This window comes from Xiphophorus maculatus, chromosome 18, assembly GCF_002775205.1.
Source record: "Xiphophorus maculatus strain JP 163 A chromosome 18, X_maculatus-5.0-male, whole genome shotgun sequence".
Classification (NCBI taxonomy): Eukaryota; Metazoa; Chordata; class Actinopteri; order Cyprinodontiformes; family Poeciliidae; genus Xiphophorus; species Xiphophorus maculatus.
The window spans coordinates 23,098,644-23,170,732 of NC_036460.1; the positions used below are offsets into that span (position 1 = coordinate 23,098,644).

The 72,089-nt window shown below is 39.6% G+C and overlaps 2 protein-coding genes across 6 annotated transcripts; one reads left to right on the forward strand and one right to left on the reverse strand.

Annotated features, from left to right (window-relative positions):
* Positions 1-11,926: 11,926 nt before the first annotated feature.
* Positions 11,927-22,386, reverse strand: LOC111612072 (galaxin-like). Of its 3 annotated transcripts, none has more exons than XM_023352051.1 (12): positions 22,312-22,386; positions 22,026-22,184; positions 21,252-21,295; positions 21,124-21,156; positions 20,200-20,230; positions 18,104-18,201; positions 17,131-17,265; positions 16,554-16,721; positions 15,673-15,718; positions 15,179-15,203; positions 14,181-14,341; positions 11,927-14,074 (listed from the first exon to the last, which is right to left on the reverse strand). In XM_023352051.1, the coding sequence occupies exons 2-11, from the start codon at positions 22,073-22,075 to the stop codon at positions 14,183-14,185; spliced, it is 789 nt and encodes a 262-aa protein (XP_023207819.1). In that variant the 5' UTR covers positions 22,076-22,184; positions 22,312-22,386; the 3' UTR covers positions 11,927-14,074; positions 14,181-14,182. The 3 variants fall into 3 exon arrangements, with proteins under 3 accessions (XP_023207819.1, XP_023207820.1, XP_023207818.1); XM_023352052.1 differs by having other exon boundaries at positions 21,859-22,184; XM_023352050.1 differs by having other exon boundaries at positions 21,252-22,184.
* A 41,240-nt stretch (positions 22,387-63,626) lies between these two features.
* On the forward strand, positions 63,627-67,488 carry gemin7 (gem nuclear organelle associated protein 7). 3 transcript variants are annotated; one of them, XM_023350872.1, is made up of 3 exons: positions 63,650-63,713; positions 66,060-66,167; positions 66,365-67,488. In XM_023350872.1, exon 3 carries the CDS (start codon positions 66,374-66,376, stop codon positions 66,758-66,760), a length of 387 nt encoding a protein of 128 aa, XP_023206640.1. In that variant the 5' UTR covers positions 63,650-63,713; positions 66,060-66,167; positions 66,365-66,373; the 3' UTR covers positions 66,761-67,488. The 3 variants fall into 3 exon arrangements, with proteins under 3 accessions (XP_023206638.1, XP_023206640.1, XP_023206639.1); XM_023350871.1 differs by having other exon boundaries at positions 66,060-66,163; positions 66,365-67,487; XM_023350870.1 differs by lacking the exon at positions 66,060-66,167 and having other exon boundaries at positions 63,627-63,713; positions 66,365-67,479.
* The last annotated feature ends 4,601 nt before the right edge of the window (positions 67,489-72,089 follow it).

Here is a 72,089-nt window from a genome sequence, read left to right on the forward strand (position 1 = left end):
CTGTTCTGTTTCTGACTCACTTTGCTGCTTGTGGCTCAATGTTGGCGCACAAGACGTAACCCAGGGAATCCGGTTAAAGGATTTTCAAAATAAAAGATCCTCCAGACTCAAATAATACATAAAACGGAAATATTTAATTATTTCTTGCGTGGCCCGGTACCAATTGGTCCACGGACCGCCCGGGGGTTGGGGACCACTGGTTTAAAACAAAACATATGTATGTGTTAGAATGGCCCAGTCAAAGTCCAGACCTAAACCCAATCAAGAATCTGTGGCAGGATCTGAAAACTGCTGCTCACAAATGTCCTCCATCTGATCTGTCTTGAGCTTGAGTTATTTTGCAAAACAGAATGAGAAAACATTTCAGTCACTAGATGTTCAAATCTGGTAGAGACAAACCCTAAAACAGTTGCACCTGGAGTTGCAGCAAAAGGTGGTTCTACAAAGTATTGACTCACAGGGGGCTGAATACTTTTTCACACCAAACGTTTCAGTTTTTTTATTTGTAAAAAAAATGTTTTGAATCCAGTATAATTCTCTTTGTACTTCAGGATTGTATACCACTCTGTGTTGGTCTTTTACATAAATATATTTATGTTTGTGGTTGCAATGTGACAAAATAGGGAAAGATTGAAAAGGTATGAATACTTTTACAAGCCACTGTTTGACTTCTGATATTAAGTTTGTCTCAATGAAAACAAGATTACAATTAGCATTTAAAGAGTCACATGTTATATTTAGTCCAACGAACTAAAGTCCAGAAAAAAAACAAAATCTTCCAGCCACAAACAGGATGTGCATCCAGCCAATTTATAGATAATTTGTGGTTTTCTGTTTCGTCAGACCAATCTGACTCACACTAGCAAAAACTATCTGCAGGATATTTGGCTAACCTTTGAAGTAGCGATGATTGAAGCCTGTAGCAGTTTGTTTACTGATTGTTTGAGATTAAAGTATTTTCTTTATCTTTGCTCCAATTTAGCTTGTGTACTTGCAATACAGTGTTTCTGGATTCTTACACAGAGTAGAAGAAGCGTACGGAGCGATGTTCACCAATTGTGAGAGAGATCAAGCATCAATAATAAGTACTTGATTCCTCTAAACAGTCTGAAAAGTTTTAATGCTCAGTCATTCATCTAACTTTTCCCTTGGGTTGTCTTGCGGGTCAAAAGTGATCAACTACGGGGTTGATCACTTTTGCTGTGGTGGCGCAGGGGGTTAGCACGCCCCACGTTTGGAGGCCTTAGTCCTCGACGCGGACGTCGCGGGTTCGACTCCCGGTCGCGACGACCTTTACCGCATGTCTTCCCCCCTCTCCTCACCTTCCTTCCTGTCTGCCTACTGTGGAAAAAAATACGAGCCACTAGCGCCGCAAAAACTCTTCGGAGAAAAAAAATGGAAGAAGAAAAAAAAATACCCCTTAAACCATCATTTTTCAACTTGAAATTTTATGACCTTTCCTAAATGGACCCCATCATTAGAGAAAGTGATACTTTATTTTTGTTTGTATTTCCATGTGGGCTATACACCACTAGGGTGCAAAGATTGTCCTATGGGTTATTTTGGACCCGTGAATTATAAAAGCATTTAAACACCAGAAAAAGAGTTCAAAGGCCACACACACACACACACACGCACACACACACACACAGATGCCCTCTTCAGCATAATTATGCCAAACAATTTCAACATAAGGTATTGTTCATCATCATAAGATTGCTCAACTTATGTTGAACAATTTCAACATAAAATGTTGAAATAGCATCAATATAATTATATATTTGCAAGATAGCATTAAGATGATATTTTCTTAACATAAGAGTTGATGTTGAAAATCAAGCAACATTTTGTTCTGTTTTGTTCCGAGACGTATTTTTATAATCCACTTCCTGAAAAAATACAAAGGAATGAACCGTTGACAAAAAAGTTCCAAATTATTAATTTACTTCGCATTTATGTAATTACAATAAGAACAAAAACTGTAAAAGAAAATTGTTATGACACTCGGTTTGTGGTTAAAAAAAAAGTTATACTATTGATCGTATTACTTTTATCATGTATCTTTTGTGTAAAATACATGGTAGAAAATTAATTAAAGTGAGTTGAATTGATAAATATTGTTTCATGATGCCAAACAGATTTTGGATTTAAAATTCACTTAATCTGCTTTATTTTGGGGCTTTGGTAGGCCAGATCATTTTTGACCTGTAAGACAAGGGGAGTGAACAGAATGTTAAGATCCCACAGGGGTTAAAACTCTTTAATGTTTTGTACGCCACACAGCGTCTGCGTAGGACCTGTCAGGTGAGTTGTACTGGTTTTGAGAGGAGTGCGTGGTTTGGCCCATCAAGTGTTTTGAAATGCACCCAGACAGATCTGCTTTGATACAATCACCTTTATCTGATGTCGCACGTCACGCTTCAATGAACAGAAGCTGTCTGCCTCAACAGATTTAAAGAAAATATTTGTTTTTCCTTTTTGAGGGACAGACGTTTGACGCTCTTGTGCGTAGGTGTTGGGTGTTGTTTACTTGTAGTAGACGGCAGCCAAAGCAGGTGTCACTTTGGAGAACAATTGATGGTTTAGTTTAGATAAAAAGTTGATTTATGCTGTGACTAAAGGTCCAGCTGAGAGAAATTGTTACCCTTTAAACATGTTTCTTTTAATACTGTTTACATTTTGCATAAGATGCATATGTATTTGAAGAAGATACACATTACAACATACACTGAACAAAAATATAAACGCCCCATGTCAAATTTAAGAGTTTTATGAACATTTGGGTTATGCAATATATAGAGAAACACAAAATATATTTTCAGTAAGTACTGATCTTCATATCGGCATTGATAACATCGTGGTTTGGCCATTTGTGGCGAATTGACAGTCCTTTGATCATGATAGTGGCAGAGGAATTTGATTCTGACCAAGTTGGCTTCTAGTAGGCGGTGACGGACAGTCTGAGGTGTGATGCGTCTGTTGTGCTGACCAATAGTCTCACCAGCTGTGTGCGTCACTGGTCTTAGCCGATCCCGCAGATGGAGGAGCCAGATGTGGCGATCTAGTGATGGAGTGGTCACACGTGGCCGACGAGGATGAGGTCGATTTGCAGTAGTGCCAGTCTGTTGGAAACCAACTCTTAAACGAACTATAGTCCGATAATGGAGCCGTGCAGTTACTGCTCTGATGGAAATCCCTGCATCCAACAGGCCAATGGCACGCTCCAGCATAACTTGCGACATCTGAAACATCATGACTTGTGACAAAATATGACATTTTGGGGTGGCTTTTTACTGCCCCCAGTCCAAGGATTGTCCAGTTGTTGCTCATTTTGTCTGATCATCCACTGGACACTCAAAACCCATGCACTGAGTAAAAAAACAACTCACTGAGTAATGCTCTCTGACAGCAGGCTGGAAAAATTATACACATATAAAGAGAAATGTTACTTTTGCACAATAAAATGTCAGCAAATGCTCATTTACAGTAGTTAACTCCATATATATTTGACATGGGGCGTTTGTTTTTGTTCAGTATAGTTTGCAGTGTGGACACTTAACTTTCCTCTTCGACACTGTGATCTAAGATGGACACAAGCCATTTGACAGCTGCACGAAAAAGGTACCGGAATTACATTTTTCATTACATTTTTCATTACATTGTTTTGAAACTGAATATTCAAACTGATTCAGATGTAAAGAACTACAGTTTCCTTTTGGTTTTTCTCTGAATAAAAGTTTTGGCTATTTAGCCAAAAGTTTCCCTCCTGGGTGTTACATCATGTAACACAGATAAGGTTCTTTTTAAAGTTGACATCGACTGGTCTAACACAACTTCTTCAATTGGTTGAATCACTTCCACAATAAGCGGTCTAGCTCTCCAGAGTCCTGCTAATGACCTGATTAATTGACCTAGCCTATGTTTTATTATGTTACTCTATTTCAAGTACTTCTAAAGTACTTCTAGCCCTAACCCTACGTTCTAAGCATTAAAAATAAGGACAATTTGAATAAAATTCCAAAACATCTTTTGAGCCCGGATTCTCATGGGCTGTGGATATAAATTGATTTCTCCAAAACTGGAAGACAGTCAACAGCTAAATCAGTAGATCTAATAGGCCTTCAGACCAAATGCTCTATCACAGACTCGTTGTAAGTGTTAGTATTGTTTTAATTAAATACTGTAGTGTTGTCAACAACAATACTATATTTTCTATTCGTTATTAGTGTGTCATATTCTGTTATTTGGACTCTGCGTCTATTTCCCTGTATTGATTTTTTTCTTTTCCTGTTTGTTTTTCTCTGTTAGTTCAGTTATTTTCATCTGATCAGTCTTACTCTTAGTTTTATTCTTTGTGATATTTACAGTTAGGTTAATTTTCTGGGCCCGGTCCCAATACTCAGGGTGCACCCTAGGCCCCTCTACGAAGTGCGGACTCAGTCGAAGTGCACATAAGGGTTCGAGTGCGCAAGTTACAAGCGTGTGAAAATTTGAGAATTGGGACCCTACGGATTTCGTCATTGACTTGTGCCACTGCGTCGTAACTGCAAAGTCCATCATGGTGGTGCCGATCGCTGTTTTGGCAGTTTTACTTCTAAAAATGATAGAACAACTCCAACAAGCAATAGCTTTTAGGAGAAGAAAGTGCATCAACATAACCAGGCTTTTACACCAGACCCTCGCCGTGGAATCTGTGGTCTTTGCAAAGGTAATTAGATTGCTATGGGATGCTGATGAAGGGATACCCCGAATCACCCCGAAGCCGAGCGGCTCCTAGTTTTCAAGAAAAATGACTGCTGAGGTACAGCAGACTGAACTCTACCATGCCAGTTCAAGTGTTTTTGGATCCTGATCAAGATCTCCAGAAGGATTTCCACCTTTCGAGGGATTCGATGAATGGTTTGATTAATCTTTATGAATCTTCTGCATATTCTCACACCATTTTCTAAGGCACTCTTCTCCACTCTTTCTCTTTCTTTTCCTTTTGGGTTAGGTGACTTGTTGAACTCTCTGGTGAAGTGACCTCTGAGTTGACTGTCTCTGGTGCTGACAGAGTGGCTGTGTTTTCCTCCTTGTCAATATCTTCTTTCTGGCTGGGGCCAGCTACACTGCTTGGCCCTAACCAGTAGAGGCTTCCTGGGTTTCCAGTAAGCCTCCAGTAGAGGCACCAGAAGCTTCTACTGGAGTAGAGACCTGCGGGATTTCCTGATGGCCTCTGGCCAGTAGCTTCAGGCATGGCTGCATAAATTATCCCTGTCGCTGAGGAAATGATTGGAGAGTATTTCAAATAAGTGACTTACCATGATTTTTTTTTCTTTTTCACTTTTCAGATCTGAAGCTTCTCCAGAGTTTGTCTTTGAAGTACTTATGGAGTTGTCCAAAACTGGATTGCTACATATGTAATATCAGTCATTCTGCAGTGTTTGATTGTGCCATATGTGGATTTGAGAGGGTAACATACGATCCACATTTCTCAAATTTCCATTGATTTCAAAAAGACTTGTCCAGACCGATTTGACCGACTTGTCGACAGGTTTGTTTCATCAACTTCCATCATGTTTTGTCAACTTCGTATGTTTTAAAACTTATTTGAAGAAAACATTTCTTCCCTTGAGTTCATTCAGTTTTCAACGTGTAATCTCATAACAGAGATTAAGAGATTTTTATATTTTCTTTGTTTTTGGTAGAATTGCTAAACAGCATAAGTCAGGGTGATAAATTTGATTTCCTTCCACAAAATTTGTTCTCTTGTTTGTCCTCTTTAACTCACATTTGCATTTCACATTATTTTCATACATTTACAGCTCTGTCTGGAATTTTTTATGGGGGCTTTATGATGGCAACTCAGAAACATTTACATATTCTCTCCAGGTCTTCCAGTCCATTCCATCTTCCATTATTTTCTATTAGTTTGCTGTTCTACATCTTTATTTATGCCCTGGTTTCACACAAAGTGTGTGTGTGTGTGTGTGTGATGTCATCCAAACACACATCTGTCCAGGTGTGCTTCCAAATCACATGTTCTGAGTTAACTGGCTTCTTTAAATTGTGCAAAAGGCATTTACGCATGTTAGGGCATGCAAAGTTGTAAGAAAACTGTATAAAAGTGAAAACAAAATCGGATTGGCGGATGTAATTTCAGGGCACAAGGAAGAAAAAGCTGGGTATTTTTATTTACTTAAGTGCACAACTTGTTTCAATTGTAACACAATAAACAAGCATACTTGTTACTAGAACTGTTTTATAAACTTTGAACTGTAAATGGCAGCAATACTGTAATGAATATAAATTTAAAAGCTTTTCTTTGACACAGATGGGGAAGGATCATCCATGCTTAAAAACATCCTTATATTTGCAACTAGAGCAAGTGAGATTCAAGCAATTGGCTTTACTCCAGGTTCATCCATTGAGCTTCTCAATAAGGGCAGTGAAGGAAGTTTCTCAGAACTGCTTCCCATGGCAAACACCTGCATAAACTCCTATAAACTCCCAGAGGAGTGGGAGTTTATAGGAGTGGCTTGCGTAATCACTCAAGGACTTTGATGATTAGGCACAACAAAGTCCATGTTGTGCCTAATCATCATGAGACGATGTTAGAACATGAAAGGTTTTTGCTTGAGTGACTTAACACTTGTTGCGCTGCATAGCTATGTTAAAAATAAACGCTACAGCTGTCTGTACACAGCCCTATACTGTCTAGAGCAGTGTTTCCCCAACCCTGGTCCTAAAGGCACACTGTCCTACATGTTTTAGAGGTTTCCCTGCTTTAATGTCCCTGATTCAACTGATCGCAGTTCAACAAACGCCTGTTAATCAGTCATCAATTGAAATCAGCTGGACTGAAGCAAGGAAATACCTAAAACATGCAGGGTAGTGCGCCTTGAGGACCAGGGTTGGGAAACACTGGTCTAGAGATGTGCAGACAGCATAGTCAGTGTGTATAGCACAGTCACACTGATTATGCAATGTGTACAGTATATGCACATATCTAGACATGTCTAGAGATGCGCAGACAGCATAGTTAGTCTGCACACAGCCCTATCCTGCTTAGAGCTGTATTAGTGCAGTAAATATTAGTGCAGACACAATATTAGCTCTAAATATCTGCACACAGCTCTAAACAGCTGTGTGCAGACTTATTAAAAAAAATAAATCAAGGAAGACTCATGCTCCTCCATGGAAGTAAAAAGATTTAGAAAATGGTTCAAGACTGTCTGTCTCTCCTTTCAAACATAACCCGAGCTACAAGTGTGTTTTCCATTCCATGATTACACCTTAATCTTGATGGCAAACCAACATTATTCACTTCCATAACAAACAGGGACAGTACAGTAGAGGCTTTATTGTTGCTACAGCATCTGAGATATATAATAGTTCAACTACAGCCACACACAGCTGTGAAAAACCATCTCACCAGCTTATAGTTATCAAAATGCCTGTAAAAAAATATACAGAAGAAATATAAAACAATTGAGTATAATTGTTTTTTTGGGATTTTTTTATCCACTCTGGATCAAAACAAACTCAGAGCAGTGAGTCATGGGTGCAAAAATATGTTTGTTTAGGAAAGCTTGCTTTCCCATTACCACATACGGTAGTTAAATAAAAGCCCACACACTCTCTAACCACATCCCTCAACTCTGATGTTCTAGCATTTGAGGAACAGGAGGATATACTTAACATGAAGGCAGTAGCAAAATGTTTTCATCCTTTTCACTCCGGCTCTTGATTTTTTTTTAATGCAGTTCTAGCATTTTAGAACTAGAATTTAGATTGTTTATCCAATTGTCAGCATCCTCTGTGAAGAGGTTGTTCTGGTCAAAAGTATGTTTATTGTAGCAGATATTTGCGCTATACTAAATCACACAACTCTATAATCAATCAGCATATCATCCTGATTTGTAATCATCAGTCAATTTATGAGTCAGATTTTAATATTTTTCCTTCCGATTGAGCATTAATTTTCACTTATTTAATGACAAAAAGATTACTCCATAGTCTACTGCTGGGTTTCAGACACGTGACCCGGATGACCCGCGAAATTCAGATGGCGGTCCGGAAGTGGATTTCTCCGGTTCAAAACAAAGCAAAATGGAGCACAAGGTGTACGCTAATGCCCTAAATAGGCTGAAACAGATGAGATATCTCGACAAATTACGTGTTTATTTAGGACATGATCCATATTATCTCGGTAAAAAAAACTTGCCATATAATCTTGAGGATTTACCAGATGTTGAGACGATCGACATAACTTAACTATCTGGTGATGCAGAGTTCATATTATACGAAGAGCCAGAAGAAAGTTTTCAAAAGCCTGGAGAATACAGTTATTTAGTTTCAGGTTGGGTCAACCATTTTGGATCAAAAGTAGCATTAAATGGTTGTCGACTTGTTTCTGCCGGGTGAGTAGTGAGTTGTGCTATTTTAAGTAATTAGTCTATGATAACAATGCTTTCGCTAATAACAAGCTAATCCATGTTATAAGAGCTTGGATCTCCTGGTAAATAATTTATTTGGCTTCTCTAAACCCAAATTCATGCTGTAGTTGTATGTTAATGTTGAGTGGCTGTAGGACAATGGATTCAGGTTCAGTGTAGGTCAACCATTCACAGGGATCTACAGGATCCCCCATGTTCGTCTGGCCACATCTGGTTCGTGGCCAGACACTATTCGTGGGAATAGTCACAACTCACTGTTACTGTATGGCTGGGTAGGTTATGTTTACTTTATTTAGCTTTTTAAAATTTTTTTAGCATGAAAGTCCCACTGCACAAACATTTTCTGTCTGGGACTCGGCACTGAGCTAGCTGATAACATTAGCTCTTTTGGGACTATAAAGCTATTGCGTAAAAATAATATATCTTATCTTACAAATGAATGCTTGTCCTTCTGAGTAACTGACCAATAAAGTATCTGGAAAAACGATTAAATGATGCCATCGTTACCTGTAAGAAAGTGAGCGCTGCAAACTCTTGCATTGTTAGTTTCCGCACCTCCTGTTTTTAGCTGTAGATGGTTGATCCACATTTCTCCTCTTTTTTTGGTAATTAAAAAAAATTAACTCCCTTGTGACCAACTACCTTCATAACACGAAAATAATGTTTATCTTTCTCTCTGTTGGAACAACCGTACTGGACACAGACTTTAGGCATTTTCATGCTGGACCAACAGAAATAAATGGGCTGCATTTCCTTCCTGTCCTCCCTCTGCAATGGGTGACGTCGATGCTACATCGTCTGAAACCCAGCAATACCCGTCTTCTTGGATTTCACAGTGCTCTATCCAATTTTATGGTGATGTGAGGCACTAATTCTGTTCCACAAAGTGAACTTTGAAACTTTTAGGACATTTAAAAGTTCAAATGTTCAAAGTTGATCTTATTTGACCTTGCCTTACATCTTTGCTGTGTCTCCTACCAGTGGCACCTGTGCATACATTGATACTTTCAATTAAGTAACAAAAGAGAAAAATAGGTTTGGGATTTTTTTTTACTTTCCAGCCCTCTTTAGTCTTAACAAAATTGTGGAGAAAAAAGTGGTCTTTTGTGTCAAAACATGTTGTATGCAGCCCACATCTGTGTGAAATAATTATGAGTTTTTCTTATCACAAATAGCATTTTTTTAGTTAATAGGAAAATTACAAGATATTTAGGCCAAAGTGTTTGATGATAATAAGGGATCTCTTTAAGAGAACTCCAAATGGAAAACTGTACAGTTTGTTTACTACACAGGAGGTCACTGAGTTTATTTTGAACCACTTTGGATCAACAACTCATCCTCTACATTATCCATGAGACTGTACAGTAGTGCCTCTCTGACCTCACTGGCACTGAGTTTATTTTAATCCAGTTTGGATCAAAATAAACTCAGAGCGGTGAGCGGAGCTGGGCACTCCAAACCCTAAAGGTTATTGGTCAGCTTACTTTTGTTTATTTGGTGGCTTGGCGCTTTTTCTGTAAGCTAAAAAATGAATGAGCGTAGTTTTAACCCTCCTGTAGATCTAAGACTGGTCGATTGAACCCTGGCTGAGCTTATTACCATATATGCGGTTCTGGCAGGGTTGCACAGTTTGTGTGTATGGCCTGTATTTATGTAGTTTAGGTTTGTGCCAGTTTTGTGTGACACGCACATGATGCACGTTGGAGAAGTGGCTGTACTCTTGGCGTCAGGGGCAGTGATAATTTTGTGTATACCCTCCGATAATATCTTGCAGGCGGACCTGCCCCTACCTGACCTCTGGCTTTGCAATGTCTTTCTTTTAATGGCTTCTTTTTGCCATTCAGATTTTACCTCATGGCTGCTTCTCTGCTCAGTAGTCTCCTGTCGAAAGGTGACTGAACTTGTCTTGGTATGTTTGCAGTTGTGCAGTTGGTGAAGTCAGTTCAAAATGTTTTCTAGTCCTCAGAAAACAACCTAAATGATCCTCTCTGCAATTATGTGTTAGTCTGGCATCATTTGTTGAACTTTTACTTAATCTCACATAAGTGGAAATCACTGAAGCATTTATTCAACATCCTTTCCACATTTGAACTTAGATGTCATCACTTGCATACCACATGACTCCAAACCAACAATAAAGAGCTTGTTCTTTTAAAACAGAAGAAAAAAAAAGATTTTTTTCAAGTTTGGGGAATTACCAAATTGAAATATGGGGAATGCCAGCATGTTTTAGGCAGGTGAGGCCATTGACAATCCTACATCAGGAAATGCCTGAGGTCATTCAAAACAAATGACTTCAGTTTAGTGTTTATGTTTAGTTCTGGCTGTATGCTTAGTGTCGTTTTATCACTGATTAGTTGATTTAACTTTTTTTCTACCACTGTCTTTCATATATGTTGTTTCTTTTCACAACATCCTCCTTTGGAACGTTGCCAGATCTTCTCAGGGCAAAAATAAACATGATGTATGGTTTTTAAATTGTCAGCTGATGCTGTAGTTTTCTTCACTAATTTGATGTGAGGACGCATGCAGTGTAAATCCAAGCTTGGAACGACTGTAAATGGCATAATGGAGCAGCATTGTTATGATGGCATGCCGTCACGCTCCGACTCTTTAAGAGTTTCAAGGCAAGAAATTGCGAAGTCAAATTTATCTATTTTGATGTAAGTCACCGAAGCAGAGGTTGCACAAATCGGTCATGGATGTACAGTTTATTTTGTTAATTGTTATCTTTCTCTTTTTCGAAGTTCCAGCGTCGCAGTGCAGGAGGCTCCACTTCTTCCACTTCTGGGTCTGACTCTGTGTCACAGATGTACGGTCGTACAGCTGTGCATGGCGCACACTTCATTAAACTACACTGAGGATCAAGGGGTGTGTGGTATTTATAAAGAACTGTAGAACTGATAAAAGCCGCCCCATCAATACAATAAATATTTTAGGTTGTCACGTTACACAAAACCTTGACTTCATCATAAATCATTCAATTAAGAACCAACCCAGTCAACTGTGAATGTTCAAAATCTTTATTTGAAAGATCACAGTCAATGTAAACATACAGAATATTGATTAGAAAGAAATATCGTGAATAAATGCTGAGTACATTTTTTATACATTCAAATACATGCGGGAGTAAGGAAAGGTTCGGAGTCACCATGTTTTCCATAACTACTGCATGTGTTACAGTACAGAATTCACATTTATATGAACTGCTCAAAGCTAAAATTAGTTGTTACAAAGAAACACAAGTCCCAAAAAGCTGGAGTTTTATTCTTGTTGTTTTCGACAACTGACGCATTAACAATATAGGATGACAATGTTTACATTCATGTCCCTGAAATTGTTAGATGTTCAGTGTTACCTCAATCATCAAGCCAAGGTTAATCAAAACCCTTTGTATACAAAATATTTGCTTTGGAGCAAGAAAAGTCTGCAAATATAAAAAAAAAAATAAAAGTAGCATATAAATATATATGTAAATGTGTATATATATTATTTAAAGCCACACTAATAATATTAATTTTATTATATATAAACAGTGTAGCTGTTGTCATAAACATAAACAATAGTTCCCTGGGCAAAAATCTGCAGGAAATAAACTCTAGCAGCCTATGTAGACCCTGTTAGGACAATAGATCTCCTCCCAAGACAAGCAGAAAATATATGGTGGGATGATGGGATAGCTTTTTTTCACTGATTGAGCTTCACTTTTACCACTATAGACAGTAACATTGCAACAATATATTATGATTTCGAAATGCAATGTGCCTCTGTCTCTTTAAGAACTCTTGCTCTTTCTGACACGCTTGCCTTTTGGCAGAATCAAATGCAGAGCTCCACTAGTAATTACTTCTGGCTAGTCTGACTGAGCTTAGACTAGCGGCTGCAGGAGGGATGCTGCTCTGTAAGCTCAGACACCTAAAGACTGAGCTCTGTTGTCGAGGACGGCGCTCGGTTCATGATGTACATGACGCAAAGCTCAAAAAAGTCGATTTTACATAATATTTCCCCCCCTTTAAGATAAACATGGAGTGCAGATGAGAATACATTTCTACATATTTAGTGGCACTAATTTCGGTTAAAAAAAAAGCGCATCAGAATTTTGATGTAGTAAAGACAGAGAAACTTTCCAGCTTATATGGTATAATGTGTATAGTAATTAGGTAGTTGTATGTTTAGCATAAATGCAGCAACAAATGTTATTGCTAGAGTGAAAAGCCATTTCAATCCTAAAGATTGTAAGTATCGACTATATTTGCTCACAGGTTGTTATTTTAACCCATGGATAAATGTCTTGTGCTAAAGCTTGCTTATGACCAAGTCTGTTCACACCACTCAAAGAGTCGACTCTTCGTGGCACCGATTCACAGCTGACACAGAGGCCAGAAAGAAATATGTCACTGCCTTTCAAAAGGTAAAGGCAGTGACGTTATAGGAAGAAAGTGTTTGCGCTTTACATTTTAAAGTGCCTCAAATTGGACAAAAACTCATTAAATATTGACAAGTCAGGTCAAAAATCAAATAATTTAAGTTGTTCAGAGAGATTCATTTGTACAACTGAGTTCAAATATTCTCTTTAAAAGATGAATCTATTTAACATTGATGATTTAATTCCCAACAAATGTCAGAGCTTTTATTAGAGCTAGGTAGAATTAATATTGGTTCATTTTGTTTATACACAAACGTCTCCCGAGTCCCAGCCCAAAAAAGCAACAAAAGCACCCCTGAAGTTGCTAATACGACTGGGAAAGCCAGAGCTTATAGCAGAGGCGTTTCGGTACTCCATTAGCACTTCTAACATTGTGTGCCTCGTTAAACAGTAGCACCAATGGTGCTATAAATATTTATCTGTAAACATATTCTTGTCTTTGAATATAGTTATGTGGTTGTATTCTTGATAGCAGTTAGCACCAAAACACATAACAAATCCCACTGTATTCTGACTTGCAAAAACAGCACCATGAGCCCACTCCCAGTTCACAACGAGACAAATCAAAGATGGCCGTAAAGATCCAGCGGGCATTGTAAAGTGTGTTCCAAACCACTGACTGTTAAAAGTGCAATCATAACTGCAATCTGTTGACATGGATCAGAGACAAAAACATTCATTTGGGTACATAAGCTGTCGCCCTATACTGCAATCCTGGGTATAAATGTTGAGTATAGTTTAAAGCCATGATGCAGAGCTGGTTCTTTAAATGTGGAAAGACAGACTGGTTCTTAGCTAGGTTGTGATCACACTGGTTTAGCACTGCAAAAATTAGATGGAATACACTAACAATGAGCATGTAGGACCAGCCAGTGGCAGCCTACTGAGAACACATGAACAAAGTGGACTTGAGAACTGAAATTGTGGCTAGTCAGTCAAAACATCATTAAACAAGTGCATATTTTACACACCTTAGTTTCTGAAACATATGGAGTAGGTGTTCTCATGATGATGGGATGTTGAAGTACGGCAGCAGCCATTTTTCTCCTCACTCAATTTTAGGACACTGCTGTTCAGAGTCGTGGCATCCAGAATAGCCAATTAAATTAAATAAAAGAGGGATATACACAAGACTTTGCTTTTACAAATGGTGATTAAAAGCAAATATCTTGCTATTACTTCCTTGAATATTCTCTCACTGATGTTTAGACTGCAAAAAAAAAAAAAAAAAAAAATCCATTACATAAATTTTACTATAAGAATGCAGAAAGTAGTCAGGGTAAAACAACAAAGCATTTCAAAGCAAATTAAATTACCGTCATTTTTGGATTTTCGCATGCAGTTTATCTTCCTCGCAAGACCAGAGGGTGGTGTTGAAATAGTGGTGACCACAGCATTGAAAACCTTCCTTCTTATAGTACTCCTCCTTTTCATCCCCAAAATCACAAACCTGCTTCTGGGTGGATGCAGCATTTCTCTGAAAGAAAAAACAAAAACAGAAATATAAAGTTAAACTGATTACTGCAACAGTGTCTACAAAGATCTCCATAAGAAGTCAGACAGCTGCAGCTGATCCAAAACGCTGCTGCTAGCGTTCTCACTAAAACCAGGAAGGTGGAGCACACCACCAGCTCCACGTGTGCCATAGGATAGACTTGAGGATAGTGTTGTTAGTTTATAAATCGTCTGGTTCTACGCTAAATCATGTCTGAAAACTCATCTACTTTGTTTAGTAATAACTGGAACTTCGATCAGTTTCCTTGATGTACATTTTGATAACGGCATTTGATGGAATGTAATGTGCATTGGCTGTTGTGTTATGTTTTTGTTCTGTAAAGCAATTTGAAATGACTTATTGCTGAAATGTGTTATGGAAATATACTTAACTTATGATATAATACAATAAAAAAACTGGATTGAATCAGGTGCTGCACTTTGGTGTAGTCATTAGCATTTGGTTTTCTTTTACAACTACCTCGCTGATACAGGTCTGGTCCTGTCTGCTTGGACTATGCCACCTACATGTTTGGCTTTTCTGACGTGCCTCAGCAGTCAAACAGCGCACTTATTGAGCTGAGTGGAGACTCCTACGTTTGCTCAGATTCAGTGTATTTCTCATGCATCTTAGAAAAGCTGACATTTCCCTGCTCCTCTATGAAAATGTTGATAAAATCACATTATGAATGAATAGCAGTCAGCCAAGAAATGGGAATGTGGATTGAAGAAGCTTAATCTCTACTTTGGCCTGTACTGGATCTACAAACACAAAAGGGTAGTGAAATTTCAATGTCAGAGGAATCATTTTAAACTTTACCTGGTCTGATTTGTTGGTCTCAACTCTGGAGGTGGGGAGAAAAAGAAATCAATTTGTATCAAATGCAGAAAAATTATGAATACTACAAAACCAAATAGCAAAATGTATTTCTTTTTTTATTTTTATTGTTTATATGAAACACCTTTACGTTCTATCTAACAGAAGCAATTAGAACTCTGTGGCAGTCTATTAGGAAAGTAGATAAATAATTTCATTTGCTGACAAATGTATCTGAAATAATGCATTGTGGAATAGTAATAGAGTTGATGCATATTAACAATGGATCAAAACTGTTTTGGTTAATTTAACTATAAAAACAATCCTTATTTTAAAATAAAAAGAGCAGAGTGAATAAGAATGCATGCAGGGTGGACAAAACAGAAATGTAAAAAAAAAAAATAAAGGCAAAATATGAACATAAACAAATGTGAATGTCATGCATTAGCGTTTGGTACATTTTCTACACAAGCTGACAAAATGTAGTCATTACATACTTGTGATTCTCTCCAGAAATTGTGGGGTCACATGTGAAGTTCTTCACTGTAAAAATAACCATAAGTAAATTTGCAAATATTTAATGTAAAATAAATATCATTTCACGTTGTGCTGTAATAATATTCAGCCAAAATTTACATTTTCAGTGTTGGCCTATTAAAAATGATTCCAACATAAACGGTCCTGCACGGCACTAATTGCCCGCCGTTGTGAAGCAATTTTTTTTATTTTTTTTTTTAAATTGCTGCATCTCTTGTAGCTTTTTGTATGGAAAAAGATTCAAATAACCTTTCAATAGAATAAAACTAATTCCAAATAATTTTCCTAATTTTCACTTAGAGGTCTGAGTGCATTTGTCGTCTATTCTAATGGAGCCAAAGCAGTTTAACCTTTAGGAATGTGGGACAAAAAATAGGAAAAACAATAAAGGGGATAGATACTCTCAGTTTCAAAAAATTATGATTTTGACTTACAGTAGTCCATTTTTAAAATGCTATTTTTTTAACTGCCACATATTGTGCCCGTATTTAATGTGATTTTATTTTTCTGTTAATTGTGTTAATTAATTTACGTGAATTTTGTTGTGATCTTATGTCAATGCTAAATGGGAACTGAAAAGTTCCATGTCTTGTTCCTCTGGGACATAGTTTGCAGTTGCATGCCACTCTGCAAGTGCATATTCATGTCTATGTGCAAGTGGCCACATGAGGAGCTAGTTAGCACTCCAGCTAGGTACAAGATGAGTCTGGGTTTGAAGTTGCAAACTGGAAACACATACCTAAAGTTTCTTGCCTACCATCAATAAAGCAAAATCAAGAATAATCTTTTTGCAAATTTGTAAAAAAAAAAAAAAAAAAGGAAACAAGGCCAAGTCACTTACCACAGACTAAGGAATTGTTGATTTTCAGCTGTATCCGAGGAAACATATTCTGGCAGCAATTCTCAATAGAAGAGTCAAACAGTCTCCCGTAGCAACACAGATGCTCAGGGCTGCGCTTCTTCAGCAGTTTGTCACTGCAGCAGACTTCCTTCTTTTCATCATAAGGCGCTGTGGGAAAAAAATCAATCCGTTAAACACTTAAATGGTAAATAACCTGTATCTGCATAGACCAGAGGGCTACAAAACGCTTCACACCACATTCAGTCATTCACCCAATTCACACACACATTCTCACGCTGATGATGGCAAGCTACTGGATGGTAGCCACAGCTGCCCACTGACAAAGGCGGGGCTGCCATGTACCAGGCCCTCTGACCACCACCATCAGGCAAGGTGGGTGAAGTGTCTTACCCAAGGACACAAGGAGACAGGGTTCAAACTAGCAACCCACCAATCACAGGAAGAACTCCTACCATCATCACCCCACAAATTTTACCTGAACTTTTAACCCAGTTCAGCTACAAAGTCTCTACAGAGGTGTGAAAAACTTTGCAATGCCTCCAACTTTACTGCATACCTTTGCCACAGCATTTGGCATCATGTGAAGGTTTGGCATTCACAGTTAGGTTACAGCATATTTCATTAAGTGGGTTGTATGCCTTCTCTCCACAGCACTGAGACATCCTTTCACTCAGTCCTTCTGTCAGGTAACCTGAAACACCAAAGGTTCAATGAAAATGTAGTTACATAATGATAAAAGACTGTCTGTTTTGGGGAGAACTAAACTGTCCTAGAGAAACCTTTGGCTATGTTGACTTTACAATTTCTCTTTTTGAAAGTGTATAACTTGTCTTTATTATAGGATTGAAATGCCTATGTTGATTTATTGTAACACTTCTTTTTTTAAATTTTTTAAAACAGAAGGGAAACATTACATTGTGAAACCTCACATTCCTATCCCAAAGTTTTCCAGAAGCACTTCCCACCTCAATTCACCTCACAATGCATCCAGACAATATCAACAAACTGAAATGATTAGGCTGAAATTTATGCTAAAATGTTTTTAATAGAAATTGAAAACTGTCTTAAAAACAAGCCTTTTTATATTATTTGTACCCCTTGAACCTTCCCTCTGTCTGTCACATTACAACCACAAACTTCCATGCACTTTATTGAAACTTCATGTGATTGACCAACACAGAGTAATGCATAGTTACAAAGAGACGAGGGAAAAAAGGAATGGTTTTCACAATCTATCAAAAATGGGGACCTGAGGGCAAGGGAAAGAAGCTGGCCCCCATTTTATCTGAAGTTAAAACTTAATTTTTGAGAAAACCATGTAAAATATCGGCACCAGGTCATTGTCATTATGCTGCAGACTCGGGTTTCCTCTTCGTGTTTTTGGAGCAAATTAGGAAAACTAAAGCTGTGTCAGCGCTAATCGAGCTTATATCAAGATTCTTTGTGGTTTAGCATCATTGTCAGCTGGAAAGATTTAATTAAAGAGCTTTCATGTTTCATACTTTTATGGTTTTACATGAAGTCATTACCTGCTCTGTTTCCAGGGGGTTTACAGCAAGTGTCCTTTCGAGGATCATACGGTTTACCTTCACAGCAGAAGGAAGGATCACAACTCGTAGTTGTTGTTCTGCAAAACATAAATGAAGTACCAGACAGATAACTTGTGAAAAGATTCCAACTCCTCCCTGAGCTACTACTGCCGACTGAAGAAAATAACCAATCAGACCCAGCACTGTCAATCAACCTCGTGTATTCGCTTCTAAATGTGCTAATTGTGGAGAAACAGTGTACCGTTCCCAGAAAACCATTTATCCGCCGGTTAACATAGTTGCCGTCATCAGTTTTTCTCAGATTACCTGTCTCATATCATACTATCACAATATATTGATAGCTTTATCAACAATATATTTTATAAAAGTTACGCACTGCTGCTTTAAGAGGGATTTGGTCCACTCGGAACGATGTTGGGACCACTCAGACCTAAAATCAGGGATATTCCACATGTTGGATTGTGTTGTGTTGCCCCAGGGAAAATGAAAATGCAACTTGTTGAATGTGGCATGTAGCCAATCAGAAAGCGAGGAGACGGAAATACGAAGAGGAATTCTAAAAAAAGACGGTAAAACAGCTGCCAAGGCAAACCAGAAAGTCTGAAGGACGTCAGAAACGCTTTTTCTTATGTTTTTTTTCTCTGTTAAACATAGTCCACAAATTATCATCATTGTTCTCTCCCATGCTGCCATGTTGGCTGACTCTGAACTTCCTGTTTTGTACGGAGAGGTTTTGCATTCTCCCTCAGTTGTGCACTATTCACTCCTGATTATTCCCTCTGGGCTATGTGGCACTCTCCACTAATTCCTCAGTATATATAGTTCGCCTTCCTCATTGTTCTCCAGTGGCTCCTTCCATTACATTTCATGGTTACTTAATTATTAGTTTCTGTTCTTCCTCATTGTTCTTCCCGATTGACGTTTCTTTTATTCCAAAGGGTCCTTGGAAGATTTCTTTGGTTTCATTATTTAAAACATTCTGAACTAAATGGTACCAGTTGTACGTACCAAGGGTTCTACCAACTGTACATATCCCTATGCAAATGCCATCCTTTTGTAATGTAAATAGGTAGACCATAATAAATCATTTGAACATGCAACAATCTATCAGCATGCCCGGCGCTGGAGGGCAGGAGCTCAAAAACTGCAGCTCCAAGGAGGAGTTTTATCCTGGAAGGTGGGGCTCAGTCGCTCCAGTCGCTTTGGACAGCTGAACGGTTTCCCCGAGAGGTGGAAGGATTTCTCAAACATGCATGAAAGAATCACAGCAACACTCCAGGCATGTTTTTGATGAGGCACTAACAGTATTACATGATGTAAAACTCAAAACCCCCCGACTTTAACGCTGCCCCTTTCCGTCTGCTCAGAGGGGCACCGCTGGTGAAGTTACTGTCAAAAACTAACAGCAATATTAGAGTTTATTCAACTTGTCATAGAGGGGGAAAAAATTATGTTCATTTTTTAAATCACACTTTCACCATGTTATTCATGCATTTGTAAAGGTCACCTTACTAAACCATGTTTTCCCCTCTCCAACCGGCTAAATACACCAAAATATTGCTGAAACTGTTTTACTGCACTCTCTTCCCCACACGCACACACGCACACACACACATACACATACACACACACACACACACACACACACACACACACACGCCTACACTCGCATTCCGAGTCATTTATTCTAACTGTGCTTCCTGCCTTTGGATGCCTGTTCAGTCTAACCGCTTTGGCAACAGAAACAGGCTGACATGTAAACTGGACTCCCACTATCGCAGCTGAGGTTGGTTCTGCACTGATTCGGGAGGAACGCAGATAAAGGACACCCCACTGTCTAAACTGTGATTCAAAAAGAATAAATCATCTCTCTTTTTTTTTCGGACTATCACATTTTTTGGTTGTTGTTGTAGTTCTTTTGTTTATGTTTGGTTTTTTTTTTACCGTGACAGTTTTCTGTGGGGGTGTGAGTGTGTGTGTGTTTAAAAATACTGAGTGTTAGAATAAAACACTTTGTCTCGATGATGCAAATAAAAACTAAACAAATTTTAAAAATTGATAAGAAATAAACTCACCCCTTCCCACATTCCGCTGTGTTCGCATGATCTGCAAGAAGCAAATGATTCAGGTGAACTTATGACCCAATAAATTGGTTTCGAATTGAATATCTTCAAGCAATACGATGTAGCTACTACGCATGTGAAGTAGCGCACTTCTTACATTTTTGGGAAATTGCAAAGAACGCATCAAGTCAAAAGATCGCCATTGTGTTGCAGCTTGCTGATAACAGATAACATAAACTGTCCCTCGGCTCACATGCATCTTCCTTTGCGCGCCCATACACGGGAAACAGATCAAAGCAATGCGGTTTCCAAACAAACCTCCGAAGTGAACCTCAGTTCTACTTTTTGTTTTTTGTTTTTTCCAGTTTCTGCATCCCGCATACGATTGCTAATTTTCTTGCAAATCAACCTCCATTTCCGTCCCGATCGCCTCTCCATCACCCCTCTTCTCCAAGACTCAACCCCGCTCTCCGCAGGAGAGCGGCAGCTCCAACAGAACAGGTGCAGCGCAACGCTCCTCCAACAGCACAGCGAGGAGTATTTCCATTAAATTATCATAGGCTGAAGTGCATGTTGTCCCTCCCGTTTTGTCTCTGACGCTCCTAATAAGTAGCAGCTGCAGAGGCGCAAATTAGACTCGAGTCAGTCTACGAGACGCGCCGCTGCGCTCCTGCTGTGCGCGCCTACCAAGGAACAAGCCTGCCTGAGGAGCAATTTACTCTGTTTGATGTGATGGAAAGGAGGTTCAGACTCCGGGCGTCCACGGAGACCCCACCTCCCACATTCACATGTTTCTAAAAAATGTTTAAAAAATCTACTGTCAATTCTGCTTACATGCACAGACACCGTCAGATATTCAGTTTAAAAAAAAAAAAAAAAACATGAAAAATTTAGGTCAGAGGTTTCTCATTAAGCTCAATATAAATATATACTCACCATAAAAAGTGAAGAAACTACACATCAGCAATACTGGAGGGGGACAAAACAGTGATAATAATATTACTCCACATTTTCTCGCCTTTTGTTCAAAGTGCGCAGCAGAGCTAAACCCCCCAAAGTCTTACCCAATCTGAGCTTGTTGAGAGAAAGCATCTTTACCGCATCTGACCTGATGATGTTGAGATCAGAACCATAAGGAGCCTTTAATAGGTTACCGTGAGAAGTCCCACCTCCTGTAATATCCTCTAAAAATATGGCATTTATAAGCAAGCTCTGCCTGTTAACGCCATCAAACGAGTGCGCACAGAAGGCACCCGTCCACCGAAAATCCCCAAGGAATGTCATTTATTCTGGTTATCAGCCAGGTGATGCATCACATAAGTAAGCATTAATAGGGTGTTGGATCTGGGAGGAGGGTGTGTGGGATTCAGCTTTTGACATTAAGTGACTTTATCGAGCGTTTTCCATTCATTTTTATTAATTAATTTGGTGGAGCTTTAAAATAATTTTTAAGGACAATCTACACTTTTCACATTTCCGTCATATACGCTCTTTCTCATTACTTTTACATTTCACTTTGGATCTCTCACGTTTGACAAGCTTTCGGTGGACTGGCGTTGGGTGATATTTGCATTTTTCGTTTCTTTACCTTCCCTGTCATTAACCGAGGCACACTGTCACAATCATGAACTGCAATTAATTGTTTTTGTTAGTTAGTTTGTTTTTACTCACCAGTGTAGCTTTCAGAAATTAAGACGTAGTATATATATATTTTTTTTAAATGTACATCTTTACCGCCAGATCCTTTGTTTGTGCTGATATCTTCGGTCTGCTCCTGCTTCCTGCATTTGTCCAATTAAAATCAGTTTCCTTCATTCCCCTCACACTCTCGTACTTACGTTTTGATCCCAACAACAACGCCGTTGCATCTGTGTGAGACCTTGAACATTTTTATGTGAGCTATAAAACCTCTCGAACGATGTTTAATGAGTCATGAGACAATTTCACAAAGTGCGTTTTCCCATCACTCCGCGTTGCGCCTCTGGGTATTCATGTGCCTGCGTGTAAAAAAAAAAAAAAAAAACACAGGTAAGAAGAAACACAGTTTGATGAATAAAGACGCCACCGCATTTACTCAAACGTAAATCAATAGTTGGAGAAAATGCCCTTCTTTATCATCGTTACCTAACAAATTTTATGTCCTTGATATTGTTCCAAACCGCGGATCCTGGACAGTTCCCCTATAGGCCCAGAGCCGAGATGTGCAGTAAAATCTATTAATATTTAACCATTTTTGTATGAACAAAAAAAAAAAAAGCTTCATCCCATCACCAGCTTCTATTGCTTTTTTAACAAGACGATAAGGGTTGTTAACTTATCATGCCAGCTCATCACAGAGCTCTATCCTGACACTTTCTTGCCCTCTCTCTGTCGTCTTTTGTGCTGCAACTATTATTATCAGAAATAAATTTGACAAGCAAACAAGCCAGTTTCATCATCACTCAAAATAATATGTAAATATTATTTTTGAGACACTCAGTATGCAGTTACATTTGTTTCACAGTTGTTCAATAAAAAAAAATCACGTCAAACAAAAAGAGTAGTATTCAATCAAAAAAAAAAAATCATGTCAAACAAAAAAATAGAGCTGTGATCAAAACTTTTGGATTTAATTATCTTAATCAAATTGTAAGAAATTTCTTTTAAAACAAAAAAAAATGCTTTAAAAGCTTTATTTTAAAATGAAATCACTATTTTTTTTTACTTTTATTTTTGCATATCAGAATATTTGGTTGACAGCCTACGTTTTTGGTTGAGTCTAAGTTTTTTTTTGTTTTTTTTATGCTCCCTTTTCTTGGTTGAACTGAAGAATCTCACATGATTCTTATTTTCTTTTGAAATCTGTGATGTATCTTCACCTTTAGGAAGGATTTTCACTCTCAGAAGGTATTTAAACTTCGCTCTTTTATTTACTTCAGCGCAGCTCACAGTTTTTAACAAATTCCGTAGCTTTCGGTGTACAGTGAACCGTCGCTATATCGCGGTTCACCTTTCACCGTCTCGCTGCTTCGCGGATTTGCATCGTGCGTTGTGTTCTGCATTCTGATTGGCTAAACGGTCTCTCCGCTTCTTCTCTACCTGTGTGTCAATAACTTTGCGGTTTAATATGTACACGCACGTAAAACAGCTTGCCAGTTTTAACATAATCGATGGTGTCATGTCGGTTTATAAGAATCTTTTTGCCCAGAAGAAAAAGGAGCGACAACAACCGATAACTATGTTCTTCTCTCGAAAAAAACACACCTGCACCGCGGGCTTTAGAAGAAAAAAACCGCTACAGAGTTAATTGAGTCAAGAGGAGCAGTGAAATACAGGTGAGTCACTATTTGTCCAACTGCACTTTGTATTTTTTTTTTGTTCATAATCATTTTTTTCCCGTTCTAATCCAAAGACTCGGGTTTTGAAGCCTTCACTTCGTATTGATGATTAAAATTATTATTTTTTAGTATAGTAGTTATTTGTAAAAAAAAAACAAAAAACGTTTATACAGTACTTTTATTTGTTAAAAAAATGCTTGGCCCTGTAAAAAAGGTTTTGTTCTTTATTTTAAATGTATTATGGAGTATTTCATTGTATAATAATTGTTAAAAAAAAATAAAGGTTCCTACTTCGCGGATTTCGCTTATCACGGGTTCTTTTTGGAAAGTAACCGCCGCGAAAAACAAGGGATCGCTGTACTTCTACATCTGCTCCTCAGTCGCATCTTTTCGGACCTGCTACTGCCTCTAGTGGCGTGGGGGTGGTAACACAACTAATATAATTACGTCACTAAACGAGAATACCACAAAGTCTATTTACTACTGTGCACATCGAAAGACAAAAAAATATAAAATAAAATGTGTCCGTCGTGGCGCAGTGTGCTGCTGTACGATAGACAGAATGGATCAGGAGAGGAACTGCAGACCCATCAGGACCTAAAGAACCAGAAATCAGCGTCTCTTCATCCTCAATCATCTCCTGAGGCTGACATGGTAAAGAACATGTAGTTATGATTGATTAAGTTTCTTATTGTGATTTTAGCTGACTATTGTGGTTTGATTCTTTGCTTAGGATGTTGAGTTTGGATGATATTTAATAAATAATAGCATTAGCCAAAATAAGTGGCCATTTAAAGAACAAATCATACGAATAGATTAACAGTAAATGCATAAATATTTCCTACTTTACATTACTTTCTGTGGGTTTTATTCAAAAATGTTGATATATTTTATGAATAATTGTCCAGTGGTTATTTAATGTATTATTTCACTAATATTTTTAATAATGTGGTTTACCACTTTGGATAATCTGACAATGAAGAAAAAACATGCTAAGCAAAAGTGCACCAGACCTGCAGACCAGGGCCGGTTCTAGACAGGGCCTAAGAGGGGTTCTAAAGAAATTATACTAAATAAATGTATTTTTTAAATATTCAGTGGTATATTTTTTTTCTTCACAATTTTCTTTTTAAAGGTATTATTAAAAATACATTAAAATTATTTTTAATAAAAATTAATTCAATGAATTAAAAATTATGGTACTGCTTTTTTAAGGATCACACTTTCCATCTACTAAGTCTACAACCTGAATCTCTGGAGACACAAGTGGCTCTTTGGCTCACATTATTAAATGATGAAATATTAATCTGTTTTTGTTAAATTCTTTTTTTAAAGTGTATCCATAAAAACACTGTCTGCACAGGCCCCTGTGGTAAATTTGGTCTAGAACCAGCCTCTAAAGAAGACAGTAAAGACCATTATATATATATATATATTTTTTTTAACCAGCTATATGGGACCAGACTTGTATCATCAGCACTTTAATTCAGATGACAATTTGCAATGCAAAATATTATGCTTAGTAATTTTTTGCAATGAGAAATGCAGTACTTAATTAATTTAGAATTGTTTTTATATTTATGAATGAAATTGTGTACAGTATTGGCTTTATTTATTTGAAGAGTATTTTGTAGTTCTGTACAAAATCGTGTAAATGTGCAAAATATTTGGATAAATAATGGGTTAGTTTGATCCTGGTAATTAGCCTTGTTAATTACTCTTGTTGGTCCTTTTTGAAGTTTGATTAGTGACTGTTGTCTTGTTTTGTAATTAATTTCCCAAATCTCTCTGGAGTCACTTAAATAAGGTAAAACTAAAGAACAGTACAGAATGTTAGGCTGTTTCTGTGTGAACACAAAGGTGTTTGGTACTGAAACTATGACTGTCCCACTTCATGAACTGTGAACTGAAACAGTAAAACCCTGACTCATAATTTCTACTTTTCCATAGATGGACATTCATTCTTATTTAAAGAAAAAGGCCAACAGCCGCATAACGTTCAGATAAAAATAAGAGTAATGCAATTTCTAAGTATGATTTTCAAATAAAGTTCAGGTTAAAAACTCATTTTCAATAGTTATTAACCTGAACTTCTACCTTGATAAAAACTGGTTTTAGGTTTATTAATCCTATGAATTTAGTCAAATGTTCTTCAAATAAAATGCATAGTTTTGAGTAGATCTTATTTTAATTTCCGGGGCAGCAGACCCCACTAGGACTGTGTCACTCCACAGCTGCTTGTGTCTCATTAATGTTAGCAGATGTTGGCAGGTATGATGTAATCTTGAGATTCTGTCTCAAACTGAGTTTATACACCTCTGGGAAAAATGTAAAGGTTCTCTGATTTTACTCTTTGTAAGTATATGTTTGAGTAAAATGAACATTGTTCTTTTGCTGCTCCAAACTCATTAAGAAGGTGCATCAGCGCCTCTTCTTCATGAGGACCCTGAGGAAGAACCACCTGTCCTCAGAGATCCTCACTAACTTCTACCGCTGCACCATTGAGAGCATCCTCACCAACTGTATTACAGCTTGGTACGGGAACTGCTCTGTCTCCGACCGGCAGGCGCTGCAGAGGTGGTGAAAACTGCCCAGTATATCGCCCGGGCGATATACTGGGGCCCGGAGATATACTTGGAGATATAAGTTTGTAAGTCTAACAAACACCACTTCCATCTACAGGAAGCATTGTTTGAAAAGGGCCGGGAAAATCACAATGGACTCCACTCGCCCAGCACACACACTCTTTTCCCTCCTGCCCTCTGGGAGGCTTTACAGAAGCCTACGGACCAGAACCACCTGGCACCGGAACAGCTTCTTCCCCACAGCTGTCACGCTTTTGAACGCCTCCTGACATAAAACATAAACTATAAGGACTGTACTCCCCTATCCTCTCATACAACAATAACACATGGACTATCCTCACACACACACACACACATCACGGACTGTTTTCTTCACACACACATACAACCTGTAAATTTTATCTGCCATTATTTATCTATAATCCATTCCCTAACATTCTTGTATATTCTGTATAATCTGTGCATATAGCTCCCATATTTATATTTATACACAATATCTATATCTCTTTGCTATAACCCCTTATAGTCCATACATACATAGTCTTGTACATCTGTAAATAAATATTTATATCTCGTAGAGATATAAATATGGATAGATGCAAACTACATCCCGTTGCTTGTACTTGTGACAGTGCAATGACAATAAAGTTGAATTCTATTCTATTCTATTTTGTGAATTACTGACAACATGTCTCTTAATTTTCTTTGTGAATGTATGTAAATAAGCAGTTAGATTTAGAAAACTGCATCAACGAATATCTTCTCATGGGTCTTAGCCCTGCTGGGGGCTCAGCACCCCTAAAGGTCAGCACCCTAATCACCCCTGGTGACCAGTCCTCCCGTCTCTAGTCCTCCTGTCCGACTGCACCGTCCTCCAACTCCAACACCAATAACCAGCCCGGGTCTGTCCGCTTCTCGTCTCGCTGTCTCTGGCTTATCCTTCTTTCTGGTCTGCACGCTGCTTAATTAGATGCAGAACACCTGTACCGCTGCAGTGGGGCGTCTCCAGATGATCGTGGCACGTGACCTCAAAACAACCAATCAGAAACCTGCAACACAACAACCCAAAAATGTAACCCAACTAAGTCTAACAAAAGTAGATAACTTCAAAATATAACAAGCAATCCAAAACAGCAATATAAGAAACATAAATTAACTCAAACAGGAAAAACGAGGCTACATTACCACACTTGCACCCACCCAACAGCCCTGTGGCACCGGCGTGGAACGTTTCTCTGGTACTTGAGGCTCTTCCGTCCCTCCCATTTGAGCCCCTTTCATTGGCGGACCTCAAATGGCTCTCACTGAAGACGGCGCTCCTTTTGGAGATTGGTTTCCGCGGAGCTTGTGGGGGAATTGTCACTCCAGCTTCCAACAGGGAGTGGAAAACTGACTCAATTCCTGACTCAGCCTCTGGTTTGAGAGGATACTTTTATCTAAAGGATAATTTAGCTGTGATGTGGACTGGTTCCTGGCCTTTTATTAATTCCACATTATATTTGGTGCTGGCCCAGAAGTACTCTGGCACTCCTGAAAGGTCAGAAGTGACGTCAGAGGCCAGTCATTTACTGTCACCAAGTACTTATTTTATTGGCATTGCTGTCAAATGGAAATTCATTGTTTTTCTGTAAATTCTCAGAGAAGGAGGAAAACAGATGTTGTCTGAGTGCCACTGCAAATCATCACCCATAAAGGCCTTGAGAGCCAGTGGGCCCAGAGATTTCCATCTTTCCTCTGGATGTTTTGTCAGGGAAATGTGAAGAAATGATTCAGGGACTGAGAAATAAACTTCTTGAGTTCCATGTAACAACACCAGGAGAAATGACGTTTCATCAGGCCAACACATGTGTGTGACATGGAGTGATGTGGTGGATAAGATGAGGAAGTCATCTCCAAGTTGATGAGTGGGATCAGTTGTTACTCTTACTGTCCAGTGCAAACACTGTTGTGACATATAGGATGCTGTTGGAGGCGCCCTGTCATGTGCTTTTCAGTTTGCCTGTCATACACTAACCACTCAAAAATGTAGAGTAGTGTAGGTATGTTCAGGAATGATGTTGCTGCCTCAGGCTATTTACAGACTCTGTGGCCTTGTGGAGAGCATTCAATTTGAAGGAACATTTTTAGAATTAGATCCCTGGCCAGTAAGTTAATAGGACAGTTACTGGACAACAAAAATTGATGTGAGTGCATGGATCCATCAAAAGGATCCATCACTGTGAGAGGTTTTGTAACTGGTTCAGGGATAGTTGTTCCTGATGCACCAGTTGAGTGAACGGTTTTCCCTGACAGAGGAGCTTGTGGGAGACATTTTTTTCATTATTAAGGATTGAGTAGCTCCAGAGTCAACCAAAAAAAAATCAGTGTTATGTCCTGCAATTTGCACTGTGAGCATGGGTAACACCTGATGAGCATTTGAGGAAATTTTCATATAAGTTCTCCATAGTTTTTGTTTTTGGTTCTTTTTTCTTACTCTGGTTTCCTTCTATAGTCCAAAAACTTGACTTTAAAAACTTTAAAATTTAGTGTAAGCCATGGCACAGAACTCTTCATTGTGGTAAAATCACTTTACTGTCATGATCCATGTTCTGTCCTGTCCATGCTGTGCGTTACACTCATTCAGTTCACCTGCCACGCCTGCTGATTGCTTGCCTGTTCCACCTGGTCCCTGCCCTACTTAAACTCCTCTCAGCCTCTGCCTCCTTGCCAGATTATCGACAGCCACGAGCCAGTAGTGATCCAGCGTTTCCTTATAAGCCTTCAGTGTTTCTTCGACCCTTTTCTGCCCACGGATTGACCCCTCCTGCCAAGCCCTCCTCGGATACCTACTGTTCTGGATTTCTGGACCCTGACCCAAGCTTCGCCCCACGACCATCGACTATTGCCTGCCCCTCAAGCTAAGTTTGCTCCCTCCGATCTCCTGTGTATGACCTCTGCCTGGATAACCGTCTTAGTCTCTTCCTGGATTCTCTGCTCCACCCATCCATTGCACTACAGGTCAGTTAAGCCGAACATTTCAAAGTTACCCCTCCCCTATCAGTGGATCACCAGCCTTCTCTCCTCTCTTCTCAGCACTGTGTTGGATGACCACATCCTGAGCCGCACCAATAGCAGAAAATTTAATTAAACCTTTTTCCTTTGCAACTCTTGTGTGAGGTTGAATTTCCGGGTCCCCACCCAGTGTCCTTACATTTACCCAGAAAGCAAGAGGGAGACCACACAGTAAAACCACAGTCCGGAACCCAAGGGAGTCATGACAGACATTGAGCTAAATGCATCTTTCTGACCGGGAGCTGACAGAGTGTTATGAAGATGATGCTTTGGAGCGTATGGTTCAGAAGCCCATTGCAAACTTTGATAAAGATGGCATGTTAATTCCAGTTTCCATTACATACCGCAGACAGAATTAAAGAGAATGCAGTGTTTATCCATTTAGTCTAAACAGAGGAGCCGGCAGTTGAGGAAACAAATAAAGGTGCAGAATTGGACCGTAACATGAGATCTAATTGACAACAAATGCGGACGCGGCTCCACAGGTGCGAAGAATTAAAGGACAGTTACTGGACAGCAAAAATTGATGTGAGTGCATGGATCCATCAAAAGGATCCATCACTGTGAGAGGTTTTGTAACTGGGTCTAGGTTTTGTGTGGTCTCCCTCTTGCTCTCTGTGATTTTAACAAACGGAGCCGAAAGACATTACCCTCCCACGCCCAGAAGGAGAGCGGCGCTCATGAGGAGCACGGCGGATGTGACATCCGTCCGTTTCGGGGAAATGAAACCGCACAAGAAAATCCTCGTAAAAGCGCAACGCCCGGACCGCACAGGATAAAAAGCTTGCAGAGTTCAACTGATCGGTTTGAATCAGACAGATCCAACTGGCTGATGAACCAGCGCAGATTTCTCTGCAGGTGCAACCAGGAGGAATTTGTGAGGCTGTGCGTTCAGACCCCAGGAGGTGAAGTGCTGGTAATTTAAGTGGAGTCACTTAATTTAATTTATTATAAGTTATTGGGGCCACAATCAGTGTTTTTTGTTACTATGGAGCAAAAGTTATTTGTGTTCATCTGCTTTATGTGTGATGGGATCCGGATTCATGGTTCAACTAGGTGAATATTAACTAAACCACATAAAAAATGTGGCTGAATAGGCTATGTCACTATGACTATAATTTGATGGGTAAAAATAGTACATGACGGATTCTTTTTATGCTGTCAGTCAAAATGACGGACAACAAAAAAGTCTAGCGCGACCTCTGGTGAGTGCGTACAATACACTCATGGCTTTAAAGGCTATGTTAATGCCAGCCCCCACTCACTATGGTGAACCTACACCAACATACCACACATAGAAAATGCATTTGGTCAGTCTGTCCTCAGATTCTTTAAAGATCAAACTACAGTACACCCCCCTGGAGATGACTAACTCTTTCAGAGAAATCTTGCAGATCACAATGGAACTTATCTGGTTTGTTTTTTTTCCAGGGAAACACAGGATTGGAGCCTGTCAGAGCTCCATGGTTCAAAATGTTTCCTAAAGACTTTCTCTGATGGTAGAGGCTGATATTGGTAAAGTAATCTAGTAAGCAGGGGACCATTACTCCACCCATATTGACCTTAATAGATGGACAAGATGCCATTAAACACCCCTCCTGAACTTTGGCTCCCTTTATGGTTCACCACTCAGCTTAAAGGTGAACCTGCACCAACATGCCACATATGCAACCCAACAATGACCAGTCTAGGCTGGTAGAGCTACAAATGACAAAAGGCTTTGACTTCCACTCAAAAATTTGTTATAATGAAATGGAAACATAAAAAAAGTTTGGAGTGTTGGAGCTAATCACCCAAGATGAATGATCAGTTCTCCTCCCCATCTATCAAAATTAAAGCTTTTGGTTATTTAATAATTCATGAATACGATTAAATCTAAATCTGCCAGGCGATATAAATAACTTTTGGCTTTTGACTCCACATTATCCCCACGGAACACACACGAGCTGTGCTAAATGCAAATGAGATGCCAACGCAGGTTTACAATGCTTCCCCCTGATTTACTGCGCCTACTTCCTCACACAGCATGTCACTGTCTCTGCTCCAAAGCAGGACAGCTTGAAAACAGTTCTTTCATACAGATCTTCCATGATCAATATTCCATGAGAATACAGTTCTCATGGAAGAACTGTATTCTTCCATGAATACAGTTCTTCCATGAATACATTTCTTCCAAGTTCTTCCATGACCTTATAAAGGTTTGGCTCATCTATAAGTGCAACAACTTCAAACACAGATGGGAGAGAATATGTTAAACATGAGCCAAGAAAGTAAAATTTGTATTCCCTAAAAAATTACCGAAATGTTCTGATGTCTTCTTTTTTACATGACCAGAATTTTTCCCATAGGTTTCAGCGAGTGTTAGAACTTTTGGACAGAGACGACCACAGAACTACAGAAAGTCGACAGCAAGTCAGACAGACGGATACGGCCAATGAAATTATTACAAGCTGCAATGCAGCTGCAAACTCAGACATTTTGGGACAGAAACTGGATGCAATTACTGTAGCACAACATGGATTCATCAGCGCTGCTGGAATGTCTGCATTGTTTTTTACATAGTCACGAAGATCCTCACCACTCCTGTCTGGGTTTTTCATTGTATTTACTGACTGTGGTTTGCATACTTATTAATAGACATACTGAACTAGACATTGTCAGTCCACATCAGGATTTTTTCTCTCAAAACAGAGCTCTCAAGAAGGATTATGCAATTGTAATCTCTTCAAAGGGATTGCAAGGTATTCCAGCTCTTCATTTTTCCCAATTCACAGTTTAAAGGGTTTTTACAGCACAAGACTTGATGCAATGCCAAACCTAACAACGTGTCTTTACAATACTTAATGAAAGAAAACAAAACAAAAAAAGTAGGATGTTGGGTGTTAGAAAACGATTGGATGGATAATTGTGCCTGCAGTTAAGAATGTCACATTTTATGCATCTGTTTTGTCATCCGATGTCACTGTCCTTTGGAGACTTTACTGAGGAGAAGCGCTGGTAGATTAAAGCAAAATTGTTCCTTGACATTTTGAAATTATAATAAATGTCTGCATCAGTGGAGAGCAATAACATCCTGTAACAACTCCTAGTTGAAACTATGCAACAGTCATCTCAACAGAATTTGGAGTCAAAGCTCCACAACAGGCCATTGCTGTTAGTTGTGCTTTTTTCTTGGCTTACTTCATCATGTTATGATCTTGTAGCAATACTGTCAGCTCCCATTATTCAACAAATCGATAACAGATGTCAAGTTTTATGAACAGCTCTACTGGGTGACTTCTGCGCTTTTCTTCTGCGCACATGGGTCACTTTGGGCTCATAAATCATGCACACAGAACTCTGATTGTGATAGAGTTTAATTGGTATTAATGATTACACGTGTAACTGGGTATATATTGTTAGTTGTATATTTTCACAAAATGTTTTCTTTAATTTATTTGTCCTCTTATACTTGTCTGTCTTTGCATTCCTCTGTGTCTGCTATAAGGGGTTTGGTCCTCTGGCTCCGCCCTACTTTCTTCTTCGTTTGTTTGGGGTCCTCCAGGACCATTATAAATATTAAGTTGTTAATTTCCTCTTCCCTTTTGTTACTCGTTCCACTGGGAAGGGGCAAGCTTTATAATCCATTGTAATCCTTTCATTTATGTTGTTCAAATGTTTATTTTTCCTTCTGTATTAATGTTAGGTGTTTGGATATTTTCATTTGAGTTGCTATTACGCCTTTATAACATTTGATGCATGTTAACATTATTATTTTGTATAGATCGGGTTGGAGAACTGGAGCACATGCTATGTGCTAACGCTAATATCTCCTGATTGACAGATTGAATAAACGGAGACCGCCTCCACCCCCAGACTTGATGTTTTGTCCGATCACCACATAACACACACAACGCAGGGGTGCACCGGTCACACACGCACAAAAAACATCCATTTTCAGAAAAAATCTGAATTGAGCATCCACATCTACGCTGTGTGGACGTAGCTTCAGAAAGACTAATACCTTCAGTCACGCTGAAGTCTTGCAATGTTCAATGCATTTGTGCAGCACTTCATTGTACTCAGCAGGTCTCCACTGGCTGCTCTGTTTCTGTGCAGAAAAATGGTTTGATTGGAACAAAGTCTGAACAAGGAGCAGGGCGGGCCATAAGAAGCAGCATAGACCACATCTTCATTAAGTAAAACAAAGTTTTATAGTTCTCATTCCCTAACACATCCTGCCTGTGTTTCTTGGTCCAGCCCAGATAACGTTATTTGATGGCAGATGAACAGGCATCTGCTGAATTGCAATTATTTGAGTCGGCTCCATCAAAGGAGGGAATTGTCTAAACAAAGCTGTGTGTCTTGAGAACCAGGACTTGCAAGCGCTGACGTAAAAGATGTGGTTGGAGGATGTGGAAACAGGCCAACGTATAGGCTACTGCATGACTCAATAGATTTTTTTTTGTCTCAATCATGCTGATATTTCTCATGTTACATCGGATGCTTAGAGCATTTGACCAATAGCAGATCCCAGTTTAATGGCTTTTGGAACACTTTACTGTTCACTTGCCAAGTTCCTCTAGACCACCCCCAGACACTGCATTCCCAGCACTCCGTCTGAATGGGTGTGCTGTACAGCAACTCCAGACTTTCAGGCTTTTTAGTTTAGTCTGGTGTTGTATTCTGGTTTAAAGCAGTCTTCTCCAGTCCTCGTCCCCCGAAGCTTGCTAAGACCTCACCTTTCACCTACTCCCAAACGCAACAGCTCATCGTTTGTCCGTCTCAAAGTCTCCCCTGTAATTTTTTAGTCATATTCAGCAGTTAAGCTCACACAGGGCAAATTGTGAGCTTTCCAAGTTAAACGCTTGCCAGCAGCGCACTGGATCAAACCAGTTGCTGTGTGGTTCGGTAATGAGCTTCTACAGTCATAACCAAATGTTTTGAGAATGATTCAAATGTTAATATTTACAAAGTCTACTGCTTCAGTTTTTATAACAGCAATTTGCATATACTCCAGAATGTTATAAAGAGTGATCAGTGTAACAGCAATTAATTGCAAAGTCAATATTTGCCTAGAAAATGAACTTTATCCCCCAAAACACATTTCAACTTCATTGCAGCCCTGCCTTAAAAGGACCAGCTAACATTGTTTCAGTGATTGCTCCATTAACACAGGTGTGGGTGGTGATGGGGACAGAGCTGGAGATCAATCTGTCATGATTAAGTAAGAATGACACCACTGGACACTTTAAAAAGAGGCTGGTGCTTGGCATCATTGTTTCTCTTCTGTGAACCATGGTTATCTCGAAAGAAACACGTGCAGTCATCATTGCACTGCACAAAAATGGCCTACCAGGAAAGAGAATCGCAGCTAGAAAGATTGCACCTCAGTCAACAATCTATCGCATCATCAAGAACTTCAAGGAGAGAGGTTCCATTGTTGCCAAAAAGGCTCCAGGGCGCCCAAGAAAGACCAGCAAGCGCCAGGACCGTCTCTTAAAAGTGTTTCAGCTGTGGGATCGGGCTACCAGCAGTGCAGAGCTTGCTCAGGAATGGCAGCAGGCAGGTGTGAGTGCATCTGCACACACTGTGAGGCGGAGACTCTTGGAGCAAGGCCTGGTCTCAAGGAGGACAGCAAAGAAGCCACTTCTCTCCAGGAAAAACATCAGGGACAGACTGATATTCTGCAAAAGGTACAGGGAGTGGACTGCTGAGGACTGGGGTAAAGTCATTTTCTCTGATGAATCCCCTTTCCGATTGTTTGGGACATCTGGAAAACAGCTTGTTTGGAGAAGACGAGGTGAGCGCTACCACCAGTCTTGTCTCATGCCAACTGTAAAGCATCCTGAAACCATTCATGTGTGGGGTTGCTTCTCAGCCAAGGGAGTCGGCTCTCTCACAGTCTTACCTAAAAACACAGCCATGATTAAAGAATGGTACCAGAATGTCCTCCGAGAGCAACTTCTCCCAACCGTCCAAGAGCAGTTTGGTGATGAACAATGCCTTTTCCAGCATGATGGAGCACCTTGCCATAAAGCAAAGGTGATATCTAACTGGCTCAGGGAACAAAACATAGAGATTTTGGGTCCATGGCCTGGAAACTCCCCTGATCTTAATCCCATTGAAAACTTGTGGTCAATCATCAAGAGACGGGTGGACAAACGAAAACCTAGGAATTCTGACAAAATGCAAGCATTGATTGTGCAAGAATGGACTGTTATCAGTCAGGATTTGGTCCAGAAATTGATTGAGAGCATGCCAGGGAGAATTGCAGAGGTCCTGAAGAAGAGGGGTCAACACTGCAAATATTGACTTGCTGCATTAACTCATTCTAACTGTCATTAAAAGCTTTTGTTACTCATAATATGATTGCAATTGTATTTCTGTATGTGATGACAACATCTGACATACACACATGAAAACCAGAGGGCAGCAGATCATGTGAAAATATAATTGTCATTCTCAATACTTTTGGCCATGACTGTACATGTTAGAATATGTTCTCATCTTAACTTATCTTTGAGTTATCTTGTGTTATGTGTTCATGTTTTCTAATTTACTTTGAAAAGTACAGTGGCAAGTTCTGTATCCTGTCACTTTCTGTTTATGTGCATGTTGTACTGCTGTTGTCCACTGTTCTAACCAATGGAAGTGAAGAAGTTTATAACCTGAACGTTAGCAATAAAGCGAACACAGCTATCTAACGAAAAGAAGTGTGTTTCATTGCAAATATGAGTAGTGAACAAGAAATCGCAACAGTACATTATGTGCTCTGTTCCTTCGGCACTGGAGCTCGCAGCAGGTGTGCTCAACTTTCCACTCAAACCAGCAGCTCCGTCAGAAAGCTGACCTCAGCTTCACCATTTCTCTCATGGTCATTACGCTGCAAAACTTAACACATGCTCTTGATTAAACTCATATGTGCTCCTCCTCACTGAGCAGCTCCCCGAGAGCAGATAGCATGTCAGCAGCCCACAGCTAAACTAGAATGTTTTAAATCAATGAATGCGGTCGGCTCTCAATAAAAGCTAGATGTGGAGTAGTTACAAAAATCTGAGAACAGCCAGGATTTACTGATGGAAAATTCATCTGGCCCTGGTGGAACAGACAGTAGTGGTTAGAGGCTATCTAGTGGAAAAGTGCATGACATACACTACAAAAATGTGTTCCACATTAATTATGTGGGCACTAGTACTTTTAGTCAGTAATAATAGGAGGAAGTCATGTCCCAATCTCAGTCACCTGGGAGATGACAACCCTAGTGGTCAAGCAGTGGCGCAACAGGTGGCCATGCAGTTATGCAACGCATAGGGGTAGGGTGACCAGACGTCCTCTTTTTCCCGGACATGTCCTACTTTTCAGACCTAAAAAGATGTCCGGGGGGAATTTAAAAATCGTCCGGGATTTTGGTCAACTGCAAATTACGTAATCCCTGAGCCGCGTCAGTGCGGGCAGCCCTGTTCTTAATCAAAAAGCGCACATTTATGTAGTTTTCCCGCTTTTAGACTTTCTCTCAAGCACCCCCCGCCCCCCCGCTGAAGGTTCTCCTGGCTTTCCCAGCACCCACCCCCACCCCCCACCCCCGACACACACACCGCCTGCAGATTGTCCGGGTTTTCCCAAAGTAAAATATGGTCACCCTACATAGGGGCGCTGCACTAGAGGGGGCGCAAAAACGATGCGGGGAATTTTTTTTTTTTCTAGTCAGCATTTTATGTACTTGTGATATTCTGGGGTTGGAAAGAACAAGCAGACGGAATGTGGAGACGAAGTCTTTTAATGGTGGAACGCAGGAACTGAACAGGTACTTCAGTACAGTTTTTTCTGGCTAACCCAACCTAATAAGTTGGCCTACTAAGAACTATACCTAGAACAGGTATATCTGTATTTCTACCACTAGGGGCAACAAACCACTCTATTACAGTACTTAACAGCTGTTTGTGTATGAAATGATCAATAACAGAGGAACAGCACTGACTAGGCTCTCTACTCCCATACAGGCAGCTTGGGCAGCGGCCCTTCCAGAAACCGCTGAGGCGCGTTTTTTTTTCTTTTAAATTTGTAGTAATGCCTCAACAACAGGGAGCTAAAGATGGGGCGCAGAAAAAACTCCGGGGCACAAAACAGAAAACGGAAGAGGGGGAAGGATAAAGATGTTGGAGAGACGAAGAAAAGCTTTTCAAAGTGGTTGAAAGACAGAAGGTAAGAAATGTCAGTGTATCAACAAGAGAGTTGTAAATATTCAGGTTAGCTTAAGCTAGCCTAAAATGACAGGCGGTTGTTGTCCAATACGGCATTGGTCCTCAACCCCCGGGCCGCGGACCGGTACCGGACCGTGGACCAATTGGTACCGGGCCACGCAAGAAATAATTAAATATTTCAGTTTTATGTATTATTTGAGTCTGGAGGATCTTTTATTTTGAAAAGCCTTTAACCGGATTCCCTCGGTTACGTCTTGCGCGCCAACATTGAGCCACAAGCAGCAAAGTGAGTCAGAAACAGAACAGATTCTTTGGAAAGTTTCTTTACGAGGGAGAAAAGGCCCAGAGAAGAGACAGGAGAATGGATTTATCCCGGTAGGGGATTTCCAAGTTCTGCATAATATGGTGATCGGCTCGTTAATGAGGCTTCAAACCGCTTTTCCACTAGACCAAGTATCCTGTGTATAAGCAACACTTAGGGCAGTGGTCCAGACAAGATGAGATGAGTAGCTTGTGAGTTTTAGGTCTGGGGCACGATTTAGGATTGTGGGCCGATTTTCCAAACCTCAGTGACCACAGAGCCCATAAAAGTCCAACAGGTTCGGTCTGTTCGTGTGTCCAGCTACACGGCAGGAGCAACACACCACAGAACCGATTCCACTCACGAACATCCCGATTCCAGAAGAAAATCCAGTAAAACCCCCCATACATGAATTTAGAATAATCAAACAAGGATGACGACGTAGAAGCAGCAGTGATAGTTTGTGGCTCATTTTAAGCGATAAAAGACGAAACAAAAAGAAAAGGCGTTTGATAAAAGACGGCGGGAGCAGCCGCTCTATTTGCTGCTCTATGATTTGGAGTTGAGTTATGTTTTTTCGTAGTTAACAATTTAACTGAATAAACATAACCACATATAATAAACATGTATAAAAATGACCTTTACATATAGTAATAAACATTTCCACATATCACCTCCGATGTCCACTGGACTCTCAGTTGCTCTAAGTCAGCTGTTTGGGATTCCCCTCCATTCTTACGTCACCACGCTTTCTGATTGGCTACCTGTCACATTCAACAGGCTGCGTTAAGTCAGGAAAAACTCCACAGACTGCGATAATCGGGCCAAGACAATGTTGAATATTTCGGGCATATTCAACACAGCACTCACTGCAGGACGTTGTAAGATTGTCGTAAAGGGAAAATCGGGGCAAAAAAAATAAGAAATAAGGCTTTGGCTGGAACACCAACATGCAGAAACATTATCTGACGATTCCTCTCCCGGGCCGCAGCAAATTGCCAAGTCTTGACCGGTCCGCGATAATAAAAAGGTTGGGGACCACTGCAATACTGGACTCGATTTATTCCGTATTGCTATAATGTCTGATAGACACACCTATCACACACATCTCAACAATAAGTGTAATAATAATGACCAAAACAAAACAGGGAAATATTAGGGTCAGCTAAATTGTCGTTGCGGGACCTAAATAGGACCCCACGAACTGACGCTGTTGTCATGGTTACCTAGAGCCGGACACTACGCAGCCGCAGTGAGTTGCTATCAACCAGTGTCTTTTTAAAATCTCCACCCGATAAAACACCGTCCTTAGAAATAAAACCTCTGGCAAAAATACAGACGGTGGTGGGAAGACTGGCTAAACAATCACAGTGAAGTTTAATAGGGGCATTAAAATAAATGTGTCGGTGACATTCAGTGGGTTGTTTGATATCAGACAGAATGGATCAGGAGAGGAACCGCAGACCCGTCAGAACCTAAAGAACCAGACATCAGACTCTTCATCCAGTAGACCTACTCAGCTTGATATTGCACTTATTGAACGCCTGGTGAAGTTTGAGCAAAATTCACTTTTCTGCTTCATCCGTTTCTCTAGAAGAGAATATGCTTTATTATTGATCCCAGAGGGGAAATTGATAATGGGGCTAATTTTCAGTTTCTTAAAAAAGTAATCTCTGAGCACAGCTCCACTCTGCCTCCTCTCCGCCTACTCTGCGGTGCTCTGTGACGCTCGGAGCACAGGAAGAACCCCTACATTATTTTGCTGTTCTTGTCAAAACAATGTAGTAAACCATCCTTTTACATGCAGCTATTCACAACTGAAGCAACACTAAGCTGCCATGAACAAACATAAAACATGAGCAGTGACAAATACAAAAGCATCAAAGAAGAGAGAAATGGTTCATGTTTTGCCTGTTGCATCATATTTCAGTCTATTGACAGCCCTAATAAGACCATTTAGAACTCTTATTAACTACATTTTTTTAACAATTAATTATTGGTGATTAATTCTCAGCAAGCATGTGATTAATCAGATTTAAACTTTGAATCACTTGACAATTGATGTGTCCATTCAACCTTTTCCTAGCATGAGTTTCCCATCCATCTTAAAGGGACGGTATTCTGTAAGTTGCTTCTTCTTGCATAGATCATATTTTGTCAAGTCCAGAGGAACCCAAAGCATATTCACCCATTCATGCACACATTCACATGCTGACAATGGGAAGCTACCGGATAGTAGCTACATCTGCCTTGTGGAAACCCACAGAAAAGCATAACATTTTTTGTGTATACATAGAAATAGTTCATGTCACCAAAGGAAAATAAACAATTCCTCACACCGTGAGGCATTCCTACTGTCTGCTCTCTGAATTCAGATGTAACACAAGTAAGGGCAGAGACTATATCTGGGAAAACAAAACACCATTTTAACAGGCAGGCACTTCTGACCCTACCGCTGACCAAAAAAATAATCTGGATTTCAAATGTGGAAACAATAATTTGGCAATGGGTTAAAAGGGTTCTTAAAGAGTTGATGGAATAAAATACGATATGATGACATTTGAGGTTAAAGGAAGACGTCGCATCTTATTTTGAGATCCAGGAAGACAGAGGCCAAACACAAACGACCCCATCAAGCAGTCTTGTAACATTCCTCTTGTTTAGTGGCCTGGAAATGATGCAAAACAGGAATTAATCCAGTGTTTTTCAATTCCGGTCCTCAGTCCCCCCCCCTGCCCTGCATGTTTCTGCCACACACCTGGATTGAATCTGTGGGTGACTAACAGGCTTCTGCAGTACTTGATGGCTGCAGAAGAGGTCATGCAATCATTTGGATCAGCTGTTCTGAAACAGAGGCACATCTAAAACATGCAGATCAGGGGAGCCTGAGGACTGGAATTGAGAAGCACTGAATGTGAACACCTAAATGCATGTAATTAGTGGTCTTCCATAGATCTGCTCCTCAGTGACGCTTCCTAAATTCTCTGCTCAAACAATCTTGAGCTGTAACCGCCGAGACTACTTCCTTCATCAAGGAACATTTAACCACTGCCACTGCTAACTCCGTTCTGTGACCCAGCTCACCACACAAAGCAAGATCCCAAACCTTCCTCACACCTTCCTGCTTCGATCATTGACCTCAGACTAATTAGATCTGTCGCAGATTCTCACTTCCCCATAATCTATCGCTTTTAGGCTTCACTCTTCTTCCACCCACGCAGTAAAACCTTCACTGCGTGGAAGTTTGTATTGCAATAAATCTGTTGAACTTTGATTTGTAGCTCTGTTTCCGTTGACCATATAATGACTTATCACGTTTACAAACTTATTCATGATTTTAATTACACTTCTTATTTAATGGAAACATTTTACAATTGTAAAATTGTGTCGAGTTTTTGACATGAGCTGTATATCAACAAGGTTTTGGAAATGCTATCGTCTCCCGAGAGTTTCTCTCTCGTGGGCCAGAAACTTGCTTCACTAATGACAGCATGATTCCAAAAACTTGCAAAACAAATGTAAGCCACACTTTTTTTTTTTCTTTTTTTTTTTGCAAAACATGTTAAAACCTGTCCATCATTTTTGCACCATTCTTCAATCACACATTAGAATTATACTGCTGCTCTGCCATACCCCAATGAAATTCTTTCATTTATTTACACGGGTTATAAATGGCTTTGATTCAGTCGGCTTCACTCAGCTCTTTGAGCTGTATAATTTCCAGTAAGTCATGCATTGCAAGCTTGAAATGTGGGTGTGTTGCTGTGGAGAAGAGTCAAGTGATGAAATACCAGGCATGCTCCATAACCCAGTACTGGAAAAAAAATAATAATAACCAAAATTACTTAGACAACTTTGATAGTTTATGTGCTTGATTTTTAAGTGATCTTGGGTCAGTCAGCATAAAAGCGCATAAAGAAAAGTCGCTGTTCTATTTAAGTTCCAGTATTTCCACTTAGGTTTAAGACAAAATTTACATAGAATATTTACCTATCTAGCAAAAGAAATCCTTGCTTATGATAATCATTTAAAAGATATTTATTAATGTAGTTTTAATTATTTCTTATAATTTTTTTTATGATTGTGTTGTAATTTGTTTTGTTTTCACTGATTGTATTGATTGTATTTATTATACTGGACAAAATGTGTTTAAGTCAGTCAAGGTTAACTCATTTAAACTTATTTTATGTAACCTTGGTTTTTTTGGCTAGTCAAATTATCCACTGTCCAGGGTCAGCAGATGAAAATTTGACTTTCTCTTGCTGTTTTTGACTGGGTTACACTATTGTTTGAGCGCTTTTGCATTGAATAGCTAGCTTGTTAGCATTCGGCTATGCTAAAGCCCATGATGTAATTACATCATGGTTTGTCCAAGCGGCAGCAAACAAACTTCTTGTTCGAGCTTCAAGTCGAGTGGAAAAAGTGTGCTTTGAGCCTGGTTGTGCCTGTGAAATTACCGTTCTGGTGAAGGAGTTAGCCCACGTTGGTTTGGATCCCTTGATGCTGGAGTTGTGTTGTGGGTTTGACTCTCCATGTTTTATTGGTTGTATGTCATGAGAATTCTAGAAAATTTTGTAAAGCAGTGATGTGACCTTTTGGTGTTGTGGAGATGCTGACTCACTTTTGGTTAACCTGTTGGTGTTGCTGGCTGTAGGACAGCAGTCACTTTTAGTATGGTGCTGGACCATGATCATGTTGTGGGTGTCGCTCTCCATATTGTGTTGGTCACATATGCTTACCTGACTTGTCTGGCAACATTTTGTGGTAATGAACCATTTGTTGGGTGACAACAGTTCAGATTTGGTTGGATTACTGGTTATTGCTTTTGCGAGTGGTAACTGAGTGAATCTGTTGTGATTTGACTGTTGTGAACCTGTGGTAGGTCACTCGTGTGTTTTCGTAAGTGGTTTTCTTCTCTTAAGGTACTTTGAAGGTGTTGAAGGAATAAGAACATGCTCTACTATTCTTTAGCAAGTCTTCCTAACCAGTGACTGGATGCAGTGGAAACAGTAACTTATGGCCTGGAGATTCCACACAAATCACATGACGGTGGTCACGTTATCCTGAATACAACTCTTGGGTAATGTACTGCCAGCCCTAACATTTTAAATTTGTATTTGTTAATTTTAGAGTTTTAAAGGTTCCCCTTTAAGGCCCTTTTTTTAAGGGTGTAAGTATTACGGCCCTGGGCCCAATGAGCTGGGTTGCAGGTGTTTTTGTTGTCTGCCTCTGTGCTCCTCCCCTTTACAGGTGTTGCTGATCTGTTAATTTGGAGCACAGAATACTTAAACTTAGTCACTTTCTGTGTCCACTGTATCTGTTGACGCTTGTGGTGCTCTGCTGTCACGCTTCAGCACCCTTCGTCATGCACAATCCATTGTATTTTTTGTTAATATTCATTTTCTGCATCTTAGCCACTGCATGGTCACCTGTATTTGTTTTGATCTCGAGCCAACTAACTAGATATTTATTTAGTCGTAACACCCCTGGAGCTGATTCAAAGTTTCCTACTCAGGATTCAAAACCACAACCAATGACTGAAATATTAGATCCTGTATCTACTTCCCATGAATGGCAACCTTCTTGCTCCTCAGACCTCTCCTTCCCTGTGCAACCTGTTCGTCCAACCCTTGTCGCCGCATCACAGCAACACAGTCGCTGTTCTTCTCCAACCGTCCACATGAACCATTCATCTCAAATCTCTCTTCCTCCCTCTGGTGTTTATCCTCCACTTCATCTAGTAAAACTTCTACACCCCCACTAGTGATATAATAATACTGTTTCTTCTCAGCTGTCAGCAACAGCTGTCCCAGCATACCCGTCACTATTGGTGTCGGGAACCTTCGTAACTGAACCTCCCACCATTAATCATTCATACTGCATGCCACAAATCCAACAAAAACAGATTGGATTGAAATAAGCAATCCAGTCTGTAGTGTGAGAAAATAATCGCTGACATTCTCGCATTGATTCATGAAATGGGTTAGAACAGACTAGATACAAAGCCTGTGTTATGATTCTGGCCCATCTGCCTGCTCTGTTTTCCTCCTCAGCCTTCACCTCTGCAAACAAAGTTAATCAAATGCACCTGCATGCTGCTCTGCTGCAGTACAATCAGGCTCATGTCATCCACCTGTTCACCAGTAATTATATTCAGCTCCCAGGCAGGCAGACGGTGCCAGATTTATCCAGTGTTTCCTCCTTTGCTTCCCCACGATCATGACTACGTTTATTTTTTTTCTCTCTCTCTTGGATTTCCCTGTCTTGCCCTCGTCACTGGCTTCTGTTTTATGGACACGACCCTGTTTCTGCCCCTTGCTCTCTGCTTCGTCCCTGGATTTGTCTGCCTGAGATTGCCTTTGTGTGCCTGACCTGTTTATGTGCCCTAACTCCTGATTCCTGTCTGACCCCCATACAAGTTTGTCTGCTTCTGCCTCCCTGGTTCTGACCCTGCCTCAGCCTCTTGACCTCAGAGTCCTGTCTTCCCTTGGGTTGATTCCTGCAGCCAGACCACTGTGCTACCAGTGTTCATGACAACCAACACCCCCAGAGACAACACCTCACTAAGGAACCGAGATCCTGTCTCCATTTCCGTGTTTTGTTGGGGGAGGGGAGTGGGATTGTTTTTTTTTTTTTTAAGAAGGTTGGGGACTTTCTTCTCTGAGCTGTTTGATACCAAGAATGTTACAAGCCACTAACCAGTTTCTCTGTCCTCGCTTGACTGGGACTGAGTGGTTTCCAGTCTTGCTGTTGGTTTCCTGTCCCCATACACACCTATTCTCAACCCATTCATTTGATTTACTGCCTTTGACTGAAATTTTGGATCTTGTGAGCATTACAGCATGAGAAAACATTTCAGAGAATGTCTGTCTGGAACAGGAACAGAGAGTCTCTCACTAATTTAAACTGCTTATTGATAAAAATGCAAACAGAGTCAAAAACAGCGTTTACCGCACTTCTTCCACAGAACCATCGGCCAAAATTCCACAGTAAGTGTGGCGTCAATCTTCAAAGATTCAAAGATCTGTTTGAGGTAGACCGCTCAAACAGGAAAATGCTTGAGTACAGCAAAACATATTTTCAAAATAATTCACCCAGGCAGACTATAACTCCTTGAAATACCAGCTATATTAATGGAAATATGGGCATACCTATGCATGCATTTTGTCAGCATGTATCAATTATGGCTATGCAAACACACAAAACATGCGGATTTAATTCTGAAACCTATTAAGTCAAATTTCTCACTCAAGTTACAGCAGGAACACCAGTTAAGGCAGACAAAGTGGAAGAACAAAGGAGGGGAAGATAATTTTGGAAATTGAGAACTACATTATATAACACCACCCATCCTTTTTATCACTGGCTTTGTCATGGGATCTCTCATTTCATGCATGTGCGTCTTGTTGCACTGAGGTTCACAGCAGAGAAGTGACACAAGAAATTGGGATTGCTCCAGAACGGCTCTGCAGTGATGATACCGATTATAAATATATATATATAAATAATTCCTGAAAAGAAAGAATGCCTTTTCATCCTTCCTTGTAAAGGAAGGATGAAGAATGTGCTGGATGACCAGCAGCACACCAGCACATCCTTCCTTGTAAAGGAAGGATGTGCTGGATGTGCTTTCATCCAGCACACCAGCTGGGTGAGCTGGGCTAACCCGGAAGGGTTGAGTTCTTTTACTTTATGAAGTAAGTGAAAGTCAATCTTCCATCACCGTCGTCTTTCATCAAAAGATTTTTGATAAAATTACAAGTTTGGTTTGCATCCCTGCCTGTGTAGCCGGTCATGTAACACCCAATGACCACTTCTGCGTTAAATCAACTAAATAAAAGGATATTAGACTACCAACTATCTGTTATTTGACATCTGCGGTGTCGTCATACATGAAAGGGAGTACCTAGGCTTCATACTAAAATTTGGTACAGAAACAAATGTTTTAAAAAGCAGCACACAAAAAGATTTGAATGTATAAAACGAAGCTCACACGTATGGCTCCATGCTGTTCTCTTACACATCACAATTTTCATGAAATAGAGTGCAGCTGCCCTGTCCCTGCTTCTGTGTTAGGTGAGGTATGAGGCGAAATGTGGTTCTATTTCATTAAGTATAGACAACAAAAGATTAAAATCATGAATAAGGATTGACTTTGATTCTCGTTGAGTTAAATAACCTATTAGAGTAACATTTCAATGTATTTACGTGAGTTTTGTAGTTTGTTGGCTGCAAAGGTTTGCCTCACATTCTCAAGACAGATAAAATATTAGTGTATATTTGTGTAAACTTTGATGCCATGTTCATTTTTATGCGTGAAACATTGCGTTGACCCAGGTGAATGCCGTGACGCTAAAGCAAGATCGCACCGTCCCCATGCGGAAGTAGAGCACACTTACAACGAACACGGGCCAACAGGCGAAAAATGTGTAGCCACAGCACACATTTATTGTTTTGAACCCAGGTTCACAGATTTATCTTTGATTTAATCATTAATGATGACAAAAACCTTCATAAGAACATGTGTTTCTGTCTATCACTGCGGGATGGAGTTGTTCATGAGGTCAGCTGCAGGCATTTACCCCACCTTTTACATTTTTCTAAACTCCTTTTGGGTTTTAGAAATAGAACAAGCTATTTCAATCTATTTCTGCGTCTAAATGATCTGGTTGTGATAAACCCCAACACTGTCAAAAATGCAGTTCCTCCCTGTAAGGGGCGTTTACTTCGGGACAAATTGCGACTGCCAATTGGTCGGTTGCTGACAAGCCCACCTGCTTTTTTAGGATTGCATATCACATGAAGATACTACTGTATAGAAGCAGTAAGTAAGGCTCCCATACAGTAGTATGGGAGCCTCTCGTAGGGAATAACTCAAATAATATCATGGACATCTGTTTTTGTTTTATTTTTTTCCAAACACCACAATAGAGTTTAGAGATGGGTTTTCAATGCTTACAAGAAAAAATCACAAACATAAGACGAGCTAACAAAATATAAACTTGAAAGCAAAAAAGCTACATGTGACAGATAATTCAAAATCTAATTTCCATTGTCAGGAAGAGAATCAACACTTATGATCATTTTTATGTAAAACCCCAAGCTTGTGGTGACGCCAGAAAGAAAAGGAAGGAAAAAGATATTTTACAGCTAACTACGTGACTGACTAAAATAAAGCACTCAGTGGGTGTTCAATTTCAGACATAAGGGCTACAACTTGGGAAAGCAAATACAGAGAGGCATTCAGGATTTCTCACAGGACCATACAGAGAGGATGGAGTGGGCAAAACTAAGAGGATGGAGTGGGTGAAACTACAGGAAGCTGCCAAGTATTAATTCAGGAAAAGGAACTGCAAAGTAGGAAAAAATTCTAAGCATTTTTATCTTTCTCAGGCTTCAGAAATCATTCATCTAATCTGCCCATAAAAGTAAAACAAGGTCAAAGGAGCTGCACAAAACATCTGCTGCTTAATGAAGATATCAGGCTGTGCTTAAAGTATTTGTTTACTTACAAATCAGATCTATTTATTTTTGCTTGTGTCTTGATCCCAGATGATGAAGATAGCCTGAGTGAATAAAACAAGCAGTTTCTTAAAAATGATTTAGGTTCTGTTTACATAAAACTGCTGATGATTTTCAGATATTGATTGGGGGAAAGTGCCACCAGGACACATTGAATCAGTTGTTATCATACCAGGGCACTATTCAGCGTTGTGATTTTAGGGTATCGTCCAAACACGCAGGCGCTTTTGACTCTTAGCTTCTACCTCACTGGTTTCCATTTCATTTAGCAAACAGTAATCTGTCTCCAGTAATCTGTGCTCATGTAACACACATGTATTCCTTATCAGACTTTGTGTTAAACTCAGGGTAAGTAGCACGACACAATGCGGTTGTTTTTGTTGTTACATGCCCATGCAGGCACACAACATGCCCTGCAACCGTGCATTCTGCGCATGTGAACTTGCACACCTGCGGGGTACTTCTCACCTGTGACCTCGTTTCAAAATGTGCCAGTGTCAGACACTGATCATTGGAGACCTGTACACGCATGGCTAGATTGCACCAAAGATCTTATGGTTTCACTGAAAACCAGCTGAGTGAAAGCAGAGTCTTAATTTATTGAGAGGAGTTAGTTGAAAGAGTGGAAGTGAACCACTCCACTGGAGGGAGGCATGTGGTAGAGGGAACAAATTTAGGCATGGCTAATTATATTTGTCCATGGACAGCGGTTTTTCCAAGGACAAAATTATAGGTACATGTTTTGATTAGATCAATGAATGACCTTTAGCGACATCTGTATTGATTTATTTTTGTATGTCAGATTTGTTTCCTTCCCTGGATTGTGTTGTCTTCTGGGTATGGAAATGGACAGGATGCTAATTTTACAGCATATCCAAACAACCTGCTTGACATCATCTGAAACAATTATGACAAAATAAGCATTCCTTAGATGAAAGCACTGTGTGGGTGTAATGTTTGGAGTCTATTTTTAGCAAATTAGGATTTCACAGTTGTGTAATGGAAAAAATATGCTGATTTTGCCTGATTACATTTTAAGACTTGTGGCTTCTTGCAGTGCATTTGAAGCTCCCTAACCACAAAACTCCCACACAAAGTTTTCCTGTCACAAACTTAAAGAAGTGTGACATCAGTGCGGCTTCAGACAAGCAGCTGCCATGATTGGAAATAAACTTGAAATGACAAGTCAGGTTTGGGCACCATTGTCTGGAAAACCAGAAGAAATAGTTCTGGGAAAACATCTTGTCTCCAGTCTAACCAATAGTGACAGTTTGGGACACTGCCCTCTTTGTATTTCATCAAAACCAAACAGATTATGACCACTACACGCGTAACCGAAACCCTGCAAATTCTAGACACTAACAGGTACCATAGAATTGCACAAAAATCCGTGAGGGACGGCGGAGTCCCTGCTCGAAATTCTGTGAAAGACGTGTACGGAGCCTTGTGTCAGAAGCCCATTAAAATGCTGTCTACATCGTTTTAAACTGTGTGATTGTGAGCGTGAGGGGGAATAAAAATAGCAATAGGTATTTTGTTCCATGTAACACAGTAGGAGTGTAACAGGTAAACCTTTTATGGATGCAAACTCGACTAAAAACCCACCTGTTTAGGATTGTATTTGAAACGTAATCAATTACAAATTTATTGATGGAACTTGACTTAATGTCGTGTTTTGATTGTTGATTCTATGTTGCATTGTGTTTCTGTGTTTGATATGATGTAAAGTACGGTGGCCGACAGGTGCAAATGCGCAGCAAAAGAGAAAACATGCAAACAAAAATGAAGACACCCCCGAATGAAACGCAGCAAACAAAAAGAGAGACGCAAACACCCCCGAATGAAATGCAGCAAACAAAAAGAGAGACGCAAACACCCCCGAATGAAATGCAGCAAACAAAAAGAGAGACGCAAACACCCCCGAATGAAATGCAGCAAACAAAAAGAGAGACGCAAACAACCCCGAATGAAATGCAGCAAACAAAAAGAGAGACGCAAACACCCCCGAATGAAATGCAGCAAACAAAGTGTTGAAAACGGAAGTGCTCCAGACCACTAGGGGGAGTCAAAGAAAATAGTATTCATTTCTATGGGACCAGATGCAAGATTCTTCTTCTTCTTCTTCTTGGTATTTATTGGCGGTTGGCAACAAACTTACAGTAGCATTACCGCCACTTACCAGTATGGAGTGTGGTTCGAGATGGTCTATAAACTTTCACTTTCTACCTTTTCCCTCCATTAACTCCTGATTAAACATACCCCCACACATACACACCTGCTTATATTATCCAACTTGCTTATAACTATATATACCCCTCTTTGATATTCTTTACACATTCACACCCAACTTGCTCTATACTCATACCCTATGAAATAGCTTTGTTTTTTTTAAGATACCGAATAATTATTTGAATATGTCTACTCCCGAAATCTCTCCTCAAAAATTCTATTAAATTAAACCTTTCTTTAATACCTACACACTCTCTCAGCATGCATCTTCTCTCTTCTTCATACTTACAACACTCTAAAATAACATGCTCTATTGTTTCAGACTTCTCACAATAATCACACTTTCCAGATGCAAGATTCAGAAAGATACCTTTACTTTCTTTCAAATTTCTTTCTCTGAATCTTGCATCTGGTCCCATAGAAATGAATACTATTTTCTTTGACTCCCCCTAGTGGTCTGGAGCACTTCCGTTTTCAACACTTTTTGTTTGCTGCATTTCATTCGGGGGTGTTTGCGTCTCTCTTTTTGTTTGCTGCATTTCATTCGGGGGTGTTTGCGTCTCTCTTTTTGTTTGCTGCATTTCATTCGGGGGTGTCTTCTTTTTTGTTTGCATGTTTTCTCTTTTGCTGCGCATTTGCACCTGTCGGCCACCGTAGTAAAGCCCTTTGAAATGCCTTATTGCTGACATGTGCTATACAAATAAAATTTGATTTGATTTTGATACACAAATATATAAATTACATTTGCATTTTCACTGTGAATCTATCTGCAATGAAAATTTGCTGTGTGTAATTCTAATGTATTGTTAGTTGAAAAATAAAGATTTGATTAAAGAGAGTATAAACACGGACAAAAACTTACATCTAGTGGGATCCTGCCTGCAGCAGCAATTTTAAACAGAAATGATGGATTTCTAAAACGTTAGTTTATTTCTATGCATTCGATACTTGGTTGAGCCTCCGTTTGAATGAGTAACTGTGTTCCTGCAGCTGATATGGGGGCAATCAGCCTGTGGCACCACTTGTAATAGAAAACCAGGTTGATTGACGGCAAGCTTCAGGTCATCTGCTTCATTGGGTCGGGTGTTTCGCTTCTTCCTCTGGATGGAACTCCACATATTCTCTGAGACTTGTTGGTCAGTCGTGCACATTAACACCATGGTCCTTGAAGCAGCTTCTGATACCTCTAACAGTGATGGTAGATGCCAAGAACTGCAGAAATCTTCATAGAGCTTATTGGCAAACAGAAGACAATGCCATGTTATTTATGCCATTGCCTTTCTCTGTGCAGATAGAATATCTAGTCCACGTGACTATAGATATTTTGACAGTGAGGTTGTGACCTACAGGAAAATCTGAGATGTCAACACTGTGTTATAACTTATCAACAGCCTTAAGAATCCTCTAACTTCGACATGCACTGCTGTTTTTAAATTGACCTAATCTTGAAAGGTGAAAGTATCATGAGTACATTGATGAATAAAGCCTCATCTGGTTTTCCAAACGATGAGGCTTTGGAAAACCACATCCTCAAGAAGAGGATTTGGCCTCATCTTGAAGAGCGTTCAAGATGAGGCCAAATCACCTCAAGAAGAGGGCACATCCTCTTCAAGATGAGGCCTTGAAGAGAATCCTCTTCAAGCCACCTTGTCTTTCTGACAGAGAAATTTCTGGTGTCCTGGCTTCTTTGTTCCCATGCTGTCATCCTTTGACATTCATGAAAGACCACAGCAATATTGTTCATGAGAGAGAAGAGGGGCTTGCTGGATTTAGCCACTTTGGTTGTATCTGACAATATAGGTTCACCACCAAATTATGGGCATAAATTTTGACTAGAACAATAAATAACATTTAGTGACATCGGTTTAGATTTTTTTCCCCACCTTAAAACGTGCATCTGGTTTGTGGTTTTGAATGACAGGAATGTGAGAAAGCCTCTGCACTGACTTGGACGCATCATCTTTAGCAGTGATGACACAGTTGCTAAGATCTGTCAGCATCTAAAAAAAGAAACCGCTGGTGGATGACCACAGCCTTCCCTGACTTGCATTTGTAGCATTTCTCATCACAATTACAAAATGCTGGTTATGGTTATGTAACGACCTGGGTTGTATCCATTTGTACGGTATACTGAATTAGCTAATGCACTGCAGAAATCCCAATTTTCACATTTAATTCAGACAATAATGTTACACCAGCACCATGAACTTTAGCCTGTCACTCATGTTGCTGCCTCAGATTACTGATCTCTGTAGCTCAGTCTTTCCAGTAAACCTCAGCACTTCAACTACTCGTTCCAACAACTGTCGTCTCTTCCTTACTTGATTTCAGCCAGTTGGGGAACCACATAGCAGACTTTTGAAATCTTGACGTTATAATTTCAGGCCTGCATTCCTCTTGGTCTCAGTGGATTTGCCAGGTCATAGTGGACAGACTAAAAGACAATTTAGCAATCCAGGAAAATGTACCGTTACTGGAGAAACTGTGTCCTGCGGCCATGCTAACTAGCCTTAACATTCCTGGCAGGCTCCATTGTGGCGAACTAGCTGTAGAGTAGCAGAGAGGGGCAGGGTGTGAGCAGCGTATACACAAGTTTGATTTACAGTGCTAAGACCACCCATCTTGCTCTGGTAGTCTTGACCAAGTTGTGAGCTGCAGATGTCAGCAGGAGCACAAAGGAAAGGCAGAGGTGCTCAATTTTTTTCACAGATTATCTTTACGCTTTCACAACACATTGACAATTTAGTTTTTATTTTAAAAAAACAACAACTTTTATTTATTTAATAGATGTTCCATTCTCCAGCTTTCAGAGGCTGTAATTTCTGCCTGCTGATATTTGCAAAAAAAAAACTCCAGCTCAATCAGATGGGGTGAAGAAAATATGCAAGCATCATTCTTATTAAGTCATCCTAACACATGAGCACACTTTGATTTAAATCATTTCACTGTACAGTCAGAGCTACTGACTGTACAGTCAGTGACTACTAATCAGTAGTCACTGACTGTACAGTCAGAGCTACTGTATAGTAGCTCTTATTTTGCAGTCTTAATTTTCTTACAAGATCCCCTTGTATCTTGCTCCATCCAGTGTCCCACCAATTATGTCGAGCTTCTACCTGTCCCTGTTGAAGAAAAGCATCGTCATGGTCATATGCTGCCACCACCGTGCTTCTCCAGATGATGTGTTCATGGTTATGTGCAGTTTTAGTTTGTCTGATGAGACCAAATAGTACATTTTTGGCCTCATCAGACCAGAACACCTCTGGCTTGTGGTGAACTACAAACACAAACAAATGTGAAGTTTGCCAAAATTTGTTTATTTCTTCTTTGAATTTATTTGTTTATTTATTGCATGTTTTTTCAGACATGTGTTGGTGTTTTGAGTTCTGCTGTGTTGCTCTTGGGTTGTTACCATAGTAACCGGTAACTGACAGCTCGCCCCCTTTTTTTTTGTTGCTGTCTGTAGCTGTGGGGGCAGAAGTTGCCAGACTGACGATAACCACCAACTTGATTTTTCTATTTTCTTAAGAATAAATACAGTGAACCTGAATGCGTCTGTCGTAAAGTCAGCCTATTGGATCTGAGACGAGCAAGGAAGGGTTACATGGTTACGGACATAATACCAACAAAACCTACTGCACTCAGCCACTTTGGTGTTATTTACAGTGGAATGAAACAGCACACCAGTATGCATGACTGCTGTTGCATAGTTTCTGAAAAAACTGCCTCTGTTCCGCACACACCCACATTCCGCACCTGCATTTCAGAAGAGAAAACATGGCCTGCATGTGCCTCCAACTGAAGCTATTCCAAATATTTCTCGCCACTGTCCCTGCCAAGGGAGGGATTTCTTTCCATCGCTGCTGGAGTGACTCAGCAGTCAAATACAAGTTCCCTGGGAAGAAGTCCAACCTCAACATGCTGAAGCACTCAACTACGTGTGCTTCAAGGCATCTCCTGGACAACCCTCTGTACTATTTTAGTGTGGGTGAAAGCCATAAACTGTGAAGCCAGTGCCCTTCAATCTGGCCAGTAACCCAGGAAGGAAGTCAAAAACCTCTTTATTACACTGGAATCCATGAGATCATTGCACCGGAATCCATGAGATCCTGGAGATATCAAAGGGTTTGGGTTAAAAACCCCCCAAGTCCTTCACAAAAGGAAAAAGTGGGAAAACATTTAACCTGTTGGTAATAATGTGACTAAAGAAACTATTTATTAAAGTGTTTTCTCAACACTAGTGAATCTCTTGAGCCCTTTTTTTTTTTTTGTAAATGTTATCTTGTTTTGACAAAGTACAAAGAATGGTCGAGGACTGTCCAGCTTCCAAATGTGGGAAAACCCCCTTACTTCATCTCAGGGTTGACACAAGAAACACACACAACCATCAGCACATTCACATCTGAAGATAGTCTCAATCTAATCTGCCGTGCCTTTCAAAAGTTTTCATACCTTTTTGTCCTTCTTTTAAATGGGCACTATAATGTATTTTATCTTCAGTCTATATTTCAATCAATCAATCAATCAAATTTTATTTGTATAGCACATTTCAGCAGCAAGGCATTTCAAAGTGCTTTACATCATTACAAACACAGAATCACAATGCAATATAGAATCAATCATTAAGTCAAGTTACATCAATAAATTTGTAATTGATTACATTTCAAATACAATTCTAAACAGGTGGGTTTTTAGTTGAGATTTAAAAGAACTCAGTGTTTCAGCTGTTTTACAGTTTTCTGGAAGTTTGTTCCAAATTTGTGGTGCATAGATGCTGAAAGCTGCTTCTCCTCGTTTGGTTCTGGTTCTGGGGATGCAGAGCAGAACCAGAACCGGAAGACCTGAGAGGTCTGGAAGGTTGATACAATAAAAGCATATCTTTAATGTATTGTGGTGCTAAGCCGTTCAGTGATTTATAAACTAACAACAGTATTTTAAAGTCTATTCTTTGAGCTACAGGGAGCCAGTGGAGGGACTTTAAAACTGGTGTTATGTGCTCTATCTTCCTGGTTTTAGTGAGAACGCCAGCAGCAGCATTCTGGATCAGCTGCAGCTGTTTGATTGATTTGTTGGACCGACCTGTGGAGACGCTGTTGCAATAATCAATACGACTTAAGATAAACGCATGGATGAGTTTCTCTAGATCTGGCTGAGACATTAGTCCTTTAATCCTGGAAATGTTCTTCAGGTGATAGAAGGCCGACTTTGTAACTGTCTTTATGTGGCTCTGGAGGTTCAGGTCAGAGTCCATCACTACTCCCAGGTTTCGGGCTGATCGCTGGTTTTCAGTTGTAATAACTGAAGCTGTGCATGGACTCTAGATCGTTCCTCTTTAGGTCCAAAAATAATAACTTCAGTTTTGTTTCTGTTCAGCTGGAGAAAGTTTTGGCACATCCACACATTTATCTGTTCTAAGCATCTGTTCAGTGATTGGATGGGCTCTGAGTCACCTGGTGACATCGTAATGTAGAGCTGTGTGTCATCTGCATAGTTATGGTAGCTATTATTATTTCCTGTTATAACCTGAGCTAGTGGGAGCATATAAATATTGAATAAAAGGGGTCCTAGGATGGAACCTTGGGGTACCCCGCATGTGACCTTTGACCTCTTTGATGAAAAGTTTTCAATTGAAACAAAGAAATCCCTGTTCTTTATGTAGGATTCAAACCAGTTAAGCACTGGACCGGAGAGTCCGACCCAACTCTCCAGTCGATTCAGTAATATGTCATGGTCAACAGTGTCAAAAGCTGCACTGAGGTCCAACAGAACCAGCACTGTGGTTCTGCCACAGTCCGTATTTATATGGATGTCATTGAACACTTTTACGAGGGCGGTCTCTGTGCTGTGGTGAGCACAAAAACCAGACTGGAAGGAGTCAAAGAGGTTGGTTATAGTTAGGAAGCTATTTAATTGTTTACACACAGCTTTTTCAATAACTTTGCTGATGAATGGGAGGTTGGAGATCGGCCTGTAATTCTGCAGTAGTGATTTGTCCAGATTGTTCTTTTTTATAAGTGGTTTGATTACTGCTGTTTTCAGAGCCTGGGGGAAAACGCCCAATGAGAGCAATGAGTTACTATTTGGATCAGATCAGCAGCAATAACAGGCAGGACTTTCTTAAAGAAATGTGTGGGTAAAACATCCAGACAGCAGGAACTGGAGCTTAGTTGACTTATAATTTCCTGTAGGGTTTTATAATTAAGTAGTTGGAATTGGGTCATTTTTCCTGTATTTGTTTTATTTGGTCACAGCATTGGTACTGACTTTATAGTGGATGTACAGATTAATCCTCTGATTTTTTTAATTTTCTCTGAAAAGAAGCTGGAAAACTGGTTGCAGGCGGCAATACATTGGAATTCAGGCGGTAACGTCACAGGAGGGTTTGTGATTCTGTCAACTGTTGCAAATAGAGCTCGAGCATTGTTAATGTTTTTGTTTATGACATCTGCAAAGAAAGCCTCTCTTGCATGTTTTAGTGTTGAGTGATAGTTACGTAGTCTTTCTTTATAGATGTCACAATGAACGTGGAGTTGAGTTTTACGCCATTTTCGTTTGCCCTGCGGCAGAGTTGTCTTGCAGATCTAACTGTTTGTGCATTCCTCCATGGAGATTTCTTTTTACCAGACACAACCTTCATTTTAATTGGGGCAATGGAATCAATAATATCTGATAATAATAATAATTTCTGCTGTGTTTTCTGTGAGAGAACGTTTTGTGATGGTTGCTGTTTGTCCAAGTGGGTTAAAAGATAAAGAACTTTCAAAAATAACAGCGAAGTGATCCGACAATGCGACATCATTTACAGAGACATTGGAAATATTCACACCCTTACTGATAACCAGGTCCAGTGTGTGTCCTTGAGTGTGTGTTGCTTGTTTGACATGTTGTGTTAGACCAAAAGTCTCTAAAATATTAGCGAGCTTTTTTGCCCCTCTGTCTTGGGGGTTGTCAACATGAATGTTGAAATCACCAACAATTATTAAACAATCATAATCAATACATATAAGAGATAGAAGTTCATTCAAGTCAGTAAAGAAATTTTCCACAGAAGTTGGAGTTTTGTATAGAGTTACTGTCAAAGTTTGTTTGTGGCCTTTAACCTCAATTCCAAGATACTCAAAAGAGGCGAAGTGACCCAAAGAGATTTTACTACAGTTTATGGTATTCTTAAATATTGAAGCCACGCCGCCTCCTTTTTTGTGTTTTCTATTCTCACTGAAGAAATTGTAGTTAGGAGGCGCAGATTCAATTAGTACGATCGATTCATTATTGTCATTCAACCATGTTTCTGTCAGAAACATAACATCGATATTATGCTCAGTGATGAAATCATTAATTAATAGAGCTTTAGCACAGAGAGGTCTTGTATTTAAAAGAGCTAGTTTAAGTGACTTGGAGGCCAAGAGTTCTTCAGTCTGGGGTTCTTTTAGGCAGGGGAACAGTCTGATGTTTGAATTAGGTCCCCTGTATTTTATGTTTCTGTTTTTTGTCAATTTTCTTGTAGTGATCCGGACAGGTAATGTCCTGTTCTGCAGTGCCGAGGGGCCAGACACATTCTGGAGCAAGAAGGGTGTAAAGATAAAGTCTGGACCCCGGCCTCAGACCTCAGAAACGCAGAGTGATGGATCCTCTGGGAAGTTAGAGTCAGGTGGCTTAAATGAAGTGAGGTCTGCTATGTGAGCGCTAAGGAGAGACGTCCCAAGTACAACCTGTTGATTCATTCCATCTGTAAATTTAAGAAACTCCGGTCCAGAAGACATTTCTTCATGTGCATCTTGGGAATCCTGAGAATAAGTGGGTGAGCAGAGAGGGAGGGGAGAAGGAGGAAGGGAACCAGTCGCTCCGTCTCCAGTCGATGTTGTATCAGCTTGTTTTTGTTCCTGATAAGGTTCCTTCCTAGTCAGAAATCCTTGAGCCTGTTCTTCTGAAGCGATGATCACGTTGCTATCCTTGTTGATAGCAACGTGATCTGCGGTGTGAGACTTTTGCTTCGGTTTGGTACCCAGACCATTCCAGGGTGAGCTGCTTGATGCGAGGCGTACAACCTCTTCGTTGATTTGAGGAAGAGTTGTCTGATGTCCACAGTTAGCGTTGATTTCAAAGTTCACCTCTAGCTGTTTGATCTTCATTTCTATAGACTGAAGTCGTTGTATAATACTGCTAATGTCCTTGGGGTCGGCCGGAGGCATTTTGTCCTGGTTCAACTTGGAGATGAAGTTGGTAAAGTAAGGTAAAAATAAAAGTAAGAAAATCCCCCAGTCCTTAGGTTTGTAGTAATCCAGTTATGATGTTGAAAATGTGAATATAACTATAAAAACTGTCACTTTAAAAGTAAATATTTAAATGCTGTATGTGTCAAAAACAAATTTGACTTCACATTATGGATTTATCTGACGCCTTGAAATTGACCTCTGTCTTTTTAAGAACGTCCTCCCCTTTCTGAAACATCCTCTTCAGCACATCATCGCAAAAACCATTCTGAACCATTCTGCTTAGAGTTGCTCTCATGAGCATCGTATTTTGTACTGTAAGCTCATCAGACTCAAACTTCCACCAGGTGTATAACTACTGCTGCCGCTAGTCTGATGGAGCTGTTTGGGGCCTAAAGCTCCAAGGCAAAGCTTTGGGAAATAGGCAGTGCTTTGTAAGTAGGGAATTTTAGAAATGTTCTGCCTGAGACACACTCAAAGTTTTGCAAACTCTCTTTTATGTTTCCATGACCTCAGAACTTTTCATGGCATAGTTCTGAGGTTATATATTATTAATAAAAATTAAACAATCAGGAAAGGGGGTTTCTTCTAGTGATGTTTTTTTGCAATTCATCCACATAATGAGCCTAGAAATGTCTGCAAATATTTTGGAAGGTTTGTGATGTAGTACTCTTTTTTTTGTAATTTTTAAGTTGTCTTACAGTACCACCCTTAGGCAAAATACACTGTAATTGCAATATGCTTTCAAAAGTGAGTGTGTCCTGCAAATTTCCTACTTGGTCGACATGTTAAAAGACCCACAATGCTGGGATCACGGCTCGCAGGGAAGTAAAGGTGGAGAAAATGGGTGGAAATGCTGGGTCAGGCATTAATAACTTGCAGTTTATGCTAAAGTTTACAGAAAATGGACTGAACTTACATTATATTGCACGTTTCCAATCATTTTGACCACTCAAAACACTTTATTTACTTGTTTTAAACACTTTATTCAAACTCAAACGCTCACACATTTATACGCTGATACACAGATGGGTAGACAACTTGCCCTGCTCAGGGGCACATTGACCTGTGGCAAGAGGAAGCTGAAATCGAACCTACAACCTTCTGGTCACAAGATGACTACTCTGCCCACAGAGCTGCAGTCGCCCCCACAGTGTGACAAAATACCATGTAAATATCAAGTTGTGGAACCTTAAGACACTGCGACACCCATGCTTTTTAACTGAAGGGTAAATGATTACAAATGGAAATATTGTATACACAAGGAGAGCAAGCTAACTTTTACTATTATATTTTAACTGTGATATACTCAAGCCCTATATTTAGAGCCTGAAATGCTGTTTTGACAGCATGGAAAGTGAAAAGAGAGTGGATGCCAACTTCGGTGATTGGGCAACAAAATACTTTCATATTTCACTGTCAAAGCAAATTTTTATCATTTTCTCAAGGCCTGAAGATGATAATCAGTGTAACAAACTGGATGTTGCTCAATCACTCAAAGTTTTAAAAAGATAAGCTAAACCACTTGGTTTCTCATGAAAACAAACAATCCAGCGTAAAAATAAGTGATATAAGTAACATTTGGATTAAAACTAAACCAGAAGGTTCAGTTTCAAGCACAGAACCTCCTACTGTAGAACACAAATAAAAAGCTCAGGTTGATTTACAAACTAGATAAAGATTGTTTTTGTATCTTCCATATACAAAGATCACTTTCAGTTACTTCTCACTGAAAGTCAAGTTGCGTCAGAATGACTGAGTCAGGCCGTTTTTTCTGCAGCTCCAGGCTACAATTAAAGTATGACATATTTTTCCTGTCGGCACAAGAATTATAGTGTCTATCTAGTGACTCTGATGCAAAAGCAGACTTTGGTGAACTCATAGCTGCATTTAATTAACTAGAATAATTTGACTCAATTTGAGTGGGCGGCACACACTGTGGTCTTGCAGCAAGAAGGTTCTGGCAGAGGCGGCCCTAGCCTGTTTGCCACCCTTGGTGAACCGCCTTTCTGCCACCCCCACAATTCTCAATTTGACATTTTTTTAATTATTTTTGATGAGTCCCGATAGAATTTGGAAACCGGATGGCTTGCTTTCATTGAGATAAACGTTAAGTTTTGTGTCTAAAATGACTTACCCATTCCCTTCCTACTAAAAATCGGAGTACTTTATTTGTTCAATTAAATTATGGCATGCTTAGAGTATTGTTGAAGTTTTTGTTGGTGTTGTTACTTTATTATGTTTTGGCTTGCAAATATTTTTAACTTGACCATTTTGGTCCACATGTATATGTATTTGTACGTGTGGTGTTTTTTAATATATATGTCTGCTGTCTGCGCAATAAATTGTGCTCGGGGGATAACAAAGTTTACTTGACTTGACATGGAAATTTCAAGTCAAGTAATGTTGCAATGTTGAACACAGCTGTGGTACTGACTTCTCTGAATTGCTTAAAGGACCATGAGCACTGTGGGAAAAAAACTGCTGTGATTACCTAACAATGACTATTTGGTTGTTTTTTTTTACCCCTCCAGGGGCTTTTTTGTGGGCTCTAGTGTCCCTTATATGACAGTAGGCTGACAGGAAACGGGGAAGGAGAGGGGGGATGTCGTCGGGTCCGGGAGTCGAACCCGCGACGACCGCGTCGAGGACTGAAGGCCTCCAATTATGGGTCGCGCTAACCACTAAGCCACCACGGCACGCCACAATGACTATTTTTAATGAATAAAATTTAAGATAATTTAAGTCTTAACCTATTTAAATCCAAGTGATTTACAACCTGCTACATTCTTCTTATCATTAAAAATTGATAACAAGAATGTTGTCATTATTATTAATGCATGATGTTATCATTATCATGCATTAATGCATGTTTAGCATTAGCGCTATCACCCTCCTAAAGATCAGGTGGCCCTAGAAAAAAAAAAAAAAAGCCAGAAACAAATCTCTACATACTGCAAACACCCTGTTCCCATTTAGCTGCCTGAAGGTTTTGGTTGTGGTTTCCATGGTGGCTCTATTGGTTTGTTGCGTTTTCCTGATCTCTGTTGATATGTCGTTTGTTTTGGAAGTGTGTCATTTGTGCTTTGTTTTAGTAAATGGAAATGTTGATTAAAAATATAAAATGCACCCAGGGGTGCCATAGGGGGAAAAGGTTAGGACAATTCCAAGGGCCCTTGACCGACAGGGGGCCCTCCCACAAAAGAATTGTTTTATTTTTCTTATTGAAATAGAAAAAACTGGGGGCCCTGTCAATTACAAAATTAAGCATATAGTGTTTTTTAAATAGTTTTATCAGTAAAAATTAAATGTTAACCCCTCTCAGACCAAAAATCACACATCTATATTTTCACTGAACCCCCCTGTATCTGCCTGAAATGGTTTGTTCCTGCTTGACGGCGTTCAGCAGCAGTCAGTAGGAGACAAGAGAGGTGAGTAGACTGAGATTATCAACCATTTATACATTTAGCTTCGCTACAGACTACTTACTGTTTCCGTCCATTTCACTAGCATTTAATGAATGAAGGAAAGATTTTAACATCATATGTACCTCTTACCACACTTAACAACAGACGGGTCAGTCAGCAGCAGCTCTATCCCCGATACCAGCATAATTCCTCCCACCTGCCCCAGCATAAAAGGTGAGAAACTGTGTTCAGTGACAAGCTAGTTAGCATCATTCCAGGGATTTTTTCTGTCTTTATACTCTCTTTACAATTACTCAACAAAATCTATGTATTTATTACTCACAGAAATTCAAACAATCTTTATAAAATTTTTCATTAGCCCCTCCAGAAGTAAGTGAATGAGGTTGATTGACAGCACTAAGACCCTCCTCCTGGTTCTGATTGGTTGTTTTTGGTCAGAACGCTGCATTACTTCAGCCAGCAGTAGCAGCTCTGGGACGAGGTGGAGAAGGTTGATCTTTTCACAGATTATCTGTATCATAGCAAACTGTCGTGACACGGTGACAACTTTAACAAATATGGAGAAAACATATTTTTTATTAAAGTTCTATACTGCAGCTTGAACAAAATGAAACAACATAGCATTTTTTTAGAAGTCTGGATTTCTTCATGTATATTTTGCACATTGCCTGTGACTGTTGCTGGTGGGGAGAGACATTTCAATAAGCGAACACTAATAATACAAAAAATTAAGCAACCCATTTTCTGTATTTTATGTGGACTGTTTCATGTAAAATTCACTGGCAGTGAATATTGCGCCAGTATCAGAATTGAACAAAAGAAAGCAAGGCAGTTGCAGGCCTTTAAAATTGTGGCGCTTTTAATGGGTCAGATAGAAGTAAGAAACTGTAACAGTATCTGCGAAAGGGGGGCCCAATTAAATCTTTTGTCATGGGGCCCAAGATTCCTGGCAGCGCCCCTGAACGTACCAGTGAATATAGATTTGACTTATTGGCTTTATTTGCTCCCAAAGCTAGATTCACTGCTGGAGTTTCATTTGTCAATTATTTCTGAAATGTTTCCCTCTGCTGGTGTGCTTGTGTATTACATGAACGTGCTGAGCCCCAAAAAAGTTAGGCTTTTTTTGTCAAGGATATAACCAAGGGTATAAAGTTAGCCACACCATATATTGGTGTGGAGAAGAAAAAAAAACATTTAGTAAAGATCACAATAATTATTTCTTATAACAGAAGGGAAACCGTGAGGTGGATTGTATTTGCAAACAACTACTCGATTATGCTACTTTGTTCTGTGTGAAATACAGACCACTGTACTGAATCCCACTAAAAACCTCCTGATTATTCCACCAAATACTGATTTCTGAACTCTTCCTGAGTTAAAACATTAGTGTTGTTGTTTCTAAATGAATATGAATTTGTTTCATTTGCATTATTCAAGGTCTGAGAGCACTGAATCTTTTTTATTATTTTGATCATTTCTCATTTTCTGCTAATAAATACTAAATTTTTGCTTGGAATTTCGGAGACATGTTATCGGTAGTTTATAGAATAAAAGAACGATGTTCATTTTACTCACACATATAGCTATAAAAGTTAAAGCAGATAGACTGATAATTTTACAGTGGCCTCTTCATTTTTTCCAGAGCTCTATTTTGGAAAGAGACAATAACTGCTTAACACCAAAGTTGAAAAATACCATAAGATGGAGTGTATAAGTGTTTAGATAATAGTCAGCTATAGAGAAAGAAACAGGAACAATTTAAATGTTATCTTACCTTCGGCAACAGCTTGAGAAAGTGTCAAATCAGCATGCATATACTGTATGTACGTAAAAAATCTGATGTGCTGACTGTGACTGTGTTCATCACAAGGCATCTGAATCCTGCTAGACATACTAACAGGAATACAACTGACATCCTTCCACCCAGACTGTGGGTTTGTGGTAATTTGAAATTACAGACAAAAGCAAAAGAGTCTGTTTTGCAGTGACTGCTTGGTTTCTCTTGAGACACTAACCAATTAAAAATCTAAAGCTAAATGTCAAGTCATTGCAGAAGCAATCCTAACAATACTCAAAATCTGTAGTTGTGGCTATAGAATCATCCAGATCATCTAGTATTGAGGGGAATACACAGATGACAAACCATCTTCAAGGATATAAAGACAAGATGTCAATCAGTTTGGACAGATGTTATTCGGGCATCTGCACTGGAAAAATGTGTTTGTGCCAAAATTTAAAGGTAGCTCCTTTGATGTAACAGTCATTTTATGTTAAAATTGACACTAAATCTGGTAGAAAAATAGGCATATTTGACTACAAAACGCAGGCAGAACAAAAGTGCAAAAGCACTAATGAGAAAACATTGAGAAGGGAAATGTTGATGGGGACAAACTAAGAAGATTCCATGGTTTTTAAAAGAGTAAAGCATATAAATACCATATTCAGGTGTGATCATCTTTTTTTATTTTGAACTTATTTTAACCACAGAGATGAAGCAGAAACTAATTTAAAAAGTTACATTTTCTCACAAAATCTGGATTAAATGAGAGGATTTTAGGCAATGACATTATCTGAACTGAAGGGGGCAGCAGTACATCAGCACTTCGTTTGCCTGCTTGGATCAAGGGGAGGAAGAAGACAACCTACTAGAAATGTTGTCTGTTAGCAACTGCTAACGTTGCTAGCAGGAGGAAGCCGTCAGTAAGTACAATAAATAACATACTTACAATGTGCTAAAGTTTCAGTTTCAGCTTCACGAACCTTCTATGAGTAATTCCCGAAACTAAATTTAATTTAATATGTTTGTTGTTCAAAATGTTTCCCACTAATGAGTTAGAATGTAAAGCTAGGCGTTAACTTTTAAAGTTAGCAAAAACTAAAAGATTTGCTATGTTTGAAAGCGCACAGATTTGAAACAGGTCTTTTGCCTTCTTTTTTGTTTGTTTGTTTTGATAAATTAAAACGACGGGGATTTTTCCGGATATATTGTGAGGATTCTCTTTTACGGCTCCTCAACGTAATATGCAGGTTAAATGGGGAAACAGTATTTCTGCTCACTTTGGTGTTAGACAGTGTGGAATATTATCAATCAATCAATCTTTATTTCAGACACAAAAGAGGTCCATAGTAAAACAAAAAGAAAAGAAAAAACAAAAAAGAAACATGACAGTCACTGAGCCACAAATAAATGATGACGCCAATGTTTCCACAATCTTGAGAAAAATCTCGCTGTACTAAAAACAGGGTTTACTAAAATTGCTATTATATTATTATATGACACGGGTAATCTACACATACATTTATACATGAGATTCCTGAGCGCAGCTGCACATGTGGGAACAGCGTTATGTGCAAACATGTGGCTGGCACTGCTCCATCTAGGCACTTTGAGTAGGAGCCTCAGGCCATCATTGTATGCCACATAAAGTTTGTGCAGGCTACTTTTTTTATATCTTCGCCATAGATGGGCTGTGTAAAATGAAGTACAAAAAACTTTAAAAAGAGCTACCTTCACAGAGGATGAATTATCTCCAGTGCTATTTAAGTTTTATGTTGATGTCCAGGCAGCTGGTAGCCTGTAGCACCGGATGAATGTACAATGACAGCGAGCATACAATGTTGGTTTAGTGTTGGTATGCAGCAGCTCCTTAATATCTGTACTGAATATGGAGTGTAATAAAAGACAAGGTATTTGGCTGTTAAGTGTTATTTGGTTTTGTAGATGCAAGCAGGATGAAAGGCTAAATGTCCCTCAGTTTAAGCTTTCTAGAAATGTTTTTGAAGATGATAAAAACAGACAATGTTGTAATCTCTCTCCATTTAGTCAAACACCATTGCTAGTAAGTTAAGTTACAGTAAACATGGTGTTGTTTGAAGCTGCGCACACTAGTTTTTGTAAAACGTTTTTTTTGTTTTTGTTAAAACTACAGCTATGTTACAGTTTTAACGTAGTTCTCTCATGTCACTGTATGACATGCGAATCCCTCTACCTCTTTCTTGGTTCTGCACCCCTCCTGGTCAGAAACAACCAATCAGAGCCAGGAGTCTTAGCGCTGTCAGTCATGCTTGTGTATGGGCACATTTCCCACCACCATTGGAGCACAGGTATCAAACTCCAGTCCTCAAGGGCCACTGTCCTGCAGTTTTTAGATGTGCCACAGGCACAAAATACTGGAATGAAATGGTTTAATTACCTCCTCCTTGTGTAGATCAGTTCTCCCAGCCTTGCTAATGACCTAGTTATTCTATTCACGTGTGGTGCAGCAGAGGCACATCTAAAAGTTGCAGGACACTGGCCCTTGAGGACTGGAGTTTGACACCCCTGATTTAGAACAACAGTATTTTCCATACTCAGCTCATCTTACAAATATAACATGCAGAAGTTGCGTACAATTAAGCTGTCTGGATCCTCCTGAAATTACCAGAGGTTTTAGGGATTTTAACCACAGCTGTTTGCATTTTAAACCACATTTAAGAGAGTTAATGTTTACTCTTTATGACAATTGAATGGTGCTGCAAACAGTATAGTCTCAGCACTCACAAATCCTACAGAATCAGAACTTTTAAAGTTTTTGTGTAACTTGATTTATTTTAATTGCGTGTATGCTTCTATGTAGTCATTCTAAAATTACATTGTTTTTATAACTATTTGTATATGATCACTATGGTTTTATTATGTTTATTTTTTTTATCTCTGTAATCATGGACTTGTGTGTTAATAAAGATTAATTGTCTGATTAGTTATGCACTACATGGGACATGACCTCAATATGTAGTTGACACTCCTGTTACATAAAATACTGCATCACTGCTGAGGCATCTGTAGCTGTGCTGAGGTACATTGGAGGCCCAGGTTGTTTTAATAGAGGCCTGAGCCTCCACTGCTTTAGTGTCTCATCTTTCACTTGACTATACTCCTTAAATTATTTATTGGCTTTATGTTAAGATTCACAAGGAGTAGACTGAGGCTGAATCCAGCGTTTCATGAATCACTACACATCGATATAACCAGGACATCGGCCACAACTGTTTCTGTCTTTGCTTTAGGTCTTAAACTGGACAAAACATCAGAAGGATTCAAAGTGGGCTACGAGGGAAAGGCCTTGCAAACTATCTCCACCAAACTTGTAAAAGCGCTTTGCTTCAAGGCTGTAGGTAGCCATGTTTGTGTGACTTTGCCTACCACACTTTTCCCTTCCACTCAACTTTCCATCAGTATATTTAGAAAAGCAAACTTGTTTAGCCATAAGCATTCTTGTGAATGAAAAATCACCTTTAAGCAATAACCAAATGAGCAAAAATGAAAAACATTCTTGCAGAATCGCTTCAATAACTTTTTATTTTTTTTACAGAATCTCAACATGGCCACACCAGTCCCTGTGCTTCGCCTACCGAAAGGTCCTGACCCAAACAGCCGTGGGTTCGACCCGAACTCTCCTCGCTACATCGCTCTTTGCCGTACGTCCATCCCCACTTCAGCCGCGGCAGAGTCGGACCCCCAGCAGCTGCAGGAGGAGCAGCATGCACGTTCGGTGCTGAGAGAGCGCTTCCTGCGCTGTCTGCTCGCCATGTCCAACAAGAAGGTTCGGTTCCACATGCACGAGAAGGTGAACATCGAGGCCACGTTTGGGGCTTCGGACATCGACGTGCTGAACTTTCAGGTGTCCGACCTGCACACTCCCATCGGGGTGCAAAAAGAGGCCCTCATCAGAAGCCAGGATGTCATTTCATTTACATTTGATGTATGACACTTTGGGCCCGAATCCCATGTTTTGATCTCAGCAATGGTCTTCTCACTACAGGATGATATTGTTGTACAATATCTTTGCAAAAGTGTAAGATTCAGATCTTGCATCCATAAATTGTTTACGTGCCACCACAAGAGGGAGCCATTGATTCGTCATGAACAAAGTGTTTGGCATTTTGGTAGAAAGGTATTTTTATACCTTTTAATCAGAAACCAAGCGCTGAACTTGATGCTGTCTGCTGGGAGTTTGATAGTATTGCAGTTTTATTCACAGTTTGATTCTCAGTCCTTCAGTTGTCATCTGCTTCCTGACATGCTGCCTGATATCAATATAACAACATGTCACCTAAATGGCCACATTTAGTATTTAAACACACATCATCTTCTGATGTGCAACAAGTGTTTTTTTTTTGTTTCTATTTCTCACACTTTTTACATTTATGTTTTTGTATTTACCCGTTTTTGTACTTTGTTGAAAAATAGTTTTGTTCAAATATGGTTTTGAATACTTTACATTTTGAGAAAATGGAAATAAAAAACTGCATACAAACAAAACCTCAGCTAATATTTTTTCACACAGAAAGCTTGTTGCTGGTTGTTTAATAAGAATTAGTTTCTCTGTCATGCAAGCAACTTTAAACATCTTAGTCTACATTGTGACATTTGAATGTGGCATCAACAACCTGTTCTAGAAAATATAGAGATAATTTATTCACATTAGTTATTCTAGACCGAACTGACATGCAAACAGATGTATTTTATTATTTACGCTTCAATAAAACGTACTCACTCTAACCTCAATGACAAACTTGAAAGCAAAGCAGATCAACTATGCATGGAAGATTTTAGTACAGCCTGGTAGTTCCTGTTGGAGTTAAAGCAGCACAAAATACTCCTAGTTACATGATTATCGCCAGATATGGGCACATTTGTTGTGAATACAATTAAAGATGGGAAGAGATGAGCAATGGCTTTTGAGAAGTAATTATAACTGTCTATCAATGTGGGAAAGATGTGAACTATTTGAATTCTTTCCATCTACGGTGTTAATGATACAGTTTGATTTAACTGTAATGTAACAGTTAAATCAAAATATTTATGCTGGTTGTCAATTTCCCCAGGAGTAGACGTGCCAGCAAGACAAAACAGTTCAATTTCCCGAGAAATTACAAAACCTGAAGAGTTTAAGCCTCAGGCTCCATTTGCCTCAGCATGTTTCGTGTTGCAAGTTATGTCTAGATACCTGATAGTTACTCATTTTCTCTCTTAAACGTTTACAGTGGCAAGGCTTGGGTTCTCAAATATTCATCTGAAAGAAGCAAAGAAATCCTATAGAAATGTCATTTGAAAAGATCAGACCAAAGTGGAAATATTATGTCAGGATATGATGCGCAGCTCTATGATTGGCAAAAAAAACAAACAACAAATTCAAGCCGTGGAGGGTTGATGATCAAAGTTTGTTTTTGCAGGTGCAGAGCCTGAGTGTTTTAGAGATGGCTTGTTGACCATAAAGTCCTCTCTATGCAAAATTATTTTAGGGATGATTGAGGCCATACATAAGATTGGATCATGCAAGTGACAAAGTAATGTTTTTTGGTGAGTCAAAGTTCATAATGTGAGATGCGGAAAATGACCTCTTCCAGTTACTGTTGCCAAACTTTCTCTACAAGCAAATAAAACCTGATTTATTTGCTTGACATGCAGCTTTTGCATTTTGTTTGATGAAAAATAATGGCCATTTCAGTTCGGTCACTTTGCGGAAATTTTGTGTTGGTATCAAAAGTGTTTGCGATTTTTGGCAGCCATGTTCAACAGTCCAGCCATTAAAGCAGGGCATGCGGTAACCGAAGCGGTAAGGCACAGACCGGAGGCTTCTTACAGAGTGGGACATTCATTCAAGTCAAGGATAAACAGCTCTTAAATGGATCAGATCATTTTTGTTAAATGTCGCACGGGGACCACTTAATGACAGCAGAGAAGATATCAATTATTTAAATCCCCGTTCATGAATTCATTTTGGAACAACTGGATTCATCATTGTTTCTCGCCAGTCCCTTTTCAAGGGAGCAGCAGCAGAGGAGGTGGGGGGACAGAAGGGGGGGTATCTACTGTTTAATCTTCTTAAAAGGTGTATTTTGCGAGTTCCCAATAAGTCATTTTATTTGAGTACCATTAGGCGGTCGTGTTGTGTCTGTGTCTCTTTTTGTACCTGAATTATCTGACCACTCAGTGGAGAGAGTCATCAGTAAAGCAGTGACTCATTCGCTCAAACCCCCCCCCACCCCCCCCCCCCCCCATCCCACCCCCTCTCCCCACACACCCCCGTCTACCCCCGCACCATCATCATCATCATCATCATCATCTCGTTCTCCCTCTCACCCTCCCTAATCCCAAATATGACTTAAACCTCTCATGACGTCATCGAGCCTTTGTAATTCAATCAGGAAGCCCTCAAGGACAAACAATGTTAATTTTATATACAGAGCAGGCATGCAGCTTTGTGATCAGCTGCCCTGAACCCCTTCGGTTCTTAGTCTGATCTCCACTTTGTCCTCAAGACATGACCATAAACACGGCACGTGCAGGACAGACCGTGGCGTAATTTGTATGCACTGGGTCAAGCTTCATTTTAATCTTTGAACAACTATCGATCAAAAGCCTTTCTTTGTAAGTAATCTAATGTTACTTTAAAACCCCCACCAGGTACTGGGAGTTTTTAATTAACCCCAGCGCCTGGTAATTTTCAGAGGATGTTTTGTGTGTGACTCAAGCCACTTTACTATGACCTATGAATCATTTCAGCATAAACCAACTCCTAAACTCGCACTGACAAAAACAAACTGTTGGTATGCGACCATTAAAATCGATGCAACAGTTTACATCTATTTAATCTGGGTAGAAACCATGCATGTTAAGCTGCACTTAAGTTAGATTCAGACTAATCAGATGGTTCTACTGGTTTGGTTTGTCCTCCCACCACAACAAAACTTGGTCAATAATGCATCGTGTTGTTACTGAAATTGGAGCCCTGTAATCCTGTCAGCATTTTCCCTGTCAGTCGCGGCTAATATGCCAATTTCATCAGCTGCATCTCCGATGTAGTTTTCTGACGGATGTCTTGCTGTTTCTTACAGACATGACTTTCCTATGCCATTCGTTTGCTTGTAGAGAATGTGTAAGATTTCACGCCTCTTCAGATGTCTTCATATTGTCCACAGACTCCACAACAGGCTGGAAATTAGTGGAGAAGAAAAAACAAAAAACGCCATCTCATTATAAAAGAAGAAGCAAAGTTTAGAACGCCTGAAGAAATATTAATCAAGTCTACTTGAGGGTATTAGAATAAATTACGTGCTTCTAGTTACATCTTGAAACTTTTCTGGTAAAATAGAAACATTCGTTTTACATTATAGATCCATATATTTAGCTAAAACATGAAGCATTGACGGAAAATTTGCCAATGGCTCTTAAGGTATTTAAATTTGTTCAACAGTGCTTATAAATTGTAGCATTTCTATAAAACTGTTAAACCACAATAAAACATTACGTTTATTTATTTGATTGTGGATTATTTTTATAAAACTTTTATTGGAAAGTCTCGGTTTACTTTTGTACTTCATGATTTGACGTGTGTGCCTGCACCACCTTTATTTCAGACCAGTTATCAGGGGCACCGCCAGGAATCTTGGGGCCCCCTGACAAAAAATGTAATTGGGCCCTGACAAAACAATCATCGAAAATACAATATGATGAATTTTGTCATTGACAGGGCCCCAATTTTTATTTTTTTTATTTCTATGAACAAAAAAATAAATAAATAAATTGTGGAGGGCCCTCTGCCAGTCAGGGGCCCTTAAAACTGTCATAACCGCCCCTGCCAGTTATAGATAGGTTGTTGTCTGATTTCTGTTTTCCGCCTGCCTCACACAACCAAAGACAAAGCAGGAGAACTAAATAGTTTAGTAAGAACAAGTTTAGAGTTCTTACTAAAGCTGAAAGTTTTGCTCCCTCATTTGCAGACTTGCACGTGGACACACTGTCTCAATGTTATCTTCTCTTACTGTTTGCCTTTCCTGACAGTCTGCTTCTCCCTGATTTGGCTGGAAAAACATTCCTGCCTCCTTCTATGCATGTGTGTTTATTCTTGTGTGGGTGTGCGTGTGTTCGCACTGTTGTATCAGTGCGTCAGTCATGATGGTACATGGAATCTGCCCTGTAGAGAACCACCGGCCAACAGGAAGCACATTCCTCTGCTTCCTGTTTGTGACCCTCTCTCACTTCCTGGCAAGTGTCTGATAACTCACAAAAAACACTTAATCACCCGTTTGCCCCGCTCTGGTGCCAGCAGACAAAAATAATAAGCCGGTGACTTCATGAGTGTGTATTTTTAGCGTTTTTCATTACTGAAAAGAAAGGAGAAGTTAATCCACTCGGTAACGTTTGTTGATTTATCAGAACAAGCATTATCTAAGGTCGCCGTATATAATTTGTCTTCTGCTCACACAAAGTGTAACAGATGAACAAATATCCTGGGACTTCAGGAGAACACAAGGGCGTTCATAAATTTATGAACATGAGAATTCGCAGCGGGGAACTGACGCGGTCAGCAGATAAATCTGCAAATCCGCGTCTTGTTCCTCAAGGTTGGTTTAATGACGGCCTTTTAAAAACGACAATGTTTTGCATCCATTCCTTATTTGTAGCTGATCCCTGCAGCTGTACGGCAACATCAGCGTTGTCATAAATGAGATATAAAGATGGATGAATGTCACATGGATTACAGTGCAGTTGTCTCTTGAGCTTCTTTTCCAGTCACGGGTGAGTTGGTAAAGCATACAAAAATATTATTGAGGAGTGATACTTCTACTATGTCTTCACATAATAGAATGACACCAGAAAAACTGTATTGTCTCCTCTACCATCACAAACGTAAATATATGAACTCCTAAGAACTCCTGGTGCTGTATGTGGAATTACATTTTCTGTAATAAACACTGCAGGTTGATTTGACATAAAATAAAGAATGAAAATATGTAGAAACACCTCATGCCTGCTGGTATGTTGGAAGAGGATATGCGATGCCACAGACCTGTTCATTTTGCAAAGGTCCAGGGAACTTTGTTAGGATCCATGAGTTTAGGAACTCAAAGATTAAAAAAATTAAAATCTAAAGGCCTTTGCCATAAAACTGAAATGGGGTCTATTGGTATGGAGGACCAAAACTGACATAATTACAAATAAAAGCAGAAATGTAAATTTTTTGTTTTTCGTTTTCCTTATCTATGCATTTTTGTCAAGAAATTAATATATTTTGTTTTGTCTTTTTCTTA

Excerpts from the sequence above, each read along its gene's own strand:
- LOC111612072 (XM_023352050.1), bottom strand. The coding sequence starts at position 21,471 with ATGACATTCCTTGGGGATTTTCGGTGGACGGGTGCCTTCTGTGCGCAC. Across the intron at positions 21,157-21,251 it reads TCTCAACAAGCTCAGATTGG|TATTGCTGATGTGTAGTTTC; the intron begins GTAAGACTTTGG and ends GTCCCCCTCCAG. Across the intron at positions 18,202-20,199 it reads ACAGCGGAATGTGGGAAGGG|AACAACAACTACGAGTTGTG; the intron begins GTGAGTTTATTT and ends TATGTTTTGCAG.
- gemin7 (XM_023350870.1), top strand. The coding sequence starts at position 66,374 with ATGGCCACACCAGTCCCTGTGCTTCGCCTACCGAAAGGTCCTGACCCA.